Source organism: Dasypus novemcinctus, chromosome 19, assembly GCF_030445035.2.
Source record: "Dasypus novemcinctus isolate mDasNov1 chromosome 19, mDasNov1.1.hap2, whole genome shotgun sequence".
Taxonomy (NCBI): Eukaryota; Metazoa; Chordata; class Mammalia; order Cingulata; family Dasypodidae; genus Dasypus; species Dasypus novemcinctus.
In genome coordinates this window covers 45934169-46006257 of record NC_080691.1, presented here as the reverse complement: position 1 = coordinate 46006257, position 72089 = coordinate 45934169, and the positions used below count along the sequence as shown (strand labels likewise).

The following is a 72089-nucleotide window of genomic DNA, read 5'->3' as shown; positions in this document are numbered from 1 at the left end:
AATATGCCACCAATCCCAAAAATCTTCTTAGTTCTCTTTTTGTCCGGGGAAGAGGTAATTCAGTAATGGCCTGAATTTTTCTGGATTTATTTTCCTTCTTCCCTCACTAGTGAGATGACCCAGGTATTTGACTTCCTTTTCTACAAATTGTAGCTTACTTTTTTACATTCTTAGCCCTTGATCCCCCAGGAAATTCAATAAGCTCTTTGTAGTTGGACCACTATCTGCCTTTTTTCACCAGATAATAGCATATCACCTACATATTGTAAAAGGGAAATTTCAAGTGGGACTGCAAATTTCTCCCATACTTTTTCCAGTTCCTGCCCAAAGAGGCTGGGGGATTCTGTGAAGCCTTGGAGTAAAACTGTCTACCTATACTGCTGTTTTTTTTTCCTGTAGAGGGATCCTCCCACTCAAAGGCAAACAAGTCTCTACTCTCTGGGTCAAAGGGACAGGCCCAAAAGGCTTTTTTTTAAATTTATTTATTACACTAAACCATTTATGATGGCAGGGGATCTTACTAAGGAGAGTGTATGGATTTGGGACTACTGGGTGTTGAACCTGGATGATTTGATTTATGGCCCTTATATTCTGTACCAGCCTCTAACTACCATCTGATTTCTGAACAGGCAAGATAGGAGAATTGAAGGGAGACATGCAGGGCTCCAAGAGTCCATCCCAAAGGAGTCCTTGGATGATGGGTTGAAGTCCCTGCCTCCCCTTAAGGGGAATGGGATATTGTCTTTGACAAATAATTTCCCCTTCCTTTTTCAATTTGATTTTAATAGGGCATACCTGCAAACCCCTCTATTCCCTTCTCTTACCCACACTTCCTCTCTGATATCTTTTTCATCTTCTTCAGTGAGCATGGCTAAGATTGCTTCTATCTGCCCATCCCTTACTTCCAAATACAAACCCATGAATACTATTAAGTTTCTTCCCAACACGTTAGTCCTGGCTTCTGGGATGTACAACAAAGGGCTTACAATTCGATTGTCTGCCCAACAAATATTAGTGGGAGAAAGAATGGGGACCTCAAATTTTTCTCCTTTGACCACTGAGACTGTAAGAGAACTTCTAGAGAATTTTGTTCCTCTGAGGAGATGAGTCACAGAGGATCTGGCTGAGCCAGTGTCCACTAGAAATGTAATTTCTTCCTGATATGGGCCCACCCTTAGATTTACTAAAGGCTCCCAGTGGGCTTTGGAAGTAAGGAGCCTCAGATCCCCCTAATCCTCAAAATTCATGAGGGGAATTACCTGACTCTCTTTCTTTAAACTTGGGCATTCCCTTTTGAAATGACCAGGCCTCCCACAGTGATAGCACCCTGCAGAACCTGGCATTCTCCTTGTCCCCTTATCTAAATAAGCCCATTTTGCCTCTTTATCTTGCCTCTGCCCTTTCCCTCCCTGACTCCTCTCCAGTCTTTTCCTAACCATTTGATCAACTGTGCTAATCATAACCTTTGCTTTCTGTTTCTGCTTTTCCTCCTCTCTCCTTACAAACACTTTCTGGGACTCTCTCAATAAATCTTCCAATGGCTTATCCATCCATCCTTCTATTTTCTGAATCTTCTTCTGAATGTCAGGCCAAGACCCTTTCACATAGCTGACTTTTAACATTCCCTGAGCCACAGGATCATCAGGGTCCATCCCTGAATATTTCCTCACTTGGTCCCTCAATCATTGCAGGTAAGCAAAGGGAGTTTTATCCTTCTCCTGGGCTACTTCTGTTATAGAGCCAGCGATATTGACTAGACTCAGACTTTGAATAAAATTCCAATTGAGAGCTTTATTAGCCGCGTGGCGACTGTCTCACCCTACGCAGAGGGGAGAGCAGCCCCAAGTCTCAGGGAAGGGGTGGTTTTATAGCTTTAGGAAGGGGGGCGTTTACTAATAAGTGAGCAAGCAAGCAGGCACAGAAGTGGAACACTGCAGTTAGCTGAAGATAATGTATCTATGTTTTTTTCTTTTTGAAAGGCTTCCTCTTGTAAGCAGTCCCATATTATTTATTGGCACCCTCTTTACAGGCTGCCCTGTTATTTATTGGCACTCTCCTTACAGACCATCCTGTTATTTATTGGCACCCTCTTTACAGACTGGCCTAAGTTATTTATTAGCACTTTCTTTACAGACCATCTTAAGTCATTTATCTATTTGAAGGCATTTGCAATTCCCACCTCCCAGTGTAGTTCTATTCCTATTTTCCCAATGTGGCCTTACCCTTATACTTCAAAGGCCTTGTTCAAGTTTTGAGATTTGGGCACAGCCAATTTGATCCCCTGTATAATGAGGTCTCTAAGATCTTTCATTTGTGCTCTGTCCCCCAGGTCATTATTATCCCAATTAGGGTCTGTGTTTGGGAACTTCTGTTCTGCTGCCATTACCCCCTGTCCAGGTGGATGCTGCCTTTCCCACTCCTTCATAGCTGCTCTCTGCACCATTCCTCTTTCTCCTCCCATAAAGAGGATATTCAGTATGGACATAAGTTCAAGCCAGGTGTATAAACCAGGACTTAGGAATTGATCTACTTGTTCAGCCAGCCCCACTGGATCTTCCATTAGAGATTTCATCTCCTTTTTGAAGTTTCTTACTTTGGTACTTGTCAGTGGGTCATTTACATAGCCAATCTCCCCTGGCTCCATTGGTACTTCTCTCAGTGGATACAAAGGCTCAATGGAGTTTTGTTCTTTCACTCTCTTTTCCTCAGATGCTCTGGGGAATGGAAAATTTAGTATACCTTTCTTACACCGTTCCAATTCTTTCTTCAGCTGTTGGTGGGTTGTAATCGGTGGGGCTGTTGGTCCCGCTTGATTCTCTGGTTCTCCAGGGTTTACAATGGGTTCTATAAGTCTAATGGAAGGAAGGGGAACATAAGGAGGAGGGAGATTAGACAGGGGGTCCCAGGGTTTAGTTTCTACAGCTTTTGTTTCTGCAGCCTTAGCTTCTGCAAGCTTAGTCTTGGGGCCTGGATTTTCAGCTTTCATAGGATAGAAAGTGGCCCCCTTTCCCGTTAACCAGCACATGGCATAGTCAGACTCTTCTTTGGAGAAGGGTGTTTTTCCATTAACATACAGTACAAGGTCAGCACAAAGCCAATCCTCATCTGCTGTGTATTTTGGCCAGATACGTCAGGAAGTAAAATACTTTCCTTGGCCCAGATACAACAGCAGTATTTAATCATTTTCTGCTTGTCTTTTCCCTTGGTCCGATAACTACCGGTCCAATGCCTTAACATCCTCCCTAGTGGACTATCTGGAGAAATGTCTCTGGGGGATCCTACAGATACCCCCTTCCCCTTTTTCCCAGTTGACTGACTGCCTCTATTTCCCATTCTGAATCTTGTCTGGGTCTCTTTCTTTTGAATCTTTTGCTTTGTCCTTATCTGGCCCTTTCCCTAACAGGAGAAGGGAAATGCAAATTGGGACTCTGCACTCACTTCCCACTGTATGTCATGCATCTCATGCACACACAGTGAACCTCAGACTCATCAGAATTCCCAACCACCAAGGCAGTACTTAATAGTCTTTATTCTTACCTTGGTCCATGCATGAAGTAACCTGGTCAACAAGAGGCAGATTTTCCCTTCCCTTTTTCTCATCCACAATCAACAGATCTAAGTGTCTGTTCTTGGGCCTCCTGGCTGCCAGAGGAGAGGCCCCTGCCAGTGGAGTCCAAGACCACTTAAACAGCAGGGCGTGCCTCCCCATCATCCACCCCAGGGATCCGCTCTCTGAAGCCTCAGAATCCCAGGCAAGCCCCCAAAGCTGTTAGAAAGAAATCTTCTGGAAGAAAATAAGGCTCACCCAATTGTGGAGAAGAAAAGAATTTATTCTCAATCTTGCAAGAAGGGGAGCACAACCAGAAAACAAGGCTGGTGTCCCAAACAAAGAAAAATGACACAATTTATACCCCTAAGCCTAGCACGCAAGCCCTTCCTCCATGTTTCTCCATAGATTGGATACTTCAGAAGTTACAGCCTATCTGAGAAGATCTCACTTTCCCGTGCAAAAGTTTGTGATTAACTGCTTCCCCCATCACATTCCAACCATTTTAGCTTTTAGCTGCTTCCCTTTGTCAAATAAGGAATGGAATTTAGTGCTGAATTGGTATTGATTTAGCTCTTTCTTGGGCATCTTTTTATTGCCTATATGACTGGCTTAAGCGGGTTTCCTTTGCTGCTGTTTAACCTGGGAGTGGGAGACTGAGGCAGTGGGCTGTCAGGTTACATTAATCATTATTTTCTTCTTTTATGTGAAAACTAAACTAATCTTTGTTTCTTACAAGAGGAAAGGGATAAGCTGAGAACTGAACTGGGCACAAGGAAACCAGAAACTGATGGATTGGAAAAATTTGAGCTTCTAGAAGGTGAGTCCCTGGAGAATAGTGCTTGATATGAAGGTTTAACTAAACACTGAACCAGTCATGAGTGATTGGGACCGGGGGCTTAGATCCCATGGGACAGATGGATGGTACTGACTTGCTTGCATTTGTGGATATTCTGTTTTTTGGGATGGAAAATGTCCATTTTTTTGTGAGTTGTCCTAGAGAGTCCAATGAACTGCAGAGTAGGTGTTGCAACTCTGTTGAGATTCAGGGTTCAACTGTTATGTGAACAAAGATTTAAGTAACTGAGACATATATTAATAAAGTATAGTGTTTGTATTAGTCAGCCAAAAGGGCTGCTGATGCAAAGGACCAGAAATCTGCTGGCTTTTATATATGGTATTTATTTGGGGTAAAAGCTTACAGTCCCATTGCTGTGGAAAGTCCAAATCAAAGTACCATAAGAGGTACATTCTCACCAAAGTCTCACCAAAGTTGAAGTAAGATGGCAGAAAATCTCTGCCTGGTCTCTCAGGGCTTCCTATATCAGACTCTGGGATAAGGCTAAAGTCTTTTGGGGCCTTCTCATGCTGCTCAGCTGCTTTGTTCTTTCTGTTGCAAACTATCAGGCAAATAATTTATCTCTCCCTGGGGCCCCAGATTAGACAATGGCAGAACTCTTTGTCTTTCTGTGTCTCTTCTTGAGGGATGCTGATTTATATCAACCCACCAAAGTGATGGAGGTTCAATATGAGTCACATTCCACTGACATGTTGGGAATAAAAGCCCTAAATTCATTTTATCAAGTAAACTTAAAACCTTTGAATTTAATTCAATCAATGAGCATTACACTCAGAGGAATAAATTAGTTTACAAACATAATCCTTCTCTTTTTGTGATTCATAAATAATCTCAAAATGTCACAGTACTAATTCTAGGTTAAAATAAAAGGGGCAGAAGAGCCATGTATATGGAAAATATAAATGAGTCTAACTCTGTTACATTTTGGAGCAAATATGGCAAAATAATGCCCACTGGCAGGGTGCTGAATTCCTGAGATTGTCTACTATACCTACAGTGTCTTTATGTCTCTAGAGTCTCAGGAACCCCATTGTTTGAGGCACTGTTTGATGTCAGCAGTCAATGATTGCCTACTGAATCATGTGTAAATGTAACCTCTGGAATGACCTCCTGACTCACTTTGAAATCTTTTTCCAAAAAACTCATTTGTATTAAAAATTTCCCCTTTAGTCTAGGCTATTTCCAAATTTGTCACTGGTTTGCACTTGGTGATAATCCTTCAGTGCCTAGAAGGCTCATCACCAGGGGGTCATGTCCCTCATAGCGCTAGGGGGAGTTAGTGCATTTATATCTTGTTTGCCTTGTAAATAGGCAACATTTGAGTAATGAGGAGGCTTTCAGGTGGTAAGTCTTAGGCATTATAAAATACCAGGCTAAATTTCAATCTCACAAGAAAATGTTAACAAGTACAACTATCAATATCAATTGTCCAGTGTAATGGTCTGTCCTTCTTTGCAAGACATTGCCCATGTTCAAGGGGGAATCTTGTCACTCTATTAGAGAATGTAGCAGGACTTCTGAGATGGAAATGTACTATTATTTCAGTTATTGCATGGGTATCTACCCAAAGAGATAACGCCCCATGCCCACTTGAACACATTCATATACCATAGAGACATGCCCCAGGTGTACCCCTCCCCACACATCACTCCATCCCCAACAGCCTGCATCAGTGATCCTCCCCTGTCACAGAAGCAATGCTTCCTTGATCCAAAACCTTCCTAAAACAAAACCAAAAAAAGAAAAAGAAAATAATAAAATACAAAAATAAATAAAACAAAGAATTGTGTCTTTCATCACCTAAGATAAGTGCATCACTTATGCACAGTGACAATTTCTTCTCTTTTTTTTCCCCCAATGTCTTATCTTTTCCTCTTTATTTTCAAAGAAGCTTTAGGTTACCAAAAATTCACATAGAAAACAGGGAATTCCCCTACACCCAAGCCCCTCCCTCTCTACCACTGTCTCCTATTAATAAAACATCGCATGTGTATGGTTTATTTCTTACAATTGATATATGAACATTGAAGCACTCTTACTAACCATGGTCAATAGTTTACATTATGGTTTACATTTTGCACTGTATACTTTAAAAGGGTTTGACGAAATTTAAAATGGCTTTTATCAGTCATTGTAAGATCATGCAGAACAATTCCAATGCCCTAAAAATGTCCTCCCCTCCCCTCAGAACTTATGTTAACCTCTAAGTTTCAATTTTTTATAAAATTATTTTTTAATTTTTATGGAAGCTTTAGATTACGTAAATGTTACATAAAAAAATATAAGGTATTCCCATATTCCCCACTTCCACCCCCTGCCACACCTTCCCACATTAACATCCTACCTTAGTGTGATGCATTTGTTGTAATTGATGAACCCAAACTGAAGCACTGCTACTAAACATGGGCTGCAGTTTTCATTATAGTATACATTTTGTCCTGCATAATTTTGTAAGTTACGACAAAATATACATGGCCTTTATCCATCACTGAAGTGTCATACAAGACATATCACGTGTCCCAAAAATGCCTCCATATTACACCTATGTTTCCCTCAGAATTTCAGGTGACCACTGCCTTTACATCAATGATAAGAGTCCTTCCATTGCTAGAATATTAATAACTCTATAGTAGAATGATAATAAGACTACTTTAGTCCATTTTCATTCTCCAATCTTGAGAATTTTGGGATGGTGATGCCCACACTGTTTCTAATTGAGGGGTATATGAATGAGGTATCTTACTTGTAGTTGCAGACACTCTCTGTTCCTTTTGATGGACATTGTCCATCATTATCTCTTGTTAGCTCTCCTTGGTGAGTCCAATGAAGTGGAGATTAGGTTTTCCAATTCTGCTGAAATTCAGGGCTCAACTGGCACATGGACAGACCAAATATTTTCATATCTGGGACATATATTTATCAAGTATAGTGCTAATTATGGGTTCATATAAAAGGGGCAGAAGAGCCACAAGTAGAGAATTTATAAATGACTTTAATTCTGTTACACTGGGAAGTATAAATTCCAAAGTAAGGCCCCCTGTCAGAGGGCTGAATTCCTGAGCTGTCTGCCCTGCTTATAGTTTCTGGATATCTCTAGTGCCCTCAGGAGTCCCACTATTTGAGGCACTGTTTACTGAGGCAGTCAATGTGTTCTTGCTGAGACTTGTATAAGCATAACCTCTGGAATGACTTCCTGGCTCACTTTGAAATCTCCTACCCATAAAAACTCATTTGTATTCAAAATTTCCCCCTTTTGGTCTAGGATTTTTTCCAAATGTAGCATCAGTTGTCACTAGGTAATAAGCCCTCAGTGCCAGGGATGTTCAGGAGTCATGTCCCATGCCTGGGAGAATGTAGTGTGTTTATATGCTGAGTTTGCCTTAGAGTGAGGCCACATTTGAGCAACAAGGGGTTTTCAGGATGTATCACCTAGGCAGTATTTAATACTCTGGTCTGTATCAATTTCACAAGAAAAGGTCATAAGTATAATCATCTATGTCAAGGGCCTGTTATAATGGTCTATCTTCCTTCATTAGTCACTGCCCATGCACCTGGAGGGTTTTTGCTTTCTTATTAGACAATGTAGCAGGACTTTCCTGGATGGGAATTCAACAGTCTTTTGGTTATTTTGTGCATCTCCATCCATGGAGACAATCTCTAATGACCAATTGAACATATTCATATGTCTTAGAGGCATGCCCTGGTGAACAGCCTCCCATGTGTCTCCACATCACTGACATCCCACACCAGTGATCCTCTCCCACCACAGCTATGACCCTTCTGTGTTCCAAAACCTCTCCAAAATGAAGCCAACAAAATAATTGAATAAAAGTAATAAGAAAATGAAAAAAACTAAAAAGCCACCAATAAAATACAAAGCACTTTAAAACAATTTGAAATAATAAAATAAATAATTACACATTATGTCTTTCATCACTATAAGATCTGTTTTCTTATATGTACAGTGACATTTTCTTCCATATTCTCCCCCAGTGTCTTATTTTTTTTCATGTCATCATCAAAGGAACTTTAGTTTACAGAAAAAATCACATAAAAAATAAAGGTGATTTCCATATAGCCAATTGCGGTCACCCCTCTGGCTGAAGCATGGTTTGCTGGCCTGGCGGGGGAGCGGCCGCGGTAGGCCAAGCCGCTGCCCCCATAATAGGGTGGCTGGTCGAACTCACCGCCACCCCTGAAGGAAGCTCGGCATGGGCGCAGAGTGCCCTCGGGTCTCCCCTTCTCGGCAGCCATGCTTCCGCGGCCGCCCCTCCTCCCGGATGGCGCCACACAATGCCTTCTTTCTCCCTGCGCAGGCGCAGGGCGGAAAAAACCAGTCTGCCCTTTTCCCCTCCCCCGACAGCAGCAACAGCCAGGTGTAGGCGGAAAAATCCAGTCTGCCCTTTTCCCCTCCCCCGACAGCAGCAACAGCCAGGCGTGGGCGGAAAAATCCAGCCCGCCCTTTTCCCTTCCCCCGACAGCAACAACAGCCAGGCATGGGCGGGAAACTCAAGTCTGCCCTCCACCCCAGCAACAGCAGCCACCAATCCCTAAACCCTGCCCCTTCCCCCAGCAACAGCGACAGCCAATCCCTAACCACCACCCCTCCCCCGCCCAGTACCGCCCACTGACCTTTCGCCGGCAACCAATCAGAACAGGGCGTGGCTTCGACCAATCAGCCTTCCCCAGCCCCTATAAAACTGTTGCCTCTCCCTCAGTAAAGTGGACTTGCGTGTTTACCTTGTCTCCGCGGTAGTTCTTCTGCCTTGCGCCCTCCAGTCCTGAGAGCCCCCGACAAGGGCCTGGCCTCCCTTGTCCCCAGTTCGTCGCCTGCTTCTCCGGGCGACCCCTTCGTCGCCGGCTTCACCGGGCGACCCCGTCAGCCGAACCGCGCAACCCCTTGTGAGACCGATCCCTCGTCTGCTGCCGGACCGACCCCTCGTCCCAGGTGGGACCGACCCTTCGTCCCAAGTGGGACCGACCCCTCGTCCAGAGCTGGACCGACCCCTCGTCCGCAGCCAGACCCCACCTCTACCAACCGAGCAAGCCGCCGCAGCCAATGCCCTCCCCCTTTTCCTCTCTCCCTTATTTACATGCAGATGGTACATTTGTTACAAATGGTGTACAAATCTTGAAGCATTGCTATTAACCACAACTGATATTTTACATTATGATTTACATTTTGGATCATACACTTTTACAGTTTTTGACAAAATTTGAAGTGGCCTATATCCATTATTGAAAGGTCATGCTGAAAAACTCTAATGTCTTAAAATGCCCTACATTCAATTTAACAAAACCTTCCTTCCTCCTTCCCTCAGAACCAATGGTGATCACTAAGTTTCACTTTTTCAAGAATAAGATTCATAGCTATTTGCAATATTATTGAGTGCTTCTCATATTGGTCTATTTTCTTTCATTAGGCATTGGCATATGTTCTCAAGGGATTCTTGCCCCTCTAATTGAGAACATAGCATGACTCCCCAGGATGGGAGTTTAATATTTTCTTGTTTACTGTGTGAGTCTCCACCCACTGATATAGCACACTATGACACGATAAACACTTAGATATTCCATAGAAGCCTACCCCAGGTACAAGCTACCTGCATAAGCCCTAATACCTGCCACAGTAAACCAGTAACCCCCACCCCTGATACCCTGCACAAGTAGCCCTCCCCTGCCACATTTGCCTAAAGAACATTCCCACCATTGTAGTTTTAACCACAGACCTTCAAATCCCCAGAGTTTACCTTTTCCTTCCTTCAGCACTCACCCCAGTTCCATGGAAAGTCCAACCCAATCCTCCACCCTACCCCCTCACATTGTAGCACTGCTGAACCCAATCACATCACTGCACCACAATCACTCCCATCCACTGCCCAACCAACCCCTTCCACCTTTTCATAGATTTTGCCCATACTGAGCATCACCTCTCCACCCTCTTCTTCCTTTCTGTCTCCTAATAACCTCCATCCAGACTCTAGCTCTGTGAGTCTGCTCAATTTATTTAAGCCATATCAATGACTTCATGTAATATTTGTCCTTCAGTGACTTGCTTACTTCACTCAATGTCTCCAAATTCACCCATGTTGTCCTATGTGTTAATATTGCATTCGTTCTTACAACTGAGTAATATTCCATTGTATGTACATACCACAATTTACTTATCCATTCTTCAGCTGATGGACACTTGGGTTGTCTCCAACTTCCAACTGTTTTCCAACTTTTGCTGGATTATATGGCAATTCTATAGTTAGCTTCCTGAGGAACCAGTGAATTGTCCTCCACAATGACTGCAACATTCTCTGTTTCCACCAGGAGTGGACAACGGTTCCCTTTCCTCCTCATTCTCTCCAGGACTGTAGTTGTTTTTTAAAAGCCAGCAGTCTAATAGGTGTAAGAAGAGATCTCTTTTGATTTGCATTTCCCTAATAGCTAGTGATGGTGAACATGTTTTCACATGCTTCTTAGCCATTTGTATTTCTTCTATGAAGAAGTGTCTATTCATATCTCTTACCCATTTTTTCAACATACTCTGTGTCTTTTTAGTTTTGAGATATAGGATTTATTTACATATCTTGGATATTAGGTCCTTGTCAGATCCATTATGTACAGTTTTGATGAGACTTTGTACTTAACATTGTTCCTGAAACGACCTAAGGCATTTGGGATATTGTCAAGGAATGAATGTATTTGCATATGAAAAGAACATGTCTTTTAGGGGAACAGAGAGTGGACTGTAATGCTTTGAAGCTATATGTTCCTCAGAAAAGTATGTTCTTAAAGTTAATCCATTTTATGACTATGGAACCTTTGTAAGTAGGATCTTTGTTGAGTAGGATCTTCAGATCTGAGCCTGTTCATTCAGGGTGTGTCTTAATGCTGTTACTGGAGTCCATTATATGAGAATGAAATACAGAAAAAAAGAGAGAAAGTCATGGGAGCAAGAAGCTGAAAGCAATGAAACCCATAAGAGAAAGGAGAGACGAGCAGATACACCATTTGACAGAGGCATCCAGGATCACCAGCAACTGGTCTTTGGAAAGAAAGCATTGCCTGATGATGCCTTGACTTGCACACTTTTTGTAAACTGAAAATGGCAAGCTTTTAAATAAATAAATTCCCATTTTTAGAGATAACCCATTTCTGATGTACTGTTTTCAGCAGTCTAGCAAACTAAAATATTACCCTTTTTTAGAAAATTGTTTTAAAGGGAAAATTTGGATTGAATTCTGAAGAAAGAACACACTTTTAAAATCTAAGTTAGATGTAGGATGATATTTTGGATTAAAACAAAATTAACTGAACTAAATTGTTTCCATTTATGCTTGAGTCCTGGTTTGCTACATTTGGGAAAGTCATTTAAGCACTACAAGCCTAAGGTTCCGATTCTGTTAAATAGGAATAATATCTTACAGCTAAAAAAAATAAAGGACTTGCTCTATGAGGGAATGGGCAGATGGGGTGGGGTATGGCCTGGAGGAAACACAGGCTGCCATTAGATGCTCCTATCGGCATTTGCTGATACTTCTCAGGACGTATCCCAGAGGGCTCCAGGGGCTCAGGCCAGGCTTCAGGGACCCACACGTCTGTCCTAGAGGATGAAGATTTGAGTGGCTATTTGTCTTGACACCCCTGTGTCTGCTCAATGTCTGGGTGGGGACCTCAGCTTCCCACAGCATCTCTGACCTGGAAGTGAGCAGCAGGTAGGGTCTGGGTGTGGGGTGGGGCCAGGTGGAGGTGGAGGTGGAGAATACAGAGATTAGGAGGGCACAGAGCATCATGGGAAGCTCAAGCCAACACATGTAGGGGCTTGGGAGGAGAAGCCTGGGAGGAGAAGATGGAAAGTCAAGGGCCAGGGCAGGGCCGGGCTTCACCCATCATAGGCAGTCAAAGGACCTTTAGATGTGTTTTCTTTGCACCTGCAACCTGTCCCCAAATACCCTCAGAGGGTTCCCTCAGGCTTTTGTTTCTATCCAAGGGTTTAATATATTTACAGAGGACTGGATCAAATGACTAAGCACTCTCGTTCCTGCACAAGAATTTGTTTATATCTTTAACCCTCTACAAAGTTACTTAACTCTTTCCACTTTAACACTTTGAATCCTGCATTAAATATTTTATTGATTCTCAGAACTGAGAGCACCAGTGCCAATATGACCACACTGTTAGATCCAGAAAATACTTTCCAGAGGTACAGGATATAAACATATGCCTAATGTCAAGCTTTGCTTCAGGAAATTGCTGGACTCCAGTTTTCAGATAAAGCATTTGCTTATCTGAGAATTTCAAACCTGGAAAATCAGCTCACTTACCATTTTAAGGTTTACTTACAACACTTGTTTAAAACATTCCCCTCACCTGCAGGCCAATCATATTCTTTATTCCACAAATGGGAACCAATTCTACTTAGTTTCTGGGCCAGAAAACCTGCCTTAAATATTCAAGTACAGAAACAGAACCCCAAAAATTATGCAACCCTGCCCCCCCCTTCTGAAGACTCAAATGATCTGTCAGAGTAGGGTTCTCCTGAATCCTAGGATACAGTGTTGGCTGTTGAATGGTTTTTCTGATCGTGTCTTGAGAATCTCCATATTGATAAAGCAAAATGAATGGATCAGTTTATAATGGCACAAGCTGACACCTGACCATGGAAAAGAAGTTGATGCACCTCTTGGGGAAGTAAATGCAGAGGCACGACAAGAAGGTTCTATCCATATGAAGGTTCCATCCTACTAGGTGTGACCAGCACAGGGAGGAAGGGAGGGCCCCTGTGAGAAAGCCTGGGCAGGCATGTTCTTGTCCCACTTCCCCATCTGCCTGTGTCACTGTGACTCACTGCCAGTTGCTCCTACTGCCATGGTAGGTAACACAGTAATAGTCAGCCTGTCCTTGTCCTCAGTCTTCCTGATGGTCAGGGCAGCAGTGTTCCTTGAGTTTGAGCCTAAGAATCAGTCAGGGATCCCCAAGGGTTGTTTGTTATTTTCATACATGAGCAGCACAGGGGCCTGTCCTGACTTCTGCTGGAACCAGTAAGCATATTTACCTCCAAGGTTGTCCCCTGAGCAGGACATTCTGACTGTCTGTCTCAAGGCCACTGACAGAGAGGATGGCTGCATCAGCATGTAAGAGGCCACAGAGCCTGTAAGAAAGGGAGGAAAATATGGATGAGGCCAATGAACTCAGTGAAGCAGATGAAGTGCCTGGGTGAGCTCAGGGTTTGGGGCATTCTCAGATCAGGTCCCTGGGGGGCCAAGACTGTGGGTATGGATGGGGGCCACACCCGTGCAGAGGGTGAGGAGGGTGAGCAAGGGAGCCATCCAGGCCATGGTCCACACACCCCAAAACTCTGCATCTTGAGGTTCTGGCAGGGCAGGTCTCCCCCAGCCTCTATTATCCCCCAGGAAAAGGGCAGGCCCAGGGATGTAAATCAGACCAGCCCTCATGGGGCAGCCTGGGAAGGCAGCTGGGGTTATAGGGAAAAAAAAACAGTCCCCAGAGAACCAGAAAGGGACCTCCCCTTTGCACTGTCATCTCCACATTCCTCCCCCAGGCAAGGAACCCTGACACAACCTCACTGCCTATGAGGAGGTCCTTTGACCCATGAATGCCAACCCTCCCTCACCTTCATTCTGACCTTTGTTCCTTGCCTGCTCTGCCCATGATTAGTATCCTTTCTTACAACTGGAAGTGGTAGGAATTTGCAGCATAGTGCATTCCTACATCTTTTCAACACCTACACATGCTATGATTGAGGTTATAGGTGAAATTTTGCCTCCTCTCTCTGGATAGAGAAAGGGTTGAGAGTCAGCATGTGAGCAGGAGAGGAGCCCAGGACCCAATGGAGAAGCCTCCGGAGCTCTGCTTCCCAAGGGCCCCAGTTGGGACCAGATTCTGTCTCATTCCCTTCCCAGGTGGTGACTCACTGCTGCTGGGAGCTTGTTCTGTTGGAGTCTGTCCCTCAGGACATGATGGCTGCAGCCTGAGTGGGTGCCTGGGGGGGGGGGCGGGGAGGGGTCCCGACCTGCCAATCTTAGGACTCAGTCTTGACACCTGAGGACCCACACCTCAGCACACTTCTGCATGTAGTGGGCAGCCTCAGCGTCTCCTGGATGTTCCCATGTGCAGCACTGCTGACCCCTGCTGGTGGAGAAGAACCCAGATGAGGCTCCTTTCTTCCAGGTTGCCCCAAAGCACCTCTCACCTGAAGGCGCCTGTGCCTCAGTGCACAATAGAATTAAGGTGTGACCCTAAGTATCTACCCACCATGCAAAAAAAAAAAAAAAAAAAAAACAGGCAAATAAATACTAATAACATTTTATTTAATCCAATATATTAAAAATAGCATCTTTTCTTCATTTAAACAATATAAAATTTTTCACTTATTTATTTTTTTAATTTATTTCTCCCCCCACCCCCCCCCACCCCCGTTGCCTGTTCTCTGTGTCTATTTGCTGCATCTTCTTTCTCCGCTTCTGTTGTTGTCAGCGGCACAGGAATCTGTGTTTCTTTTTTTGTTGTGCCATCTTGTTGTGTCAGCTCTCCCTGTGTGCAGCACCATTCCTGGGCAGGCTGCACTTTCTTTCACGCTGGGCAGCTCTCCTTATGGGTCGCACTCCTGGCGCATGGGGCTCCCCTACACAGGGGACACCCCTGCATGGCAGGGAACTCCTTGAGTGCATCAGCACTGCACATGGGCCAGCTCCACACAGGTCAAGGAGGCCCGGGTTTTGAACCGTGGACCTCCCATGTGGTAGACGGATGCCCTAACCATTGGGCCAAGTCTACCTTCCAATATAAAATTATTAATAAGGTATTTTACAATCTTTTTTTCAAAATATGTCTGAAATCTGATGCGTATTGTATATTTGTAACATCTATTAATTTGGAAACAAAATTTTAATTGGCAATACTTGGACTTTATTAAGGTTTCATGAAATTTACAGCTGTTAGAATATATCTGCATTCTGCATTTACAAACGATATTTAACATTTTCTAAGAACTGAATAGAGTTCCAAAGTATCATTTCTTTAATGTTCAAACTCATGTTGACAAAACTGCACCCCTTTCTTTGAGGAATTGACTTGACACTGAAGCAGAAGTTTGCTTAGCAGTTTCAAAGTCATTATGCTTGCCCAAATTAATTAACTTCACTAACTCTAGCACCATCTAATTATTATGAACAGTCAACTCAAAAGTCACTGCAAAAGTTAAAATGCAACTCTCAATTAATCTACATCAACACATATTTTCCAGATTCTTTATTCAGTTTTTGATGCCAATTTTTAAAAAAGATTTATTTGTTTCTCTCCCCTCCCCCCCCAGTCCCAATTGTCTGTTCTCTGTGTCTATTTGCTGCGTATTTTTCTTTGTCTGCTTCTGTTGTTGTCAGTGGCACGGGAATTTGTGTTTCTTTTTGTTGCGTCATCTTGTGTCAGCTCTCCATGTGTGCAGCGCCATTCCTGGGCAGGCTGCACTTTCTTCCGCGCTGGGTGGCTCTCCTTATGGGGCACACTCCTTGCATGTGGGGCTCCCTTTCGTGAGAGACACCACTGTGTGGCACAGCACTCCTTGTGCGCATCAGCACTGTACATGGGCCAGCTCCATGCAGGTCAAGGAGGCCCAGGGTTTGAACCATGGACCTCCCATGTGGTAGATGGACGCCCTAACCACTGGGCCAAGTCCGCTTCCTTTGATGCCAATTTTTAAAAAATCCTGCCTGTTTTGCTCCAATCCTTGTATTTTTAAATGATATTCACTCATATGCAGTGTGGTATAGATGAGAAAATATTCAACATGATGTCATTGTTCTTTTATTTGATTATTGATTATGTGGCAAACATTCCTTGAGTTTAAAGAAAATCTTGGGTAGTAGTTCACAGTGCACTAAAGTTTACCAAAGCCTTTCACAACTGAACCAAGTATTAGGAAAGAGACGGAGATCCTTCCATTTGTTGTCTTCTATTTCTTTCAACAGTTCCGTGAATGTGTGGTGATTCCCAGCTCTTGCACAGATGTACTGATTGATTTTAACCAATGATCTAGATGCTTCTCATAGATTCTGCTGGAAAACATGCAGCACATCTATTTCAATGGTTTATAGAAAAGGAGGAATCAATAAGGAAAATATTCAGCCTTTTGTTTTAAAATTCAAATAAATACAGTTTTCTGTTCTATCATAGATGAAATATAGTCTATTTTGACATATACAAACTTTCATATACACCTTACATTCTGTTGAGGCAGATGTAAAAGTTTTTAAACATACCTGTGTACCAAATTCAGTGTTTTCAGGCTGCATTTCATTTTAGATTTGTGGTCCTTACAGACATAATAAAGTATTAATTGCATCATGTTTCTTAAATTGCACAAAGTAAAGCCAGAGAAGAGTTCTTGCAAATTTGGAATCTTGAGCAAATTGTTCTTTGATATTGTAACCAAGTCTTGTTTCTACTAGGTTTGATGGTATAATTAAAGAGATTTTATATTTCCTAAAATAGATTTAATGTTTCATCGCATAATTGTTTTAAAATACGCATAATTGAAAAATGATTTTTTTGTTCAAGAATACATGGAAGAGAGTTTTAAAAAATCATTTAAATTTCAGTTCTGATTTCAGTCAATTAATTTTATCAATTCTTTTTGGTCTGTTATGAGAAAACTGCTTACCTAATTCAGTATATATTTGATCATATGTTTCTCTTTGTGTCCACTTTGCAGGCTTCATTTGTATTATCCAATAAATAACTGAATGCATTTTCCATGTACTGTATGATTTCTGACCTAATTTTTTTAAAAATTTTGTTGCTTTTTATTGAACTACACTGAATACTAAACATCCACCTTCACAATAAACACAAGCAGTAATGGTAACTCACACTAAAACAAAACATATCTCTGACTGACATTATTTTTCTGTTTGGTACTGTTTTCAAGTTGTTTTTGTGTGTGTGTGTCTGTCAGAAAAACAGGATGCACCTACACAAAAGCTCAAAATATGCCTTTTTAGCAAAAATGTGGTGATTCACAAAAGATTATGAATATAGCATGTAACTAGCTAATACAAATCTAATAGGAAGGAACAGGGCTTCTCCTCCATGCAGGTGACAGTACCATGATCTATTGATAGATATAGGTAAGGACAGAGGGTGCCCCAGGGCTCCACCTGTGTCCCCAGTGATGAGACCATTGCCCAGGAAGGCTGTGGACATAGGATGCTCCCAGACAGCCAACAGGACTCCAAGGGTCTCAGGTTCATCTCCCCTACATCAGGTCTTATTTAGGGATAGGCCTCGCAGGGCAGTCCTGGCTGGTCCCATTCATACATATCAGCTTCATTTCTCCAGGAAGATTGTGGGCACAGGCCAATCTACAATCTGTAACCAAAGTGGAATGAAACCTGTCAGATCCATTGAGGGTTCAAATATTCCTAAACATGAACTGTTCATCACAAGAGGATGGCAGGGCCTAGGATGTCAAATTTACAGTAGTGAACCTAGGAAAGACCCACCATGGCTCCACTTTACAAATACATGACAAACACCCTTGTGTGAGCAAGGAGTCCTCAAGGGAACTGCCTCTAGGGAGCCTCACAGCCTCACCCCAAAGCGCAGGGAGAACTGAAAAGCTGCCATTTGCCTTCTGTCCTCCTCCAATGGAGATGGCCATTGAGCCTCAAACACATCCAAAGTCAAGAGAGTGATACCCGGGAAGTGGACTTGCCCCAATGGATAGGGCATCCGCCTACCACATGGGAGGTCCATGGTTCAAACCACAGGCCTCCTTGACCTGTGTGGAGTTGGCCTATGCACACTGCTGATGCACACAACAAGGAGTGCCCTGCCATGCAGGGGTGTCCCCTGCGTAGGGGAGTCCCACGAGCAAGGAGTGCGCCCCATAAGGAGAGCCACCCTGTGTAAAAAAAGTATAGCCTGCCCAGGAATGGTGCCACACATATGGAGAGCTAACACAACAAGAAGATGTAACAGAAAGAAACACAGATTCCCGGTGCCGCTGATAAGGATAGAAGCAGTCACAGAAGAAAACAAAGCAAATAGACACAGAGAGCAGACAACTGGGGGGGGGGGGGGGGGAGTGGGGAGAGAAAAATAAATAAATAAAAAATAAATTAAAAAATTTAAAAACTTAGTTAAAATTGTATCTAAAATATTAAAAAAAAAAAAAAAAGAGTGATACCCAAAGTCAGTGCCCCTGATGGATGGGAACAACCCGCCCTGGGGTATCTTGTGAAAAAGTAAAATCCATGGAACAGCACAACAGAAAGTGTTTTAATACTAAGATAATCCATGGAATATAGTTAGTAATCCAAGAAAGAAAATATGCTTTCATCTGTTGATGCAAATGTATAAAATCAAAGAAAGTTAATCATCCCGTGGTATATGAGAATCCCATATTTTAAGTATGATTGTTCTGCAAACTCTGAAGTTCTCTAATATAAAAAGAAAATTTGAAGCCTAGAAATAAAGGGGAAGAAAGTCTTTCGTGAACCTGGTTAAGCCTGTTGATACAAGAACACTGCAGGAACCACAGAATTCCCTGGGAGAGAAATAGAGCTAGGCCAAAAGCCAAATACATTCCTTTGACCTTGGGAGACCCAGGACAATCAGCTCTGTTCCTTTAGCTTTTCATTTGCAAAACTATATATAGAGATTTGTTTCATATCTATAATTAAAACAGACTGAAAAACTTATTCACAAATCACAACTCCACACTCTATTTAAATGGAAAGCACAAATGTATTGTCCTTTCCACTAAACATGCCTTCATTCCTAGGTATAAAAAGCAGCTAAAAGGAAAATATATTTGTAGAGGTATTTTTTTTTAACAAAATCAAAGGCAACACATCAAGAACAGCCTCAAAATCAAAACATAACCAAGGAAATAAGACTATTATGACATGTAAGAGTCATTTGAATAAGATCCTATTTTTTATATTAAGGTTTGATTATGCTATTACAGTAAATTTGACTCCTTTTTTTTGAGGCACAATGCAATGTGTATCAATGAAAGCATATGATATATGGTGTTTGCTTCAAAGTATGGTGTCAAAGGTAAGTTAATAATTTTTTCAATAATTTTGAGGGGGGGTGATAGAAAATTAGGGACTATTTTTCTTCTTCTATTTCTTTACTTTTTTGTCTACAGTTCTCCCTAATGAAAACTTACACCATGATAAAGAGTGGGATTATTCCAAGCAGCACCCAGGTTGGGTACATCTCCCCAGCAGGGCCACAGAGCTGCTGGTTTCCACATCCCACCTGGCCTCAGCTTCCCCATCCATAATAGGTCACACCGAGGGCAGGGCTTTCCATGACCCCTCACTTCCTTCCCTATCAGAGGTTGTGATTTGGGGCCAGATGGTTGGGATCAAGCAGCAAGGGGCCCCTTTCTCTCTGTCCTCTAGTGACTGTGTTCAATGGGCCTGCAGCCCCACTTCTGGGAGGCCATCCTGTTTGGGTAAACTGGCTTTCATGTCCCTGATAGGATGAGGTGACTCACAGGATCTATGAGGCACTGGGTTATGGGGACTGACAGATACAAGAGGGGCAGAGCAATAGCTCATCTCCATGAGTGACAGTCCCTGCCTTGAAAGACCCTGGCAGCTGAGTGTGTGATTATCAGGGTGCGAGCAACCACAGAGTCAGGGGGAGCAGGGGTCACAGCTGATGAACGGGGGAGGGGTGAGTTCCCACACCTGGTGGGCAAGAGGAGTCTAGGGAGCTGAGACAGGGGACCATGAACTTGACCACAGCCCAAGGGGCTACACTCACTCCAGCCTGATCACCTCTGCCCTGACCCTGAACCCAGGCCTGAACTAACCAGGAACAAACTTTGGATGCCATTACCTGGGAAGGTGGCTCTTTCTCACTTGCCATAAATAACCTTTGTCTCCCCTTGCTCTGTGTGACCCGCTCCAAAATCCACCAACACAGCTGTCTCCAAATCTATCCATAGCCTTAAATTTAGTACTGAAGATCTCAAGGACCATTGCCCCACAACTGGATAGACTTTACCTGATCTGACCCCTATGTCCATGTGAACCCAGGGCAACTACCCAGGAGACCTCAGCCTCCCAAATTAGTATCCATGGAATACCCATGCCTACCAAGGATATTGGACCTTCTAAGGTGCTAGGAAAAATCAACATGATTACAGGAAACTAGGTGACCAATATTATGCCATTTATCTAATACAGGACTTGTCAGGGACTTTACTCAACTAAGTAATATTATGAAGCAAAAGGCTATTGGACTTCACAAAGCTTTCCAGTCTCCTTGTTGCATGCACCACCACTGACAACCTCTGGGAAATGTTCTTTTGTCCCTTGCCTGGACCTTGGAGGTGACCCTGAATTTGTGCTTCGACTGTGGCCTCAGCTCCACTGGGCTCTTTACTCTCTTGGCCTGTCTCTAGCCCCCACTGGACACTGGGACTTCCTCATACCCCCACTCACTCTCCAGGGTGCCTCATCATCTCTATGGGTTCCTCTCCCTCAGGGCAGCCCCATGACATCCGGTCTTGCACGGATCATGGTTCCACCAGCACACAGAGCTCACCCATGTTCCTGGGTGTGGGGAAGGTGGGACACTGGGGAGACAGGATCCCTATTCCAGAATGCCCTTGACCCTTGCTGGTGACCCTCCCCCCAGGGACACAAGTATACACATAATGTGCATTAAACAGAGACATCAGACAGGATGATATATGGTGTGTCCTTTATTGAGAATAGGAATTGGGAAGAGGGAGGGACCTCATCCATGGGAGCTGATCCTGTGAGGGTACCTGAGGGACACAGCAGAGACGTGGCGCAGGGCCATCTGGGATGAGGGAAGACCCCTCCCCAGGGGCCTGCATTCCAGGCTCCCCAAGGGGCTGGGGTCTGAGGTCAGGGAGCTACGAACACTGTGCAGGAGTCATGCTCTTCTCCACAGGGCTCCTCTTGTGCAGGATGTGGAGGTTGTACTAATCCCTTCAACAGGGCAGGTGTCAGGGTCAGGGAAATGCGCACCACGTACTTGTTGTCAGTCTGTTTGGAGGACTTGGTGGTCTGGACACCCTCAGTGTAGTCATGACCATCTTTCTTTCACTTCATTACCACGCTGCCCAGGTAGAACTGAGTAATGAGACACACCAGCATGGCCTTGTTGGTCTTCAGCTCCTCAGGGAATGGTGGGAACACACTGACCTGGGGCGAGGCCTTGGGCTGACCTGCAGGGTGGGGGTGGGGCAGGAGGTGAGAGTCCCTGACCTCAGGCTGTAGGTGGGGATATCCCGGCTCCCACCCCGTGTCCATGTCCCAGGCAGGGTCCCCCCTGCTCCCAGGAGGTATCAAGGGGGCTGAGGGTCCTGATCTACACACTGGCCATCAGTTTTTCTTAGTGCCATCTAGCACTGGCTTCCCACCTGACCCACCCCCTAAACCACCTGCCCATGAGTGTTCATGGCCACCAATGGGGCTCTATTTGGAGGGTCAGTCTGTGCCCGAAAGGATGCTATAAGCCCTTTGAGTCCACTGTAGGGTCTATTGGGTAGATTCCTCGCCTGATCCATCTGGTCCAGCAGGCACCGGGGTCTTTGCTCTCAGGATTTGTGCTTTTCCTAAACCTGCCTCCCCTGAGTCTCCTATGCTGCAGAGTAGGTTTTGGCATTCTCCCTGGCTATTTTCCTGTCCTCTGGAGGTTTCTTGCTGGAGGACCTGCATTTCTCTATTGGGATTCTTGAGTCTGAGAATTGTCCCCTGCAGGGGCCCTGGAGAGCCCTCACCTCAACAACCTGTCCTTTTATGACCCTGACCTGGACCTTGGGGCTAGAGACTTTTCTCCCTCCTATCAGTTTTCCCTGAGTCCTGTGGAGCCTGCATGCTCATGTGTGGAGGCTCACAAGGGCCTGGAGCAGGGGGAGGGAGCCCTTCTCCCCAATGTTCCAAGGCCCTGGTCTTCTGTCCACCTCCTGGGACCCCTGTTCCTGAGCCTCTGACCATTTTTCCCCAACCTGGCCTGGAAACTTTTGTTTCTCTCCAAATCCTCATAGTGGCTCATCCTCCCAAAGGCCTCTTGTTCCCTCTTCTCCACTTGATGGGAGTCCCAAATGTCCCACAAAAAATGCTGTTCCAAAGGAGCCCAAATAGGGAAGGAGGGAAACAGAGAGGGTCTCAGGGACTGGGAAATCCTGGGGAGAATGAAGGACTAGAGCATTCTCTGGAGAAGGATTAGATGACTGAGAAGGGCTGGATGACAGAGAAGGACTGTCATCTCTTAAAGTTCTTGCCTGTGGGGTTATAACAGAAGGATGAAAATGAGCTGGAAGTATAGAGGGGAATGCAAGCAGAGGGGGGAGAGGCCAGGGCCTGTGGACACCTGCTTCTGGAAAACCCTGACTGCAGCCTGAGACCAAGTACAGAAAAGTAGGAAAAACAGCAGAAAATAGTACTAAAACATGGGGAAGTAGGATGGTGGGGATATGGAGAAGAGATTTACCTAGGATCCTCAGCTGAGCCCTTCTGCCAAACACAGCAAACTGTGACACAGGCTCGTACAAACCCCCTCCCAGCCATGCCCCTATGAACCCCCCTCCCTGGGCCCTCTATCTTCCCCCTACAGCTGGTGGAGGAAGTACTGGCCCCTGCCCAGGCAGAGTCTGCTCACAAGGGAGGAACCCATGCCTGTCCTGCTAACCCCAGGAGTGATGGGACAGGTGAACCCATGGGCACAGCAGAAGGATCCCTGGATAGTGGGGATCCCAAATGCAGTTGCTGATTAGACCTTATTTTCCCACTGACCTTCTTACAGGAATGCAAAAAAGTATTGGAAGGTGTTACGCACACAGAGGAGTGATGCTCCATGGAAGGACCAGGGCTTCTCTTTCATGCAGTGACAGAAACTTGATCTACTGATAGACATGGGGGAAGACAGAGGGTGCCCCAGGGTTCCACCAGTGTAATGGCCATTTGCCCTGGAAAGCTGTGGACATAGGATACTCCTCAGACACCCAATATGATTCATTGGTCTCAGATCCATCTCCCATATGATAAGTCTTATTTAGCGATGGGCCTGGCAGGGCAGGACTGGCTGGTCCCATTCACACATATCAGCTTCGTTAGTCCACAGAGATTGTGGGCACAGGTCCAGGTATAATCTCTAACCAAAGTAGAGTCAAACCCATCAGATCCATTGAGGGTTCATCATGTTCCTAAACATGAATTGTTCATCATAAGAGGATGGCAGGGACGTAGGATGTCAAATGTTAGAGTAGTGAACCAAGAAAGACTCAACATGGTTCCATTTTAGAAACACAATGCAAACACCCTTGGGCATACAAAGAGTCCTCAAGGGAACCACCTCGAGGGAGTCTCACAGCCTCACCCCAAAGCACAGGGAGAACTGAAATGCCACCATTTGCCTTCTGTCCTCCTCCATTGGAGATGGCCATTGAGTCTCAAATACATCCAATGTCAAGAAAGCAACACCTGATGTCAGTGCCCCTGATGGATGGGAGCAACCCATCCTGGAAGCATCTTGTCAAAAGGCCAAATCTGTAGAACAACACAACAGAAATTGTGAACACTAATCCATGGACTGTAGTTAGTAGTATAAGAAAGAAAATGTGCTTCCCTCTGTTGAAACAAATGTATATAACCAAACAAAGTGATTATGCATGGGGTGGTAATATAGGATTCCCACATTTTAAGTATGATAGTTCTGCAAATCCAAAATTTCTCTAAAAAAAAAAAAGTAAAATCATGTAGTCTGAAAATAAGGCAAAATAGTCTATCCTGAACTTGGTTAACATTCTTGGTATAAGACCTCTTTGCAAGAAGAACATAAGTTCCTAGCAGAGAAACAGAGCTGGTTGAAGCTAAGTGCATCTATCTGACATTGGGAGAGGCCCAGGACAAGATCTGTTCTTTCAGCCGCTCAGTTGCAAAAATAAAGCTAAGAGATTTCCTTGACCTGTATTTACTATAAAACAGACTGAAGAACATAATCACAATCACAATTTTAAACCCTATTTGAAAGGAAAGCACCAGTGAAGTACCCTTTTCACTAAAGTAAGCAATTGGTCCAATGTGAGTAAAAGGCACATGAAAGAAACTTTCATCGATAGAAGCATTCTTTTTTTTTTTTTTGATAGAAGCATTCTTGTAAAAATGCAACACATCAACAACAGCATAAATATCAAAACATGACACAGTAAATAAAATTATTTTGACAAATATTTCAGATTCATTTAAATGAGAACCTATTATTAATTTTAAGGTTTGATCATGATGCTGCAGTTAACTTTTTTGAGTCCTCATCTTTTTAAGACACACAATGGAATACGTGTTAAAGAAAGGATATGATGTCTGGAACTTGCTTCAATATATTGTGCAAAAGAGAAGTTAAGAGTTATGGATCAACAGAAACTGTCAATAAATTTGAGGGGCTGGAACATATTGGCTATTTTTCTTCTTCAGTTTCTTATATATGTGCCCATAGTTCTCCCTAATGAAAACTTAAAACATGACAAAGAGCCAGATTATTCCAAGCAGCACCCCTGCTGGGTGTATCTGGAACTACTGGTGACCAGCCCCCACCCAGCCTCAGCTTCCCCATCCATAACAGGTGGAACTGAGGGTGGGTGGATTCAAGGACCCCTTAGCTTCTTTCCCAATAAGAGGCTGTGATTTGGAGCCAGATGTCTAGAATCAAATATCAAGGGGCCTCTTTCACTCTGTCCCATTGTGACCCTGTGCTCATGGGCCTGCAGTCACATTTCTTAGAGACCATCCTCTTTGGGTTAAGTTGGCTATCTTGTATTTGATAGTAGAGGATTCTGTGAGGCCCTGGGTGATGAAGACTGACATACAACAGGGTGTGTGGTGCATCGCCAGGAGTGACAATCCCTGCCATGAGGAACCCTGGGAACTGACCAGTTGTGTAGTATTAGGGTGTAATTATAGGGTGGGAGTGCAGGGTCAGAGCGGATGAATGGGGGACAGGCAAGATCCATACCATTGGCTAAGAGAGTCTGGGGAGGTGAAACAGAGGACCCTGAACTTGTCCACAGCCCCACAGGCTACACTTATTCCAGCCTGACCACCTCTGACCTGACCCTGAACCCAGTCCTGAATTGACCTCTGATCTACCTTCCCAGGGACAAACTTAGCATGCCCATTATTACCTGGAAAGGTTCTCAGCAGTTTGATATTATTGTTGAATTCCAAAAAGAAACATTGGATTATATATGTAATCTGATCTGTACCTGGGCATGACTGAGTTGCCTAATGGGCTTTGAGTCCCTACCCCTTGGTGGGTGGGGACTCACAGATAAAAGGCATGGCAAAGAACAGAGTTGAGGGATTCTGATGTTGGAGTTTTGATGTTTAAGTTTGATGCTGAAGACTTAAGGTGGAGCCCTGGGAAGTAAGCATGCAGAAGAAAGAGAAGCCAGTCCCAGAAAGAAAGAAAACTTGAACCCAGAGAAAAACAAGTCCCAGGAATGTCGGAAGCCATAGGGAGCTGAGGTGGTACAAGAAATTGACTGCCTCTCTCCCACTCCAGAAGGTCCCAGTATTGGTTCCTGGTGCCACCTAAAGCAGACAGCAAGCACAAAAACAAGATGGTGGTGGGGAAGAAATAAATAAATCTTGCAAGAAGAATGTAGGAATCGAGGAAGGCAGAACCCTTGCAGACGCCAGCAGCCATCTTGCTCCAAATAGACTTTGGTGAGTGAAGTAACTTATGCTTTATGGCTTGGTTTCCGTAAGCTCCTAACTCAAAAAAACACCCTTTATAAAAACCAACCAATTTCTGGTATTTTGCATCAGCACCCCTTTGGCTGACTAATTTGGGTTACATTCCCACTTCCCACAATGTAACCTGTGTCTGCCCTCAGTTTGTGTGACCCTCTCAGAACTCCATCCATCAAGGTGTCCCCAACTCTATCCCTGAGTCTTACTTTATTTAAGACTACTGATACTCTTAAGTTCCATTGCCCCACACCAGGATTGCCAGGTTCCTGACATGTCCACTTGACCCCAAGGCAACTGTCCAGCAGCCTCAGGCTCTGCCACATGTTTTCTAAATAAGTGTCCATGGAACACCTGTGCCTCACAAGGATGTTGGGCTTGCTAAGGTGGTAGAATGGTGAACATGATTTGGGAACTCTGGGATACACAATATCAAGCCATTTATTTACTGCAGGACTTGCCAGTGTCTTTACTCAACTAAGGAACATTAGGAATGTTGGAGAAATCACATTGCATTTTCTCAGCCTTCCCAGGCTCCCTCCTGCCAGCACAACCACTGAGAACCCTTGGGAAATGCTCTTTTGTCTTTTGCCTGCAATCTGGCAATGACCCTTATTTTGTGCTTAGACTGTGGACTCAGCTCCACAGTGCTTTTACTCCCATGGCCCATCTCTAGGCCCCTGCTTGAACCAGCACCTCCTCATCACCCCATTCACTCTGTAAGGTTCTCTATCCTCTCTATAGGCACCTGTCCCTCAGGGCAGCCCCATGGGATCAGGTCCTGCATGGATCACCCATGTTCCCAGGGCATGGAAAGGCTGGATGGTCAGGGAGGCAGCATCAAGATACCAGAATGCCCTTGCCCCTTGATGGTGAACTGTCCATCAAAGATGTGAGTCTATGTACACTGAGCATTAGACAAAGCTGGATGATAAATAGTGAGTCCTTTATTGAGAAGTGGGTATGGGGGAATGTGGGACCTGGCCTGTGTGAGCCGATCTGTGGGGGGGGGGGGCGGGGGAGGGGACAGAGATATGTGTTAGGGAAGGAGTGCCTGGGATGAGGGAAGCCTCCCCCCCTCCCAGGGCTTGTGCTCCAGGCTCTCTCAGGGACTGGGGTCTGGGGTCAGGAAGCTAAGAACACTGTGCAGGGGCCATGTTCTTCTCCACGGTGCTCCCTTCATTTGTGACTTGGCATCTGTACTTAACTGTGTCCTTCCACTGGGCACGTGGCAGGGTCTGGTAGCTGCTGGCCACATACTTGTCGGTCTGTTTGGAGGGCTTGATGGTCTGGACGCCCTGGGTAATGTTGTTACCATCTTTCTTCCACTTCACATCATGCTACCTGGGTAGAAGGCACTCACAAGACATACCAGAGCAGCCTGTTGATCTTCAGCTCCTCAGGGAAAGGTGAGAATGCACTGACCTGGGGTGAGGCCTTGGGCTGACCTCAGGGTAGGGGTGAGGCAGGAGGTGAGAGTCCTGGTGGCCTTCCTGGGAGCCCCTGACCTCAAGCTATAGGTGGGGATATCTGGCCTCCTAGGTCCATCTGTAGATCCTCAGGCAGGGTCCCCTCTGCTCCCAGGATGCTTGGCAGGGGAAGCTGGGGTCCCCACCTCATCACCTTTCCTGTGACTCTCCTCGACCCTGGCCTCCCACCTGGATGTATCACACAGACCCACCTGTCCATGATTCATTACATCTCTTGGGGTTCTGTATGGAGGGTCCATCTGTCCCTAAGAAGATGGCTTGAGCTCCTTCAGTCTCCTGGGGGTTCTACTCTGGGACATTCCTAAACTGATATGTCTGCTCTGACAGGCCCAGGGTTCTTTGCCCTTAGGGTCTGTGCTTTTCCTAAACTGCCTCCCCTGAGGGTCTTTTCTTGGATGAGGCACTTTGCTCATCAGGTAGCTCTGCCTGCCTGTCCTGGGTCTCTCCTATGCTACAGTGAGTTTTGGTGTCCTTCCTGGCTGTCTGTTCTGTCCTCTGGAGGTTTTAGAAATGGATGACCTGCATTTCTCTCTATAGGGAATTGTTGGTCTGACAATTGTCTGCTGCAGGGACCCAGGAGGACCCTTTCCTCCAACAGTCTGCCCTTCCCTGACCCCACCTTGTCCCTGGGGCTATAGCCTTTTCTTCCTCCTGTCTGTTTTTCCTGAGTCCTGTTGAGGCTGCTGGCTCAGTATGTGGAGGCCCCTGATGGTCCAGCAGGGATCCCTTCCCCATATCCGTACATTCCCAGGCCCTGGTCCTCTGTCCACCTCCCAGGAGCCCTCCTCCTGAGCATCTGACTATTGCTTCCTCAGCCTGACCTGGAGCCTTTGTTTCTCTCCAAATTCTCCCAGTGGGTCTCCCTCTCAATGGCCACTTATTCCTTCTTGTCTATGCAATGGGAACCCCAAATGACTCACAGTAAATGCTGTTCCAAAGGAGCCCAAACAGGGAAGGAGTGAACAGAGAGGGTCTTAGGGACCTGGGGACCCCTGGACGTGATTAGCCTATTCTCTAGTGAAGGACTAGATGACAAAGAAGGACGGTCATCTCATATAGTCCATGCCTGGGTAGAGAGGAAGGGATGAGTTTGAGCTGTCAAATACACAGAAGGGTGTAAGCAGAGAGAGCAAGAGCCCAGGGCTCCAGGAAACCTGCTCCTGGGAAACTCTAATGGCAGTCTGAGACCAACACAGAAAAGGAGCAAACTCAGCAGAAAATTGGCCCCAAACCTGGGGGAAGGGGAAAAGAGACTTTCCTAGGGTGCCCTGTGTCAGCTCCCTCCCAGCCCACTATCTTCTCCCTGCAGTTGTTTTGAAGAAGTACTGGCCACTGCCCAGGCTGGGTCTGCTCAGGAGGGAGAGACCCATGCCTGCCCTGCTAACCCCGGGAGTGATGGGATAGGTGAGCTCATGGGCACAGCAGAAGGAACTCTGGATAGTGGGGATCCCAAAGGCAGTTGGTGATTAGATCTTGTTTTCCCCCATGACTCTTTCTTATAATGCAAACACGTTATTGGAAAGTGTTAACCAAAGAGAAGAGGGAAGTTCTATGGAAGGAACAGGGCTTCTTCTCCATGCAACCGAGAGCACCATGATCTATTGATAGATATAGGTAAGGAGAGAGGGTGCCCCAGGGTTCCACCTGTAGGCCAGTGTAGAGGCCATTTTTCTTGGAAGGCTGTGGACATAGGATGCTCCCAGACACCCAATGTGACTCCAGGGGTCTCAGGTTCATCTCTCCTATGACAGGTCTTATTAAGGGACAGGCCTGGCAGGGCAGGCCTAGCTGGTCCCATATACCAGTTTCATTCCTCCAGGGAGACTGGCCCAGGTATAATCTTGAAACAAAGTGCAGTCAAATCCATCAGATCTGTCAAAGCTCATTGTGGTACAAAACATGAATTGTGGCAGGGACCTAGAATGTCAAATTATAAAGTAGAGAACTTAGAAAATACCCAACATGCTCCATTTTACAAACACATGACAAACACCCTTGAGTGAGCAAAGAGCCCTGCAGGGAACCCACTCTTGGGAGCTTCACAGCCTCACCCCAAGAATAGGGAGAACTGAAATGTCACCCCTTTGCCTTCTGTCCTCCTCCAATGGAGACGGCCATTGAGCCACAAACATATCCAACATCAAGCGAGCGATACCCAGCATGGGTATCCATGATGGAAGGGGAAAACCCATTTTGGGGGCATCTTGCTAGAAAGTCAATCCAGAATCTCTTTGAACTTCTGGATCCCTGAATTGCTTGTGTGAGAAGAACAGAGAAACACTCTGTCAACCCCTTGGGAGAGGCCCCAGGGCACACTCTCAGCTCCTACAGCTATTTGGTTGCACAGAAGAGGTGAAGAGTTTTGGGAAATAACTATTGATGAAAACTTATTCACCAATCACAATTTGAAGCCTTATTTGGAAGGGAAAAGCCATAATTTATGCTTTTTACTAATATATGAAACCCACCTGTGGGTGCATAAAGAACAGTTGAAAAGACTTTTTCAATATGGAAGCATTCCATAAATAAAATGAAACAAAGCAAAACAACTAGCACAAAATACAACGCAGACAGATACATGGATACACATCTCAGTGAATGCACAGATAACATTCAAGGGACATGTGAATAAAAGCCTATATATGACCTTCAGGATTTATGAATAATTTGTGTTTAGGTTTGACCATGATATTTTAGTGATATTTTAGAGTCTTTATCTTTTGGATACACAGAGGAATATTTACAGACAACACAGATACTGTGAATTTGCTTCAAAAGACTGCATCAGAAAAGCTAATCAGTTGTGGGTAATGTAGCATCATTAGTCAATTGATTATTTAGGGGCTGAGTGATGGTACCTGGGGGTTATTTTTCTTCTTTCTGTTTCCTTATATCTGTGTTAACAGTTCTCCCAAATAAACTCTTAAAACATAATAGCTTGGGCTGCAGTGAGGAGGTGAGCATCTCTCCAGCAGAGCCACTGAGATGCTGGGTCTTTGATGGTACCCCCATACCCCCCCACCAGGTCTCAGCTTCCACATCCTTGATGAGTTCAGAAAGAGGGGGCACTGTGTGAACCCTAAGCTTCCTTCCAGCTCAGAGGCTATGATTTAGGTCCCTGGTAGCTGGGATCCAGCCCCAAGGGGCTGCTTTCTCTCTGTCCCCATGTGGCTCCTGTGCTCTGTGGGTTACTTCCCTGTAGGCCCACACAGCTGCTTTGGGGGTGGGGGTTGGGGAAGGCCACTGTCTTGTCCCTGATGGGCGTGGGGCTGAGACAGTGGGGTTGAGAACGCCTGGTGCACAGGAAATAAGACCGGTGGCCAGGGAGGTGGGGGGTGCTGTACCTCCAAGAGGGGAACAGTGACAGATGTCAGGGAACACTGAGCTGAAACTGTCTGTGACATTGGGATGCTAATTCCCATAGGGTGGATAAGCATGAGAGGGGAAGGAGGTGAGGCTGCATGCCTGGTGGGCAGGAGGGGCTCTGGGAGCTGAGTCCCTATAAGGTAGTGACCCTAGTTCAGAATTCAACTCTGACCCACCCTCTCTGAGTAATGTTTGGCCACCACTTATGTATCTGGACATGCCCATTCTCACATGCCCCAATGTAACCAGGGTCCACCTTTCCCACTGTACAAAATTTCCCAAGCTTATCCCTAAATCTCTCTCCAACTCTTATCTACAAACCTGAAATAGACAGCAAGAAACTTCATGAGTGAGATCTCAGCCCCATACCAGTGATAACTTTGAACCTGATCTGATCTATGCCCATCTGAACCTAAGCTGACTGCCCCTAGTGCCTCAGCCTCCCTGTGCCCCCAGACCTTTTCCAAACTATTGTCCTTGGAAACCCTCTATCTTGTGAGGTTGTAGGGCTTCCTGAGGTAGGGAAGAAAGCCAATATGATTTAGGGTTATAACAAACCAGTTGCTCTACTGCAGGACTTGTCAGTGCCTTTACTTAGCTAATGTGCATTGTGAACATTTGAGAAATCATTGTGTGTTGATTTTCCAAACTTGTCCAGCTTGCTGGTGCCAGCACAACCACTGACATCCCCTGGGAACTGTTCTCTTGTCCCTCGTGTCGAACCTGGAGGGTGAACCGTGTTTTGTGCTTAGACTGTGGCGTCAGTTACACTGGGATTTCTCCTCCCCTGGCCCATGTCTAGGCTCCCCCTGGACCCCAGCCTTCCTCATCCTCCCATTGTTTTTCATGGATCCCCATCTTCTCACTTGGCCCCTCTCCCACAATGTCAGGTCCTGCATGGGTCACAGTTCCACCAGCACAAAGAGTTCACCCTGGTTTTCAGGGCCTGGGAAGGGTGGGAGATTGGGGAGACAGGATCCTTACTCGAGAATGCCCTTGTCCCTTCCTGGTGACCCACCCCCCAGAGATGTGAGCAGATGAACAACTGGCATTAGGCAAAGTTGGATGATAAATGGTGAGTCCTTTACTGAGAAGTGGACGAGGGGTAGGGGGGTAGAGGGAGGGACTGGGACTGTGATATGTGATCCCAGAAGTGGGGCTGAGGGATACAGTGGAGAGGAGGGAATGGGGTGTCTGCAATGAGGAAAGACCCTTCCTCAGAGTTCTGTGCTCCAGGCTCCCCCAGGGGCTGGGGTCTGAGTTCAGGGAGCTAAGAACACTGCGCAGGGCTCACGCTCTTCTCCACGGTGCTCCCCTCGTGCGTGACCTGGCAGCTGTACTGATCTGCGTTCCTCCACTGGGCAGGCGTCAGGGTCAGGTAGCTGCTGGCCACGTACTTGTTGTCAGTCGGTTTGGAGGGCTTAGAGGTCTGGACACCCTGGGTGATGTTGCTACCATCCTTCTTCCACTTCACAGCCAGGCTGCTCGGGTAGAAGGCACTCATGAGACACACCAGTGTGGCCTTGTTGGTCTTCAGCTCCTCAGGGGACGGCGGGAACACACTGACCTGGGGCGAGGCCTTGGGCTGACCTGCAGGGCGGGGGCGGGGCGCGAGGTGAGAGTCCTGGTGGCCATCCTGGGAGCCCCTGATCTCAGGCTGTAGGTGGGGATATCTGGGCTCCCAGTCCCATGCCCAGGTCCTCAGGCAGGGTCTCCCCTGCTCCAGGATGCATCCAGGGGCCCAAGGGCCCTGATCCTGCACACCTGCCATCACCTTTCCTGCGACCCTCTGGACCCTGGCCTCCCACCACTTGGACTCATCCCCTTGACTCACCTGCCCATGATTCTTTGTGACATCTTTTGGGGGTCTATATGGAGGGTCAGTCTGTCGCCAAGAGGACATGTGAGCTCTTTGAGTCCCAGGGGAGGGGAATGTCCTCTGAGACATGCCTCAACTGATACATCTGCTCTGGCGGGCACTGGCTTCTTTGCCCTCAGGGTCTGTGCTTTTCCTAAACTGCCTCCCCTGAGGATCTCTTCTTGGATAAGGTGCTTTGCTCATCATCTGCCTGCCTGTCCTGGAGTCTGTCCTATTTTGCCAAGTTGGTTTTGGCTCCTTTCAGGACACTGTGCTGGGAAGGACTGGCTTCCTGTCACCTCTCCCAGTCTCACCCACTTGTCTCTCCATCTCCAGATGGACTCAGAGCCCCTCTCCACCCTCGATTGTCCCCCGATGAAGGGTCTACGGAAGTTGAACCCTCCTCTCCACTTTCCATGGCATCCCCTTGGGCTGCCCTCCCAAGTCCCCGGAGACCGGAGAAACTGAACCCCCCTTTCTGCCCTCTGTGGTCTCCGCTTGCACTGCTCCTGTGAATCTCTGGAGGCTGGAGTCACAGCTCCAGCCCTCATGCACCCCAGGCCTCCAGTGCAGCCTTTTCAGCCCTGAGCCCAAGCCCAGGGGACACAGGACTGTATCTAGTACAGCCCCTAGTTCCCCTCCTCAGAACCACCTCTGATCCCCCTCAACCATCGCTCTAGAAATGGGGAAGGAACACCGTTCCTGGGGTCAAACTCCCCAACCCCAGACTCTGGGGCTAGGCTGGTGGCATGCTGTCAACTCTGAAGGTGGCTGCCTGCCCTTGGGGTCTTTCCTGCTGGCTACCCCAAGACCAAGCTACCTCCCCTAGATGCCACAGAGAAAGGTAAAGGGGGTTGGTCCTAAGACTGGGGAGGATAGAAGGAGACAGAGAGAAAATAGACTTTCTGTAAACAGAGGAGGCGTGGGAGAGGTTGGGAAAGGGTTGTGAGGGCCACTTACCTAGGACGGTGAGCTGGGTCCCGCCACTGAAAACATACCACAGTGAGAGGTTCATACGAAAACCCACAGGGCCAGCACCTGATGCCTTCCCCTTGTGTGCCAGCCTGACTGGGAACCATCTGGGTGTGATGGGCACTGGGTTGTGTGGGTGGGACTGTGTCCTGGTTGCCAGGTGGGGTGGGTGGCTAGCATCTTAGAGGCTGGAGCATCCAGGGATAAACATGACCTTGGCTATGTCCATCCACCACCCAGGAACAGCTACTGAGCACCCATCCACGCGATGCCCTGTGTCTCTTCCTGAAACCTCGCAGGCCAATGACCTTCACACAGTCAAGGTCACTGCCCTCCTCAGGCCCCATGATACCTCACTTCACTGCAGAATGCAACACTGTGGTCTGGCTTCCCTTTCTCCCCATGCCATGCAGGGCTGCTGACCGCAGGCTGCCACACTGGGTCCTGTGCATCTATCCAAACCCTGCATCTGGCGACTGCACGGAGGATCTCAGATCCATACTTCCAGCCCTGACCTCTCTTCTCAGCTCTAAATTCTCATATGTTCTGCCCGCTGCTCATATCTCTAAATGAATGTCTTCCAGGCACCTCCAACTCAATAGACCCTGCACAAAATTCAGCCCATTTCCTGACAACCTTGCTCCCCTGTAGTGTCCTCATTTTAGCAGCCTTCTTTCCAAGCCATAGACCTGGAGCCACCCCAGGACCCTTCACCCTTATTGAATTGCTCTCTTTGTCCCGGACATTCTATCACAACATAAAAAATACCACTAAAAGAATTAGAAAAAGAACCACCTAAATCACATTCTAAGAGTTTGTAACTGCAAGAAGCCTCAGGCTTTGCAAAACCTGATTTAATCTCCCAAGATAGTTTATTTAAATTGGAAGATAACCCATCATACTGAGGCCAGCATCTTTCATCTGAGCAGCAGGATCACTTAGGCATGATCGTATTTATGATTTGTTAAGATTTTTTTTTTAATTAATATAATAGTCATATGAGTTCAGTACTTATTTCTGACTTAAAGAAAGCAAACACCCAGCATTTTAGTAAGTTAATAATTGAAGGAAACTTCCTCAATTGGACAAGAAACCTCCCAGAACTTACAGCAGCTTTCACAGTTAAAGGTAAAGCATTTAAAAACCAGAACCAAGTCAATGTTGCTCACTTTTATTAGTCAAAATATTCTGGAAATTCTAGCCAATGAAATGAAAGGAATTTTTAAAAGTTCTAAGTGTTAGAAAAACATAGAAAAAAAGTTCAGATGATGTGATAGTCTACTCATAAAACAGACACACACAACAAAAAAACCAAGAGAATCAGCAGGAGAACATTAAAACTAAAACAAGAGTTCAATACAGTGACTGGATACAAAAGCAATATAGAAAAATCAGTAGGTTTCCCTTCTACACCAGCAGTAACCATGTATGTATATGAAATTGAAGGAGAAACGTACAACTTCAATAAAAATTATGCTAAAAATCCTAGATATTAACATAAAATATCTAAGATTTGCATGAACAAAATCTAAAACAACTTGACATAATGCAGAAGTGAGTGAATGGAGATGCATTAAGTTCCTGGGTAGAAACGCTGAACATTGTAAAGATTGCTTTCAACGTTATCTACATATTCCTTGAAATTACAAGCACAACACCAAAATAATTATTTCTGAAAAGCAGTGAACTGATTCTAAAGTTTGGGAGTAAGAATTATGTTGGTGAAGTAACATAAATATTTTGAAAAATAATAATAATAATGGGTTCTTTCTCTATCAGAGTTTAAAACATACTATAAAGTTAAAGTAATTAAAACAATGTGGAACTCATATAGGCATAGACCAATAGATCAATAGAACCACAAAGAGTACAGAAACAGAAATGTGTATAAAATGTGTATAATTAATTTTGCATGTGCTTACAGTTGCATTGATATTCAACGAATGTCTGATGAGCAACTGCATTTGGAAAATAAGTTAGGTTTGTTCTTTCACAAAAATAAACTCCAGATGGATCAAAAAACACCAAAATGATACAATTACCAGAATAATATATAGAAAATAACTTCATAACATTGAAATGAAGGTGACTTTCTTAATCATAGCACAAATCACAGAAACCACACAGAGAAAGTTATTCCAATCTGACCCATACAAATTAAACACTCTGCTTTATAGTAGAAGACCTCATAAACAAAAGGCATAAAATGGTCATAGCGTGTATACTAGACAAAGGGTTAACATCCAAAAATATATAAAGAATTTCAATAACTATATAAAAGAATCCAAAAAACTGAACATAAGCAACTAAAGCAGATGAAATTATGACCAGTCAATTTATTAACTTGTGACTAGTTAATAAAACTATGTAAAGAAAATAAGTTTCAACAATGACCGAATAATGCACCATAAAACAACAAACATATCTCTTTTTTTGCCATCAGATGGGCAAAATAAAAGATCAGCAAGGTTGTACAGGAAAAGGCACTGTCATTCTTTGTGGTAAATTGGAACAGCCTGGTGGGGGTGTAACTAAGCTCTACCTATGAACATTTCAAAAGCATGTGCTATCTGACCCAACAAATCTACTTCTAGGGATCTAACCTATGGAGATAGGTAAGTGCACCTTACACATGCACACAAACAAGGATTTCCATTGCAAAATCACTTACAATCTTTTCTTTTTTTTGGAGGTACCAGAGATTGAACCCGGGACCTCACACAGGCGAAACAGGTGTTCAACGACGGAGCTATACCCACTCCCTGTAATCATTTTTAATGGAAGCCACATAAATGTCCAATAATTGAGGAGTGATTAAAGAAATTATGGTTCACTCAGACTTTGAACTCTTATAGAGCCATCATAAGCTCTTCTGATAGATCAATATGGGCTGACATATAAAATGTCTTGTTTAAAAATCTAGTTGCAGTGAACCATATATTTGAATGTAGTTAAGAGGAGGAAGTTTAGGTTGCATATAAGGTACTAGAATAAAACATTTTTTGAAAACCTAGTGGCAGGATGGCATATAAACTATGGTTCCATTTTGGGGGAAAACATCCCAACACCAGCAATACACGTGTGGGTATGTGTTTCAGGAGTATGCTGATTACCGAAAAGCCCAGAAGCTCTGTGCTTTGTCTGGGGTCACACAGCAAGGGGGAAGTGGGACCACAGGCTGCCCCACACACCCCTGTCCAAGCCTCTCCTACAGAGGGAGGTGCCTGCATCCTGGGTCTCCAAAGGTCAGTCTTCGAGGGTGGCCTGGGCTAAGAGTACCCTGGAGAACCCAGGGAAGACCCCTCCTCCTCCCCAGCCTGGTGCTTCAGGGAGCAGCCCCTGCTCTCCGAGGGTAAGGGGGCAGAGGCGGCCTGTGCGCTCAGAGAAGAGGAGGGGGAAGCGCGGAAACCCTGGCACCAGGTTCAGACGCAACATTTAAGGGACACCCAAAGCTCAATGATCAAGATACTGCGTATTTTGACAAAACATTAAAAAATAAAAATTCACGCACAAAATCCATGCCGATCCAACAAGCAGCATTTTCAATAAAGACCAGATCTGCCAAGACCCCTCCTCTGCTGGGGGAGCCTTCCTTTTCGTCCGTCTCCGGGTCCTTCCCGCTCTCGCCCTCAGTCACCCATTCGGGGTTTGGGTCGCAGGGACCCCGCAGGTCCCTCCCAGGACACACCCGGCCCTTACCTCTCCCACAGGCTCCGCAGGCTCCACACGCTGCACCAGCTGCTTCCTGCCGCGCCTCGGGGCCGGGGATGCTCGGGGTGCAGCCGCGGGGGCGGGAGGCTGTGGCGCCCACCACCAGGGCCAGCGGCAGTGGAGGCCAGCGCCACCTGCGGTCTGGCCCCGGCCCCCAGGGCCTCACGGTCCACGGTGCCGGTCCCGGGCCTCACCGGCCCGCGGGGTTAAGCGCGCCCCCCGCCGACCCGCGCCGTCTGTTTCCCAGATTTCGGCGGCTTCCCGCGTCCCTCTCGCCGGCGACTGCCGCCCCAGCGCTCCGTGGCCCGCGTGGCCCTGTACTCGCCAGGGCTGGCTTTGGTCCCTGCCCCAACGCCCGACGCCTCCAGGGTCCACGGCGTTACTCTGAAGGGGTCTCTCCCAGAGAGGCAGCTGCCAACCACCCCACCGCGGGCAGGAACCAGTGCTCACCGCCTTCCACTGCGCATGCGCGGCCCCGCCCCTGGGGCCCTGGGAGGGGACACACCTGTGCCTGCCCAGGCTCCCTGAGGGCGCTATCTCCGCGGGGTAGGAATGGGGGGTTTCCCCTCTGACCAGTCCCTGTGGCTGGGCCCCTCTCCGCTGCACTCGAGCCAGGCAGGGTCGGCACTTCCCCAGCGGGGTAGCCTGAATCTGGCTGTCTCCCTTCTGGTCCTCTGCAGGCTCAGATTTCAGCCAGGCAAGGGTCCTGCAGAGGAGTGCTTTCCTACCCCTCATCGAAGGAGGACCTGCCTGGGCCTCCGTTTCCTGATCCGTAAAATGGGGAGAGAGAGCCCCTCTGCGACAGCGAGGTGACAAGAATTATGGAGAGGATGTGTCTACTGAGCAGTGCATGCAGTGGATTTTTTAAAAAGTCTGGTTCCCTCTCTGCCCTTCTCTTATGTTGGCCTTTAGAAGACCTTTTGGGGTGAGCCAGGGACAGGGGTCCCTGTTTTACAGGTGAGAATACCCAGGCCCACCAGAGAGGAATGGTGGGCTCAAGGTTGCTGAGGGTAAGCTCAAATGTAGGAGTGAGTGAGTCCCCTTTTAGCTTCATGAGTTCATGTGCAAGATTTGTGCTTGGCTCTAGAGAATTCCACCCATGATTGATTTTTTTTTAAATTTTTTTATCCCCCGCCCCCCTCCTTGTTGTTTGCACTCGGTGTGTGCTGTGTCTTTAGGAGGCACTGGGAACTGAGCACAGGACCTCTGATGTGGGAGGGAGGCACCTAATTCCTTCAGCCACCTCTGTTCCCTGCTTTGTTATGGCTCTCATTATGTTTTTCTTCTTGTATCTCTTGTTGTGTCATCTTGTGTTACCCTGTTAGCTGACCTTGGTAAGTCCAAGGATACTGCAGAGACAGATGCTGGATATTATATATATACTGTCATAACCCACTGAATGGACTGGGGGAGAGTGTAAACTACAATGTAAACTATAATCCATGTGGTGCTACAGTGCTTCAAAATGTATTCACCAAATCCAATGAATGTGCCACAATGATGAAAGAGGTTGTTCGTGTGGGAGGAGTGGGGGTGTGGTGTGGGGTATATGGGAACCTCCCATACTTTTTAATGTAACAGTTTTTGTAATCTATGTATCTTTTTAAAAAAAGACAATAAAAAAAACACACACAAAAAACAAAATAAAAAAACACAATTATCCAGATAAACATTTTTCTCAACTGAGCCAACAGTTCTCACTGGGGCAAACTAGCTCACTTACCAGATTAAAGTTAATTTGTCAAGACTAACTTCCAGACCTTCACCTTTTGGTATCCTCCAATCCTAGGCCCTTAAGTCACAGCCCTTCTTCATACTTTGAGAGAAAGTAGGCTCCATCCATGCAAATAGGCTGTCCTCTGACCAATGTCTTGATTCCCACACTGCATGCTGGATTAGGCCATCATTTGTAAGATGACCAGGGAAATTGGGCAGGGGTGGTGAGGATTATGTGGGGACCCAGGTGATGCGGGCGTCTCAGATGAGTTCCCTACCTCCAAGACACTGGGAACTCAGCAATTGAGAAGACAAGGTCTGGCAATGCAGAGGGTTTACAGTCTTTTAGGGGACAGAGTGTGGTACACACATTGGGCTTGCAGACCTGTAAACCTGACCTTCTGACTTGACAGCATCTACTAGTCATTCAACAGTCAAACACTTGCTTCTAACATGTCCTGGGCAGTCAGGATTAACCATGTGGCCTACTGTTGGCCAATGGCATGTAAATGGGAGTTGTTGGAATAATTCACAGGGAATCTTTGGTGCTGTTTTGGAAAGAATCAGACTGGACTTGTGGATCGCCTATTTTCTTAAATCATGCTGTGATAACCGGAACTTCAGCAGCCATTCAGAGTCCTTAAATCAACAAGAATGAATGAGAAGGTAGCATTGTACATAAAGCATATATTTAAACAGACACAGGGTCCATTATGGGACTGGTACATTTCTACATTTCTGGCCTATAGATAGGGAAACACAGATTAGATAGATGAAGTTTACTTCATAAACTTTCTCACTCCCTTTCTGTCTCTCTCCTCTAAATAACTAACCAACCATCCAACCAGTGTCTTTCCAGAATGAAGTGGGATCTGTGACCTTCAAGCTGCAGCTTCAGAATTTGTCATAAAACAGCTGATGCCACTGCCCATTTCCTGCCAAATGCTGACTTCTGACTGTGAATTTTATGGCAAGACAGTCCTCTTTAGGCAGAAGTGACCATGGCAGATGCCAGAACAACCAGCAGGAAGGACTTTTCCCTGAGAAATAATGGAAAAGTGAGATACAAATTTCTGAATTTTCTGTTTAATACTACCTATATAATAAGTTAGTGAGACCATTATTTTAGAGGTATTTACCTTACAAACATTGCCCAAAAAATGATTGAATGCACAGATAATAGTCTTTCTTTAACTTAAAATTGTCCCTGAGATTTCTTAGAAACACAAACTAATTCAAATAAAATAAAAAATGGGAAGGGATCCAGGGTTCTATACAACATGGGTTAGTAGGACATGATCTAGCGGGGGCAGTGATGAGATGGAAATTTATAGCCCTAAACACCTTTGTTAAAAAAGAAGAAAGAGCTAAAATCAAATACCTAACTGAACCACTGGAGAAACCAGAAAAAATAACAGCAAAGTAACCCCACAGCAAATAGAAAGAAAGAAATAGTAAAGATTAGAGCAGAAATAAATGAAATTGAGAACAATAAAACAAGGAAAATAAACTAAACCAAAAGCTGCTTCTTTGAGACTAATGAAATTGACACACCCTAGCTAGACTAACAGAAAAGAAGGGAGAAGTCACAAATACTTAAAATCCTATTATGAGACTGATGTGCTGCCTGCTGTGCTAACAAGGCAATACAGAATGCTAAAATCTACTGAGTTTACATTTTGGATAGATCTTACTGTATGTGAATATATCTCAAGAAAACTGCATTAAGATAAAGAAATATGCAAGAAAAGTTAGATATAGGAGATATACAGGACAGTAGAAGCATAGGGAAGCATAATTAATTAATTAATTAAAGAGGTGCCAGGGTCAGGGATTGAACCAGGGACCTCATGTGTGAGAAGCCAAAGTTCAATCACAGAGCTACATCAGCTTCCCTGAGTTTGTTTTTTGTTTCTTTGTTTGTTTGTTTGTATTTTTGTTGTGTTTTTAGGAGGTACCAAGGATTGACCCTGGGATTTCACACGTGGCAATCAGGAAATCAATCACTTGAGCTACACCCACTCCCTGTTTATTATCATTTATTATTACTGTTATTGAAATATTGAAAATGCTCTAACAATGACTGAAGTGATGAATGCACAATCTTGTGATTAAACTAAATACCATTGTACAATTTGGATGAATTGTACACTTTATTAATATGTATCAATAAAATTAGCTGTTTAACAATATCAGAAACAAAAGGGGGGGAAGTTATGACTGACAGAAATAAATGGACTAAAAAAGATCATAGGAGGTTATTATGAGAAAATGTACACCAACAAAGTAGACAATGTAGGTGAAATGGACAAATTTCTAGAAATACACAAACAACCTACATTGACCCTATAAAAAGTAAAAGAACTTAACAAACCAATCACATTTAAAGAGATTGGACCAGTCAACATAAATCTCTGAACACCCATGCTTGGTGGTAGTAATCTGATATCATCTCATAATCTGTAACAAATATTCCACCACAGAGTGGTATGTTGGTGAAGGAGTGCTGTATGGGAATTCTACATGTGTGCATGATTGTTTTGTAAGTTCACAACTTCTGTAATAAAAATATAATTAAAAAATCTCCCAGCAAAGAAATATCGAGACCAGATGGCTTCACAGTTGAATTCTACTAAGTATTTCAAAAAGAATTAACACCAATCCTGTTTAAACTCTTCCAAAAAATTTAAGATAAGGGAAAATTACATTTATGAAGCCAACATCACCCTAATACCAAAGCCAGATAAAGATACTATAAAAAAGAACATACAGACCAATCTCTCTAATGAATATAGCTGCAAAAATTCTCAACAAAATACTTGCAAATTGAATCCAACAGCAACTCAAAATAACTATACACCATGGCCAAATGGTATTTATTCTTGATATGCAAAGTTGGTTCAACATAAGAAAGTCAATTAAGATAATATATCACATAAATGAATTGAATGAAAAAAAACAACCCACAAGATATCTTGATCTATGCAGAAAATGTATTTGACAAAATCCAGCATCCTTTCTTGTTAAAAACACTTTGAAAGATAGTCATAGAAGGAAAATTTTATTATTATGTAAGGGGCATACATGTAAAATCACAGCCAACATTGTACCCAATGAGGAAAGTTTAAAAACTTTCCCTCTAAGATCAGGAACAAGATAATAATGCCCATTGTCACCACTGGTATTCAATAGTATGTTAGTATTTCTAGGCAGAACAATTAGCTAGTATAATAATAATAGTAATAAAAGGCATCACAATAGGAAAAAAGGAAGTAAAACTCTCACTCTTTGTGGATGACATGATCCTATATTTAGAAAATTGTGAAATGTCTATGACAAAACTACTTGAGCTAATAAAAAAGTGCGAAGTGGCAGGATAAAAGAGCAACATGCAAAAATCAGGAATGTTTATGTACACTAGTATTAAACAATCTGAGGAGGAATTCAGGGAAAATATTCCATTTACAATGGCAACAAAAAGACTCAAACACCTAGGAATAAATTTAAGCAAAGAAGTACAGAACCTGTATTCAGGAAATTTTTAAAAATTGCTAAAAGAAATCACAGAAGACTTAAACAAATGGAAAGATATTCCATGTTCATGGATTGGAAGACTAAGTGTCATGAAGATATCAATTCTACCCAAAATGATTTATATATTCAATGCAATACCAATAAAAATTCCAACAGCCTACTTTACATAAATAGAAAAAGAAATCCCCAAATTTATTTGGAAGGGAAAGTGCACCTGAATTGTAGAAATCAAGAGGTTCAATAATTGTGTATGGAAGGTCAGGACTCAGTAATAATTTTGGGAAGGAAAAACAGAATTTATTTATGACTGGCTGGGCTCAGGAGTTTCTCTGTCCAAAATCTGAGCCCCACGTAAGATTTTTGGGTTCTTTTTTTACAGAGGAAGAGCCAAATGGTTCTCTGTTTGAGTTCTCGATAAGCTTGAGTTAATACTTATTTCCCACATTCCAGGTGAATTAACATGTTTAGGTTGCATCCTCCCTGAATATTCGAAGTCAATAGAGCTTATATTGTTAATTGCCTTCCCAGGACTGGAGTGGTTGGCATGGTTATGAAAGGTGAAGCTGCAGCCTTTCACTGTCTGACACACACAGGCCAAGTTATTTACAAAGAGTCACACAGCCCCCATTCATAGCTAATATCATTTCCCCCCTTTATGCCAGTTTAACCTGTTAAGCTTTGGCATAATTATTGTTGTAGTTATGAGGTGGGTGGCTGTTTGTTGTTTTGACTGATTACCCCCATTTATCAATTTCCCAGTGAGGGCTTAACGACAAAGCCCCTGAGCAACATCTGGGGTTTTTCCTGTTTCCCGAAGTCTTCATTCTGGACAGCAGAATCCTGAGGATTACCACGCCCCACCCCGCCCCCCTCCCGCCCACATCCATCCTGGGGGTTACTGGTGCTTACAAGGATTTCTTGTCGGACTTCAGGTCCATTTATTAATTTTAATTTTTTTAAAGAGCTTACACCTTTAATCTTAAAGAGGTGCTGAAGGGAGATGATTCTTTTTCTGTAGCTTCTTCCTGCTGGCCATGGGGCTTTAGTCCCTACCTGACAAGGTGTAAAAACTTTGTTATTTTATTTTGACTGGAGGAAGATGGATCTGACATATTGTATGAAGCTGGATGAAGTTTTCACCTGGCTAATAAGATGCTCATTCTGGAACAAATTTAATTAGAATTTTGGATACATGTTTTTTAAGAGGACACTGGATTACAGAGGTAGAAAAGATGGCACCCTTTATTTTTTAAAGTTGGTGGGAAACAGTATATATATGTGTGTGTGTGTGTGTGTGTATTTTTAAGTTATTTTATGTTCTTAGTTAACCCCCAGAGAGAAATTGTAATAGATAATGGTATTAGGTACTTAGCTTGGTTCTGAAGTTGCATTCCAGGCTGTTCAATGATTGGCACTCATGTGTTTCATCAGGTGCTTCTGGTGAACTGGCACTTTCTTATGCAGCTGGTTTCATCCAGGATTAGTGCTCCAAGTTGGATTTTTTTCTTTCTTTTTTTTTTTTTTTACCTTTTAGCTGTGGGAGTGATCAGAACTACAGAGTAAAGTTTTTTACATTTTGGCTTTAATTGAATAATTCCTGGTAATTTTGGCTGTTCAATAGGTGACCCACTGTTACTAAGCAAGCCTCGTTTTGTTTAACAGTATAATAGGGTGGCTGGGTTAAGAGTTTGACATACCCTTATTTGTACTTTGGGGATTTTTAGTAATTGAGCCTGTTATCTATTTACTGGTTACCTGTAAGCCACTGGTGGCCCCTGACCTTAAGCACATTCTTCCCCTGGTATGTGGTGAAGACTGTGAGAGGTTCCCATTAGGTCAGTTTGGTGGCTTTAATATCAAAAGGGCTGTTGGCCCCACTGTTTTCAGGCAAGATGGCTATATTTCTATCTTATAGATATGTTTACTAACTATTCAGAAAATGAAGTTTACCAGGATATTTAATATGTTCAATGTAATTCTGTACATGATTTAGAATAGAAAAGATAACACTATAATTATCAGGCATATAAGAACAGGATAAAGGTACAGCACTTAATATTAATCACTGTATTACTTAATGCATAAGGGTTTTTAGCTTCAATTAATAGTTTTAAGTTTCAGGTTTGCAATACTTTGTTATCTCTCCATGGGAGCAGACCGTAATGTCAATTGTGTTTAAGTTCTACTTATAGTATTCTGGTATTTATTGCTCCACTTTGTGTGTTCTTCACAGAAGCTGCACTACCATTGACCCTAGAGAGAAAATAGGGAGTAGATTTTACCCACCTGATATATAGCGCTCTCTGGACTATGAAACAGTGTCAGTCTGAAGATGATATTTATTGTACATTTGGCTGTACTTAGTCACTGCTGGCTGCTGTAGGAGCTTGAAACTCCAAAGTAGTTTCCATCCACTTCAGGAGCATGACCAGAGAAGTAGTAGATACTTTTATTGTTTTAAAAGTTAGTGACCAAAGTAGCCAATAACTTATATGGAAAGGCAACCTGCAAGGTATTCAAGACCTGTTTAATGCAAAAGAGAGTTTGACAATGCTGATGTTCATTTCTTGATTTCTGTTTACTCTTTTAAACATTTTCAGTGAATGTGTTACATATTAAATGAACTTAACTTTTTAGTACTTTGCTTTTTATTTTTACACTTTTATCATGAAGATGTTACTTAGCAAGTATTTTACTTTAGCAGTAGAGGTAAGATTATTTTTCATTGTTAAATGAAAGCAGAATATTCCAAATGGAATCAAGGTAACTTTTATTATTACTACTTGAATATGTACATTGAGGTGACTTTCAGATAGGTATGAAGTTCTTCTTGCTATTAATATTGATCCAGGATTCTAGTTAATAATGGCTCTTTAGAACTAGAGCCTTTTAAATGCTTCAGTTTGGAAGATGCTTTTATAAACTCTTTACAATTGACTACAATTACAGACTGGCAAATTTATCTTAGATTACAATTAGTAACCAATGGAATTTACTTAATGCATTTAATTTTTTTTAATTTTATTTAATGATTTTTTAAAAAAACACTACATTCAAAAAATATGAGGCCCCCATTCACGCCCACTGCCCTCACCCCACCACTCCCCCCACAGTAGAACTCTCCCCCATCATCATGGCACATCCACTGCATCTGGTGAGTACATATCTGGGCATCGCCACACCCCATGGCCTGTGGTCCACACCATAGCCCACACTCTCCCACGTTCCATCCAGTGGGCCATGGGAGGACATACAATGTCCGGGAATTGTCCCTGCAGCACCACCCAGGACAACTTCAAGTCCCGAAAATGCCTCCACATCTCATCTCTTCCTCCCATTCCCCGCACCCTGCAGCTACCATGGCCACTTATCCACATCAATGCCACATTTTCTTGATTATTAACCACAATAGTGCATGAATAGAATATCATTAAGTCCACTCTAATCTTTACTGTATTCCTCCTTCTTGTGGACCTTGGCTTGGTTGTGTCCATTCCACATCTATGTCAAGAGGGGGCTTAGATTCCACCTGGATACTGGGTACAATCCTCCTGTTTTCAGTTGTAGGCACTCTAGGCTCCATGGTGTGGTGGTTGACATTCTTCAACTCCATGTTAGCTGAATGGGGTTTGTCCAATAAATCAGAGTGTAGGAGCTGAAGTCTGTTGAGGCTCAGGGCCTAGCTATCATATTGTCAGTCCAGAGATTCAAATCCCCTAGATATATCTTAAACCAGTACCAACTACAATTCCAGTAAAGTAGCATGAAAGGCTTGTGAAAAGAGATCACATCAGAGTTCAGCTCCATCATGCAGAAACACCAGCTCCAAAGAAGGGCCAACTGACATGGCAGTGAACTTCATCTGCCATGACCATAGAACCTGTGGGTCTCTTTACCCCTCAGAAGAACCAATACCTGGGGTTGTATCTACTTTATCTGTCTCTGAGACTCTGCTCAGGTATGCATAAGGGCAATCCTTCTGACAACCTCCAGACTCTTTTTTAGAGACTCATAGCCATATGAACTCATTTGTCCTTTTCATTTGCCCCTTACTTTAGGTCCTGTTATTATATATATATATTATATTATATATTATATATATATAAACTCCTGTTATTATATGTAGACAGGGATAGTCTGGTCCACGTTGAATCTTTAATTCAAGGTCATTTTCGAGTAATGTCATCAGCTGGTACTTGGCAGTGATCCCTCGGCACCAGGGAGGTTCATCCCTGGGTGTCATGTCCCACGCTGGGGGGAAGGCATTGCATTTACATGCTGAGTTTGGCTTCGAGACAGGCCACATTTGAGTAACACGGAGGCTGTCAGGAGGGAACTCTTAGGCACAGTGCTGCTCTAGGCCTTGTTCTTATTTCAGGTGTATAGGCTCACAAGCATAGTCATTAGTATCAGGGGCTCACTGTTGGACCCTCATTTCTTCCTAGTCCTTGCCGTTGCACCCAGGGGACTGCCACTGCTCCTCTAGGGACCACGACAGAGCCCCCCCTGGCCAGGAACCCAGTACCCCCCCAGCTGTTGTTTTTAATTGTTTCCACTATGAGTATATCCAAACATTTCCATGCACCCTGGACACATGCCCTGTATAACTCCCTGTCAACCATATATCCCCTGTCAATAACATCCCATACCAGTCTTCCTCCACTGCCATTGTTGAACCACCCTGTGATCCAAAACTTCCTGAAAAGTGAAGCCCAATATAATGCCAGGTTCCCTTAATAGTAAAATGGAATATAGTGATGAGTTTAAAGGTTAGATATAGAATACATAATGATTTGGAAAAATTCTACATCCTATCTTTTTCTTTTCTTTTTTCCTAATTATTGAGCTTCTCTTCACAAGAGCCATAGATCACAATAATTCATATATAAAATATACAGTACTCCCACATATCCAACATAAAACCTTTTCCCTTCCACAGTGATAATCTTTTAACTTATTCATATCATATTTACTGAAACTGATGTACAGATATTGAGACACTAGCTTTCAAACAAGGTAACATTTGTGTTTACATTGTGGTTTATACTTTAGGCTATACAGTTTTCTAAATTTTTAGTTATCCTATATTTTACATTATGGTTTACCTTATTAGTCTGTCGTCCCCTATATGTTTTTGGTGTAATATTACATGTTTTATATCCATCCTTGTGTACTCTTGTGAAACACTTCTATTGCCCTCACAGTTACGTTGGTTCCATCTATTCAATATCTATTTCCCCCTCCCCTTGGGGCCCACAGTGACAGTCAATCTTCATTTCTTGAGGAGCCATGTTCAGAGATACTTGCAACAGTATTGAGGGCTTGACTTGCTCAACTACCCTAATGCCCTGGGAGCCACCATTTCTCTTGAGAGATAGAGTTCCCTCTATTTGATGGCATTAGTCCTCCCCAGGATGTGGGTATACCTTCACTCTCATTATATGGATCTCTACCCAATGATATAACCTACTCTGGAAAAATGAGCATTCAGATATTCCCTAGGAGTCTGTCCTGAATCAGATTATCCCCTTTAAGTATCTTAAACAGGTAACTTCCCTAAATATATTTTGAAAAGATTTTCTCAGCATTATACTCTCAACCAATACTTGACAATCTCCTATGTTCGTATGTTGCCCCACCCTCCCCCCAATTTCTTGGGCAATATTACCCATCTGCCCATCTCTAGCCCCCCTCAAGCCCGCAAAGCCCCACCTAAAGGTAACCCTATGCCCCCATTTTATCCCTTCCTTGTACACATAGATTTCACCCATGTAGATGTCAGCTTACATCCTTCCTCTACCCCCTGATTTCCTATAAGCCTATCTTCCAGTCTCTAGCTCTCTGAGGCAGCTTGCTTATTCATATCATTGAGGTCATGTAGTATTTGGCCTTCAATGCCTGGGTTGCTTCACTCAACATAAGGTTCTCAAGATTCATCCATGTTATCACGTGTGTTTGTAGTGTATTTGTTCTTAAAGCCAAGTAGTACTCCATTGTATGTATATACCACATTTTATTGATCCACTCATCTGTTGATGGGCATTTGGGTTGACTACAACTTTTGGCGAAAGTGAACAATGCTGCTATGAACATTGGTGTGCATATATCGGTTTGTGTCCTTGTTTTCAGTTCTGCTGCGTATATACCCAGCAGTGCAATTGCTGAATCATATGGCAAATCTATGGTTAGTTTTTTGAGAAACCGCCAAACTGTCCTCCAGAATGGTTGGATCCTTCTGCATTCCCACCAGCAGTGGATGAGTGTTCCCATTTCTTAACAATCTTTCCAGCATTTGTACTCTTCTGTTTTTTTTTTTCATAGCTGCCAATCTTATGGGAGTAAGATGGTATCTCATTGTAGTTTTGATTTGCATTTCCCTGATAGCTAAAGATTTGAAGCATTTTTTCATGTGCTTTTTAGACATTTGTATTTCTTCTTTGGAGAATTGTCTGTTTAAATCTTTTTCCCATTTTTTAAATGGGTTGTTTATCTTTTTATTTTCAAGATATAGGAGTTCTTTATATATGCAAGTTATAAGTCTCTTATCGGATATATGGTTGCCAAATATTTTCTCCCATTGTGTAGGCTCCCTTTTTACTTTCTTGACAAACTCCTTTGAGGTGCAGAAGGCTTTAATTTTGAGGAAGTCCCATTTATCTATTTGTCCTTTTGCTGCTCATGCTTTTGGTGTGATGTTCATGAAGCCATTTCCTACTACAAGGTCTTATAGATGTTTCCCTACACTGCTTTCCAAGGTCTTTATAGTCTTGGCTCTTATATTTAGGTCTTTGATCCATCTTGAGTTGATCTTTGTATAAGGTGTGAGATGGTAATCCTCTTTCATTCTTCTACATATGGCTATCCAGTTCTCCAGGCACCATTTGTTGAATAGGCCATTCTCTCCCAATTGAGAGGGTTTGGTGGCTTTATTGAATATTATATGGCTATATAAATGAGGTTCTATATCAGAACTTTCAATTCGATTCCCTTGGTCTGTGTGTCTCTCCTTATGCCAATACCATGCTGTTTTCACTACTGTAGCTTTGTAGTATGTTTTGAAACTTCAAAACATACTACAATTTTGTTTTTCTTTTTCAATATGTCTTTGGCTATTTGGGGCCTCTTTCCTTTCCAAATAAATTTCATAGTTAGTTTTTCTAGTTCCTTAAAGAAGGCTGTGTTGATTTTTATTGGGATTGCATTGAATGCGTAGACCAGTTTTGGTAGAATAGATATCTTAATAATATTTAGTCTTCCTATCCAGGAACAGGGAATATTCTTCCATTTATTTCGGTCTTCTTTGATTTCCTTGAACAGTCTTGTATAGTTCTCGGTGTATAAGTTTTTTACATCTTTAATTAAATTTATTCCTAAGTATTTGATTTTTTAATTTACTATTGTGAACTATTATTTCTTGGTTTCCTCCTGGTCTTGCTCATTAATGGTGTACAGAAATGCTATTGATTTTTGTGCATTGATCTTATAACCTGAGACTTTACTCAACTCATTTATGAGTTCTAGGAGCTTTGTTGTAGACCTCTCAGGGTTTTCTATGTATAGGATCATGTCATCTGCAAATAATGAAATTTTGACTTCTTCCTTTCCAATTTGAATGCCTTTTATATCTGGTTCTTGCTTCAGTGCTCAAGCAAGTACTTCTAAGACAATGTTAAATAGAAGGGGAGAGAGTGGGCATCCTTGTCTTGTTCCTGATTTTAGAGGGAAGGATTTTAGGATTTCTCATTGTAAACAATGTTGGCTGTGGGTTTTTCATATATACTCTTTATCATGTTCAAAAAATTTCCTTGTATTCTGATCTTTTGGAGTTTTTTTTAATCAAGAAAGGGTGCTTTTTCTGCATCTATAGATATAATCATGTGATTTTTTTCCTTCTATCTGTTTATATTGTATATTACATTGAGAACTGAATTCCTGGGAACAAATAAATCTAAAAACACAAAAAACAAAAATTGATAGTTTGGAAAATTCTGAGCTTCTGGAAAGCTAGTTCCCAGAGAATAGTGCTCCATGTAAGGGTTTAACTGAACATGGAAAGAGTCAGCCATTTCAGTGCAAGTCGGGATTAGAAATGCAGTTATCCAGAAAGGATTTGTGAAAAGTACTACTTACTGTCTAGTAGTTTGGACCATTGTATAATACATACTAAATTGACTAGTTTTTTGTGAGATCTGTATGAATGGAACCACTGCCAGTCTGGACCAAAAAGTGACATTGAAAAAAAATGACTTCAAAGACAGAACCATGGAAGTTGAGGATTGAACTGAAAACATCTTTGGCCAAGAGATCGGACCCACCCATGTATGTGGAAATGGTGAGTATGCCCCATGAGCTTGGAGAGGGTGAGCCTTCTGCCCTATTTTTACCACCCAAGGTTTCTCAAATGCCTGAAGAATTGCAGAGAGTTTGAGTGCAACCCAATGCTTGATGAGGGTAGAGCTGAGAGCCTGGCCATCACCTCAATGCTTGGAGATGTTGGTGCCTTCACCCTAGTGTTTGGGGAGAGCATGGCCCTTGCACAAGCCCTTGGAAATGGGGCTGCTGCTCCATCCAATCCAGAGGACAAACCATCGTTCCATAGATGACTCTCAATCTTTAAAATCTAATGGTGTATGCCCTGCAGGGTTTTGGAATTGTTTGGAACCCCTGACCACTGTTTTCCTTCAGATTTCTCCTATGGCAATGGGAGTTTTTATCCTATGACCATCCCTCCATGGTATATTGAAAGCAGATTACCTGTGCTTTAAATCTCAGAGCTGGATAGCTCAAAACCTTCCTCTTCCCCATAATTTCCTGTAAGCCTATCTTCCAGTCTCTAGCTTTCTAAGACAACTTGATTTACTGAATTCATATCAGAGAGGTCATGTAGTATTTGTCCTGCAATACTATAGAATTATTGTGACTCTAGCAATGGAAGAAATTATATCATTGATGTGGAGACAATGGCCACAAGAGTTGCTGAAGGCAGGGAGAGGGAAAAAGAGGTGTGATATTGGGGCATTTTCGGGACTTGGAGTTGTCCTGAGTGATATTGCTGGGACAGATGCAGGACATTATATATCCTTCCATAACCCACTGAATGGGCTGGGAGAGAGTGTAAACTACAACACAAACTATAATCCATGTGGTATAGCAGTAAATGCAATGAATGTACCACAATAATGAAAGAAGTTGTCCATGTTGGAGGAGGGGGGCCTTGGGGAGAGGGGTATATGGGAAACTTTTATATTTTTAATGTAATATTTGTGTGATTTATGTATCATTTAATAAAAAGATAAAAAACATATGCAGGGAACTCCCATATACTCCACACCCTGTCCTCCCTAACTTCTTCCAATTAACAGCATCTTTCATTAATGCTTTATATTTGTTACAGTTGATGTACTCATAGTGACGCATTGCTAACCATGGTCTATAATTTACATTATAGTTTAAACTTTGTAATGTAAGAAAGAAATCTTTTTTTTAATTTAAATTATTTATTTATTTTTAAAAATTACATTAAAAAAATATGAGGTCCCATTCAACCCCACCGCCCCCACCCCCCACTCCCCCCACAGCAACACTCTCTCCCCTCATCGTGACACATCCATTGTATCTGGTAAGTACATCTCTGAGTATCACTGCACCCCTAGTCAATGGTCCACATCATAGCCCACACTCTCCCACGTTCCATCCGGTGGGCCCTGGGGGGCTCTACAATGTCCCGTAATTGTCCGTGAAGCACCACCCAGGACATCTTCTCGTCCCGAAAACGCCTCCACATCTCATCTCTTCCTCCCATTCCCCAAACCCAGCAGCCACCATGGCTACCCTTCCACACCCATTCCACATTTTCTCTGTGGACATCGGATTGGTTGTGTCCATTGCACATCTATGTCAAGTGGGGGCTTAGATTCCATATGGATACTGGATGCACTCCTCCTGCTTTCAGTTGTAGACACTCTAGGCTCCATGGTGTGGTGGTTGACCTTCTTCAACTCGATGTTAGCTGAGTGGGGTAAGTCCAATAAATCAAAGTGTAGGAGCTGAAGTCTGTTGAGGCTCTGGGCCTGGATGTCATATTATCAGTCCAGAGATTCAAATCCCCTAAATATATCTAAAACCCCAGCACCAACTACAATTCCATTAAAGTAGCATGCGAGTCTTGTGAAAAGAGATCCCCTCTGAGTCCAATTCCATCATGCAGAAACACCAGCTCCAGAGAAGGGCCATCTGCCATGGCAGTGAACCCCATCTGCCATGATCATAGAACCCGTGGGTCTCTTTATTCCTCAAAAGAACCAATACCTGGGATTGTATCTACTTTATCTGTCTCTCAGACTCTACTCATTTGTGCATAAGGGCATTCCTTCTGACAGCCTCCAGACTCTTTTTTAGAGACTCATAGCCTTATATTCTCATTTCTCCTTTCCATTTCCCCCTTACATTAGGTCAAACAGCATTTTGAAGTCATGTTATTATATGTAGACAGGGATATTCTGCTGATCCGTGTTGAACCTTTAATTCAAGGTCCTTTTCTAGTTGCATCTTCAGCTGATATGTGGTAGTGATCCCTTGGTGCCAGGGAGGCTCATCCCTGGGTGTCATGTCCCACACTGGGGGGACTGCACTGCATTTACGTGCTGAGTTTGACTGTGAAAGTGGCCACATTTGAGTAACATGAAGGCTGTCAGGAGGAAACTCCCAGGCACAGTGCTACTCTAGGCCTTATTTTTATTGGAGGTGTATAGGCTCAAAAGCATAGCCATAAGTATCAGGAGCCCACTGTTGGGCCCTCCTTCCTTCCTGGTTCTTGCCATTGCACCTGGGGAACTGCCGCTGCTCCCCCAGGGTCCACAACAGTGACCCCTCAGCCAGGGGCCCAGTAACCCCCCCCAGCTATTGTTTTTAATTGTTTCCACTATGAGTATATCTAGACATTACTATATACCCTGGGCATATGCCCTGTATAACTCCCTGTCAACCATATATATCCTGTCAATAACATCCTATATCAGTATTCCTCCGCTGCCATTGTTGAACCACTCTGTGATCCAAAACTTCCTGTAAAGTCAATCCCAGCATAATGTCAGCTTCAGAAGAGTCTTAGATCACCGAAATTCATATATACAATATAGAGTATTTCCCCAGATTCACCATAAAACCTTTTCCCTTCCACAGCGATAATCTCTTAACTTGTTCATATCATATTTCCTGAAACTGATGTACAGATTCCGAGACAATAGCTTTCAAACAAGGTGACATCTGTGCTTAATATGTGGTCCATACTTTAGGTTGTACAGTTTTCTAAATTTTTTAGTTATCCTATGTTTTGCCTTATGGATTACATTATTAGTCTATCATCTCCTATATGTTTTTGGAGTAATATTACATGTTTTATATTCATCTTCGTGTATTCTCACAAAACTCCTCTCTTGCCCCCATATTTACCTTGTTTCCATCCATTCCACATCCATTTTCCCCTCCCTTTGGGGCCCACAACGCCAGCCAATCTCCCTTTCCCGAGAAGCCATGTCCAGAGATACTTGCAGCAGTATTCAAGGCCTGACTTTCTCAACTGCCCTAATGCCCTGGGAGCCATCCTTTCTCACTAGAGATACAGTTCTCTCTATTTGATGGCATTAGTCCTCCCCAGGATGTGGGTCCACCCCAACTCTCACTTCTTGGGTCTCTTCCCAATGGTACAACCCACCTTGGCAAAATGAGCCTTCAGCTATTCTCCCAGAGTCCGTGCCACAACAGCCCATACCCCCTGAGCATCCTAAACAGGTAACCCTCCTACTTATATTTTGATACGATTTTCTCAGCATTTTGTTCTCAATTAACACCTGACACTCTCCCATGTTCGTGTGTTGCCCCTCCCTCCCCCCAATTTTTGGACAATATTACCCCTCTGCCCATCCCCAGCCCCCCTCAAACCCACAAAGCCCCACCCGAAGGTAACCCCTTGCCCCCATTTTGTCCCTTCTTTGTGCTCATACTTACCACCAGCTCATTACAGATTCCACCCCTCCAGACGTTAACTCACATCCTTCCTCCACCCCCCGATTTCCTGTAAGCCTCTTTTCCGGTGTCTAGCTCTCTGAGGCAGTTTGCTTATTTCATATCATTGAGGTCATGTAGTATTTGTCCTTCAATGCCTGGGTTGCTTCACTCAACATAAGATTCTCAAGGTTCATCCATGTTATCACGTGTGATTGTAGTGTATTTGTTCTGACAGCCGAGTAGCATTCCATCGTGTGTATATACCACATTTTATTGATCCACTCGTCTGTTGATGGACATTTGGATTGATTCCAACTTTTGGCGATAGTAAACAATGCTGCTATGAACATTGGTATACATATATCTGTTTGTGTCCTTCTTTTCAGTTCTGATGGGTATATACCCAGCAGTGGTATTGCTGGGTCATATGGCAAATCTATGGTTAGTTTTTTGAGAAACCTCCAAACTGTCCTCCAGAATGGTTGGATCCTTCTGCATTCCCACCAGCAGTGGGTGAGTGTTCCCCTTTCTTCACATCCTCTCCAGCATTTGTATTCTTCTGTATGTTTCATAGCTGCCAATCTTATGGGAGTGAGATGGTATCTCATTGTAGTTTTGATTTGCATTTCCCTGATAGCTAGAGATTTGGAGCATTTTTTTCATGTGCTTTTTAGCCATTTGTATTTCTTCTTTGGAGAATTGTCTGTTTAAATCTTTTTCCCATTTTTTAAATGGGTTGTTTATCTTTTTGTTTTCAAGATTTATGAGTTCTTTATATATGCAAGTTATAAGCCTCTTATCAGATATATGGTTGCCAAATATTTTCTCCCATTGTAGTGTCCCATTTATCTATTTGTCCTTTTGCTGCTCGTGCTTTTGGTGTGATGTTCATGAAGCCATTTCCTACTACAAGGTCTTGTAGATGTTTCCCTACACTGCTTTCTAAGGTCTTTATGGTCTTGGCTCTTATATTTAGGTCTTTGATACATCATGAGTTGATCTTTGTATAAGGTGTGAGATGGTAATCCTCTTTCATTCTTCTACATATGACTATCCAGTTCTCCAGGCACCATTTGTTGAATAGGCCATTCTCTCCCAGTTGAGAGGGTTTGGTGGCTTTATCGAATATTATATGGCTATATACATGAGGTTCTGTATCAGAGCTTTCAATTCAATTCCATTGGTCTGTGTGTCTCTCCTTATGCCAATACCATGCTGTTTTCCCTACTGTAGCTTTGTAGTATGTTTTGAAGTCAGGAAGTGTGATTCCTCCTATTTCGTTTTTCTTTTTCAACATGTCTTTGGCTATTCAGGGCCTCTTCCCTTTCCAAATAAATTTCATAGTTAGTTTTTCTAGTTCCTTAAAGAAGGCTGTGTTGATTTTTATTGGGATTGCATTGAATGTGTATATCAGTTTTGGTAGGATAGACATCTTAATAATATTCAGTCTTCCTATCCATGAACAAGGAATATTCTTCCACTTATTTAGGTCTTCTTTGATTTCCTTGAACAGTCTTGTATAGTTCTCGGTGTATAGGTTTTTTACCTCTTTAGCTAAATTTATTTCTAGGTATGTGATTTTTTTATTTACTATTGTGAATGGTATTTGTTTCTTGATTTCCTCCTGATCTTGCTCATTATTGGTGTACAGAAATGCTACTGATTTTTGCGCATTGATCTTATAACCTGCGACTTTGCTGAACTCATTTATGAGTTCTAGAAGCTTTGTTGTAGATCTCTCAGGGTTTTCTATGTATAGGATCATGTCATCTGCAAATAATGAAATTTTGACTTCTTCCCTTCCAATTTGAATGCCTTTTATATCTGGTTCTTGCCTCAGTGCTCGTGCAAGTACTTCCAAGACAATGTTGAATAGGAGCGGAGACAATGGGCATCCTTGTTTTGTTCCTGAGTTTAGAGGAAAGGATTTCAGGATTTCACCATTGTAAACAATGTTGGCTGTAGGTTTTTCATATATACTCTTTATCATGTTCAAATAGTTTCCTTGTATTCCGATCTTTTGGAGTGTTTTTATCAAGAAGGGGTGCTGTATTTTGTCAAATGCCTTTTCTGCATCTATAGATATAATCATGTGATTTTTTTCCTTCAATGTGTTTATATAGTGTACCACATTAATTGATTTTCTTATGTTGAACCATCCTTGCATACCTGGAATAAATCCTACTTGGTCATGGTGTATAATTCATTTAATGTGTTGTTGAATATGATTAGCAAGTATTTTGTTAAGTATTTTTGCGTCTAGATTCATTAGAGAAATTGGTCTGTAATTTTCCTTTCTTGTGGTGTCTTTGTTTGGCTTTGGTACTAGGATAATGTTGGCATCATAGAAGGAGTTCAGCAATGTTCCTTCTGTTTCGATTTTTTGGAATAGTTTCAACAGGATTGTTGTTAGTTCTTTCTGGAATGTTTTGTAGAATTCACCTGTGAAGCGGTCTGGCCCTGGGCTCTTCTTAGTTGGGAGATTTTTAATGACTGATTCTATCTCTTTGTTTATGATTGGTTTGTTAAGATCCTCAATTTCTTCTTTCATCAGTATGGGCTGTTTATGTGTTTCTAGGAATTTGTCCATTTCCTCTAAATTGTCATTTTTGTTGGAATATAGTTTTTCAAAGTATCCTCTTATGATAGCCTTTATTTCTGTGGGATCAGTGGTGATATCACCTTTCTCATTTCTTATTTTGTGTATTTGCATCTTTTCTCTTTTTTTCTTTGTTAGTCTCACTAAAGGTTTGTCAATTTTGTTGATATTCTCAAAAAACCAGCTCTTGTTCTTGTTTATTTTTTCAAGTGCTTTCTTATTTTCTATTTCATTTAGTTCTGCTCTTATTTTGTTATTTCCTTCTTTCTTCTTCCTGTTGGGTTACTTTGTTGTTGTTTTTCTAATTCCATCAAAAGTGCAGTTAGTTCTTCAATTTTTGCTCTTTCTTCTTTTTTGATATGTGAATTTATGGCTATAAATTTCCCTCTCAGTACTGCTTTTGCTGCATCCCATAAATTTTGGTATGTTGTGTTATCATTATCATTTGATTCAAGGTAGTCATTGATTTTTTTTTGAGATTTCCTCTTTGACCCGCTGTTTTTCTAAGAGTGTGCTGTTTAATTTCCAAATTGTGGTGTGAAGTCTGGGCCTCCGAGAAATCTTTTTTTGAAAGAAAATAAGGCTCACCCAATTGTGGAGAAGAAAAGAATTTATTCTCAATCTTGCATAAAGGAGTGCACAACCAGAAAATGTGGCTGGTGCTCTGAACAAAGAAAACGGACACAATTTACACCCCTAAGCCTAGCATGCAAGCCCTTCCTCTGTTTTTTTCATAGGTTGGATACTTTAGAAGTTACAACCTATCTGAGAAGATCTAACTTGCCCACGCAAAAGTTTGTGATTAACCACTTCTCCCATCACATTCCAACCATTTTAGCTTTTTTACCTGCTCACCTTTGCCAAATAAGGAATGGAATTTAGTGCTGAATTTGTATTGGCTTAGCTCTTTCTTAGGCATCTTTTTTCACTGCCTATAGAACTGGCTTAAGCTGGTTTTCTTTGTTTCTGCTTAACCAGAAACGTGGGAGACAAAGGCAGTAGGTTGCCAGGGTACATTAATTAATATTTTAATCCTTTATGTGAAAACTAAACTAATCTTCATTTCTTACAGTACTGCACAATTTTATAGGTTTTGACAAAATGTATAATGGCCTATATCCATCATCACAATATCATGCAGGTCAATTCCAATGTCCCCAAAATGCCTCATGTTACATTAATTCTTCCCTGTCCCTCCCCTCAGAATCTCTGGTTGCCACTGCCTTTATGTCAATGATAAAAATCTTACAATGCTATAATAATAATGCCTACTTAATCCATAGTTGCATTTCCCCTTTATGTTTGTTCATTCCTCAATATTGAGGATTTTTACATGATGATGCTCACTATGTTTCTGATTTAGAGAGTTCTTAGATCCCATTAAGCAGATAGATGGAACTGTCTTACTTGCAGTTCTGGATTTTCTGTTTTTTGGGGGGATGGGTGGTATCCATCATCATCCTTTTGTAACTTGTTCTGGGTGAGTCCAATAAACTGGACAGTAGTTGTTGCAACTCTGCTGAGACTCACAGTTCAACTAGCATGTGAACAGACCAAAGATTAAAGTCTCCATGACATATATTTAACAAGTATGGTGCTTGTCTGAATCTTCCAAAGGAGTACTGATGCAAAGTACCAGAAATCTGTTGGCTTTTTAAAAAAGTATTTATTTGGGGTAAAAATTTACAGTTTCAAGGCCATGGAAAGTCCAACATAAGGTACAATAGAAAGTACTTTCTCAGCATAGTCAGCTATCATATGTTAAGGCAAGATGGGGGGCCATCTCTGCCTGGTCTCTCAGGACTTCCTAGCTCAGCCTCTGTCATAGGGCTCATTTTTTTTCTGGTCTTCTCAGCTCCTCAGCTGCTCTGTTCTCTTCTGCTGCAAACTATCAGGTGAATGGCTCATTTCTACCCTGGGCCCCAGGATCAAAAATGAGGAAGGTCTCTCTCTTCCTGTATGTCTTCTTGAAAAAGTGTCCATTTATATCAGCCCACCAAAGGGTTCAGAACTCAATATAAATCACACCTTGCTGACATGGTCAAAGAAAAAGTTCTAAATTGATTTTATCAATAAACTTAAAACCTTTGAATTTAATACAATCAATGATTATCACACCTAGAAGAATAGATTAGTTTATAAACATAAGCCTTTCTCTTTGTGGAATCATAAATAATCTCAAATTGTCACTAATTATAGTTACAAACAAAAGGGGCATAAGAGCCATGTGTAGGGAAATTATAAATGAGCCTAACTCTGTAACATTGGGGAACATATATCCAAAATAAGGTCCACTGACAAGGTGCCAAATTCCTGAGATTGTCTGCCCTGACTATACTGCTTATATGTCTCCAAAGCCTCAGGGGTTTCATTGTTTGATGTGGCAATCAAGAGTTCCTGCTGAGGCATACATACTTGTAACCTTTGGAATGAACTCCTGACTCATTTTGAAATCTCTTTTCCATAAAAACTCTTTTGTATTTAAAATTTCCCCCTTTTGCTCTAGGTCTTTTTCCAAGTGTATCACTATGTAGCACTTGGTAAAATTCCTTGTTGCCTGAGAGGCTCATCCCCAGGATTCATGTCCCAAACTGGGGGTGGGGGCTAGGTAGTGTGTTTATATGCTATTTGGCTTGAAGAGAGACCACATTTGAGCAACAAGGAGGCTTTCAGGAGGTAACTCTTAGGCACTATATAATACAAGGGTAAGTTTCAATTTCACAAGTAAAGGTTAACAATTACAACTATCAATATCAAGGGTCTGGTGTAGTGGTCTGTCCTCCTATGCAAGGCCTGTCCATGTTCTCAGGGGATTATTGATGCTCTATTTAAGAATGTAGCATGAATTCCCAGGATGGGAATTCAATATTCTTTAGGCTATTGTGCAAGGTCTTATTTCTATAATTACAAAGCTTTTATTTTTCCTAAATTATGCTTAAAATTTTAGTTGCATAATTGTCTTAAATTTGCCTAATTGCAACAATGATTTTTAGCATGTGCAAAAATTCAAGTCATCTTATGACTGGTCAAATTTATAAGAGTTAATTATCCAAAAAAATCATTATATTTTTGTTGTTGAAAACAAAATTCTGTTTCAGTTGTTTAATTTTATGATTTTTTTTTTGTCTGTTAAGGGGAGACTTCTTAGTAAATTCATTATGAATTTGATAATTTGTCTTTTTTTATGTCTACTTTGTTGGTTTTACTACTTTAAAGAATAACTAAATGCATTTGTCATGTATTCAAGATATGTAATATAATTTTTTCCAAATTTTTTTCCTAACTCTTCTACTCACAGTAGTAGTTTTCTTTCTGTAACAGTAATTAGCTTGATTTTTAATTAAAAATACTCAATATTTTTTAAAAATTAGAAATTAATTATATAACAAAAATTGTATTAAGAATTTCAATTAAAGTCTGTGGACTTGGCCCAGTGGTTAGGGTGTCCGTCTAACACATGGGAGGTCCAGGGTTCAAACCCTGGGCCTCCTTGACCCATGTGGAGCTGGCCCATGTGCAGTGCTGATGCGCACAAGGAATGCTGTGCCACGCAGGGGTGTCCCCCACATGGGGGAGCCCCACACGCAAGGGGTGTGCCCCATAAGGAGAGCTGCCCAGAGCGAAAATAATTGCAGCCTGCCCAGGAATGGTGCCACACACATGGGGAGCTGACACACAAGATGATGCAACAGGGGGAAATGCAGATTCCCATGCAGCTGACAACAACAGAAGCAGACAAAGAAGACACAGTGAATGGACACAGAGAACAGTCAACCGCCAGGGGGTGGGGATGGGGGGGAATAAATAAATAAATAAATCTTTAAAAAAATAATTTCAATTAAATAGCTAATTACAATTTCTATAGTTATCACAGTTAATTGTGCTGCCTGCATAAAATAATCAAATACATAATCTTATTAAAATCTGAGGTGAGAAAAATATTTCAAAGTGATTTACTCCTTTGATGCTGTGTGGATCAGTAGAATGAGTATGTGAAATCCTAGAAATGCTGCACACAACAAACACACATCCTAAAACACAACAGTCTCTCATGTGATATAAATGTTGAATGAATCATAGTTCTATCAAAATGATAAAAAACATTTTGTAGGATCATATTTTAAACTGCTTCATTTATACAATTCATCCAAATAAAATACAATTTAAGTTAAATATACAATTAAAAAATGAGTTCCTCCCCTGCCATAGTTGAAACCCACTGTGGTCCAAAACTTGTTCAAAAATGAAGCCTAATATGTGACCAAATTCAAATAGTAGGAAAATGAAATAGTAATGATAGTTTAAAAATTAGAAATAGAATACATACTAATTTAGAAATACTAAAACAAAGTAAAAAATAAATTGGGGTATTAAAAAATGAAAAATATCATAAAACATTGTTTTTGATGTTTTGCCTTTCGTCACTGTAATAGGTGTTGCCCTGTATGTACAGCAGCAAGGCAGTGGTGTGGGGTGTTATTGATAGGGGACACATGGTTGAGAGGGAGTTCTCCAGGGCATGTATATAGTGTATATAAAAATGTTCGGATATTCATTGGGCATTTTCATAGTAGTTAGAGTTACAAACAACAACTGAGGGAGTGCTGAGTTCCTAGCCAAGGGAGACCTGTCACATTCCTCAGTGGAATAACAACAGTCCCCCAAGTGCAAGGGCAAAGACCAGTGAAGAAGGATGGTCCAATGATGACTATGCTTATGAACCTGTGTGCCTGAAATATGAACTAGGCCTAGAGTCACAGGGTGCCTAAAAGTTACATCCTGAGAGCCTCCATGTTGCTGAAATGTGGCCATTCTCTAAGCCAAACTCAACATGTAAATGCATTACCTTCCCTCCCCCCAGCATGGGACATGACTCCTGGGGATGAGCCTCCCTGGTGACAAGGGATTACTACCAATGGTGATGCCACTAGAAAAAGACCTTGAATAAAAGGGGGAAATGGTAAAGACAAAGGAGTTTGCATGATTAAGAGCCTTCGAAATGAATCCAGAGGTCATCAGAGGGGTTGTGCTTATGTATGCCTCAGCAGGATCCCAGAGACAGCCAAAGTAGATATGACCCTAGGTACTGGTGCTCCTGATGGCTACAGAGACACACAGATTCTATCGTCATGGCAGATGGCTCTGGAGTTCAGTGCCTTGTCAGTGGTCCCACTTTGGAGTTTGTGTTCCTGAGTGTGACAGAGTTGGACTCAGATATGACCTTTCTACACATGCCTCTTCTGTCACTTTTACTGAACCTGTGGTTGGTGCTGGGTCTGGTGTATACTCAGGAGACTTGAATATTGGGATTGGCCATGTGCTAGCTGGGTCCTGAGCCTTAGCAGAGTTGCAACTCCTACTCTCTAGTTTGTTGGACTTACCCAGGTCAGCTAATAGGGAGGTGAAGATGGTCAACCATCACACCTGGGAACTGAGAGTGCCTACAACTGCAAGCAGGAGAAGTACATCCATCAGCCATATGGGATAAGCCCCCTCTTGATTTAGAGGTGGAGTGGACATCACCATCCCAGCGTCCACAGGATGGAGGAATAAAATAAGGATTAGAGTGTACTTACTGGTATTCTACTATAGAACTATTGTGACTCTAGCAATGGAAGAAATTGTATCACTGATGTGGAGCCACTGGCCACAGTACTTGCTGAGGGCAGGGAGAAAGAAGAAGAGATATGATGTGGGGGCATTTTTGGGAATTGGTGTTGTCCTAAATGATATTGCAGGGACAGATGCTGGACATTATACATCCTGCCATAACCCACTGAATGAACTGGAGGAGAGTGTAAATTACAATGTAACCTATAATCCATGTGGTGCAGCAGTGCTCCAAATGTATTCACCAAATGCAATGAATGTGCCACAATGATGAATGAGGTTGATGTGGGAGGAGTGGGGTAGAGTGGAGTGTGGGATAGATGGGAACCTCTTATATTTTTTAATGTAACATTTTGTGTGATCTATGTATCTTTAAAAAAAGACAATAAAAATTAAATAAAACCTAAAAAAATGAGCTATTTGTTTGTAATAGCCACATTTCCAATACTTCCTAGGAATAAGTGTCTATGGGCTGCCATAATGGAGAGCCCAGGTTTAGACCTCAGGCAGAGCAGCCCTCAATCTCTCTCAGTCTGTGATTTAACCAGTACTGAGAGACCAGCCAGTACTGATGGGCCAAGCAACCCTGAGGGGCTGCTGCTGTCCTCCCAGGTGACAAGCCCAAGGCTCAAACTGCTGTCTGCTGGTTCCAGCACACACTGGGTCTTCTGTGCTTACTCTGGCAGTTCAGAGTGGCCATCTGTTCCAGGGATATAAGAAAAGAGGGCAGCTCTGTCACCTCAATGAATATCATGGCAGAGCCTTCAAAGGAGGGGATGGTGGTCTGAGGTGAGGGCCTCACTCCCAGGGATTCCACCCTGAGACAGGGTCTCTGGGGGCTGAACCTGTGCTCAGGACCTGGGTGGTAGCACCTATGACCAAATGTGATTTGGAGGGTGGAATTGGAACCATGTCCATTTCATAGCTCACACTCACAGTGGCTGAACTGCTAGTTCACTTAGGCCTGAGGCACCTGCTACACTTTTCCCTAGAATCACCTTCAGGATGGATCTAATTCTTTGAAACTTTAATTGCCTCAAGCAGCTCCCTTGCCAGGCTCTGTTTTCACTCTGTGAAAATAAAGGGATGGTCGAGCTGGGATGTGTGGGGTGGATGTGCTCCCTGGAGTCCAGGGAAGACCTCATCTTGCTGGGTGGCAGAATGGAGCCCTTGGTTTGTTGGTGACACATCTGGGGAAAGCTGCCTGAAGCAGACTCTGCAATGGAGATTTGCACGTGGAAGGATGTTGGGGACAATCTCCATTGAGAGTGTAAGGGAAATAAGACAGTGCAGAAGTAGAAGGAAACTACAGTGTGAAAGGAATTGAGGGACCTGACTTTCCCAGGAACTCTGAGCTGGGAGACTTTCAAGCTATACCCAACTGAGGCAGTGCCTTGGGAGCTTGGCCTCTGCCATCACTAGACCCCATCATTAGACCCCATCACTAGACCACATCAACCTCTTAATGGTGGCATAAACTTATAGGGTTCAGTTTCCTGCAGAAGATGGCAATCCTTGTGAGACATGAGTGCATGCTGCAAGGGGCTCCATGGGCTGCAGTGGGTGTGTCAGCCCTGAAGAGGGACCATCATGGACACCAGTGACCATGACACTGGATTGTTGTCAGAATCCCAGGCCACCCTTAAGTGTGGGGAATCAGGGTCTAACCTGCACCTGGACAGCTCTAAATGCTAAACTAGTTGGTTGAAGAGGTGGCCTAGTCACGACCTACAGAAACCAAGAGATCATGATGATGCAGGATGTCATTCCCCAATGCACAGCCAAGAACAGAACACATCAAAGCTACATGGTCCTGCTGAGCTGGCCTCAAGTGCTGTGAAGAAAGGGCAGCCTGAGGGTCTCAGACCTATGCAGACCAGGCCAGTCCTGCCCACTGTGTGTCCTCAGTCCCCCTGGGGCTTGGAGGGAGAGTGGGGCCCAGACAGGGGAGCAGAGTTTCTGTCTCACTTCCAAATGCCTGTGTCACGGTGAGCTTCCTGACTGCTGGAAAACCCCACTTGACAGTCATAGGCAGCCTTGTCCTCAGCCTGGGCCTTGTTGATGGTCAGGGTGGCCGTGTCCTGTGATTTGGAGCAGAGAAGTGGTCAGGGATCCCTGAGACCCATTTGCTGTCACTAGATGAGCAGCGCTGGGGCCCAGCCTCGCTTCTGCTGGTACCAGTGCATGTCGTTGGCCTCCAGGCCATCTCTCACACAGGTGAGTCTGGTAGTCTCTCCCAGAGCCATGGACACAAAGGGTGACTGTGTGGGCTCAGAAGAGACCATGGACCCTACAAGGACAGAAGATAAGAGGTGAGCTTGAGGTTGAGGGACTCACTCATGGGGTGCCCACCTCTGTCTCTGGCCAGGGCTTAGCACAGTGTTTAGGGAGGCCCAGGAAGTCCCCTGTGGGGGCTGAGCCTGTGAACAGGGCCTGGGGGCAGCATCTGTGCAGAGGATGAGGAGGGTGAGCAGGTGGGGGCTGTAGGCCATGGAGGAGACTTTCCAGAGCTCTACTCCTGACATCCCAGCTAGGCAGGCTCCCCCAGCCCCTGTTATCCCCCCAGGAAAGAGCCTCCTCGTATGTAAAACAGACCAGCCCTCATTGGCCCACCTGGGAAGGCAGTTTGAGTTCAGAGAAGTGAGGATTCCCAGGAGAGAGGTGGTGGGAGCTGCCTCCCTAAGTCCAGCTCCCACTGTCTCCTCCCTGTCACCACCTCAGACTCTGCTTCAAAGTCCTGTCTCTGCTTTGACCTGTGATGGTTTACCTCCCTCCCCCAGCCTTCCTTCTGTGCTTTGGTCCTTCCCTGATCTCACCATGGTTAACTCAAAACCATGTTCCTTAAACTGTCTTCTTGTTCTTTCTTGAGGAGGTAGATATTTTCTGCAGAGTGCATTTCCTAGATTGTCATCATCATTTCAGCACCTACAAATGCTGTGAATGAGGTTACTGGTGCATTTTGGCTTCCTTTCTCAGAATAGAGAAATTGTTCAGATTCTGCTGTTGAGTAGGAGAAGAGCCCAGGACCTGGAGGAGTTACCTCTAGAGTTCTGCTTCACGAGGCCCCATTGCTGGGACTAGATTCTGTAACATTCCCTGCCCAGGTGGTCACTAACTGCTGCTGCTGGGAGATTGTTCTGTCAGAGCCTATCCCTAAAGACATGATGGCTATAGGCTAAGGGGGTAGCTGGTGGGTTCCGACCAGCCAGTCTGAAAACTCAGTCTTGACATCTGGGCACCCCCGACCTCAGTTCTCCTTTGCAAGTAGGTTTACTTGGGCAGCCTCAATTTCTTCTGGACGCTCTCCTTGTGGCATTGCTGCCCCCTGTTGGTGGAGTAGAACCCAGACCGGGCTTCCTGCCTGGTTGTCCAAAGCACCTCTCAACTGAGCGGGTCTGCAGCCCCATGTCCAATGGCAGTAGGTTGTGAGCCCTATCTTAACTTGAAGTAACTCCTCATTGCTTGAAAAATAAAAAGAAAAGAGGTGAGTTAATTTTAATACTATATTTTATTTAATCCAATATAACACTGTATCAATGTAAAATTTTTTTTGAGATAGTTTACATTCTATTTTTTTCCCATTAAGACTTTGAAGTCAGATGTGAAATTACCTGTCAGTTAAGACACAGCATTTTAATCAGTAGTACTTGATCTCCATTAATGTTTCATTAAATTTACAGTTGTTTACAAAGTAGATTTGCATATCTATGTTGTATAAGCACATTTAAAATTTTTCAAGTAACTGAATAGAGTTCCCAATTCTCATTTCCTTTAATATTTAAATCCTCATTGACAAAGCCTGGTTCACTTTCCTAAGGGAATTGATTTGATTTTGATTCAGAAACCTCAGTAGTTTCAAAACTATTATGTCTGCATATATTAAATAAATTCTCACTAATTCCTTCTCATTTCATTATTATGAACACTCAACCAAAAAAAATTTTTGCTGAATTAAAATGCATCTCTTAATTTATCCTCATGTACAAATATTCTACAAATTTTCTTTTGGTTTTTGCAGAAAATTAAAAAGAGAGATTGAGGTGAAGAATTTTCTTGTCTGCTTTTTGTTTACTATTATTATTATTAATAATGAATATGGTCTAATAATGATTGAAGTGATGAATGCACAGCTATGTGATTATACTGAAAACCAGTGATTGTACACTTTGGATGAATTGTATGCTTTATTAATATGTATCAAGATCATTGATTTGCTCAAGAAAATCCTAGCAACTTGGTTCCAATGCCTGGGTTTTTAAATATTGTTTATTCAAATCCAGTGTTGTATTGGTGATAAAATTTTCATCGTGATGTCATTTTTTTCTAATTGACTATTTTTATTGATCTATTCAAAGACATTGGTTTTGTTGATTCCCCTGTCAGTTTCCTATTCTCTCTTTCATTTATCTCTTCTCTCACCTTTAGTAATATTTCTTCTCCTATCTTTGGGTTTGATTGCTCTTCTTTTCCAGATCCTCAAGGTGAGCTCTTAGGTTATTAAAAGTTCTTTCTCTGTATCTGTCACATAGTAGTATGAATGTATACTTTTCCCTCTGAGAAATGCCTCGGATGCATCCCATCCACTTAATTTTCTCTTTGCATTTAATTTTCATATTTCTCTGTATTTCATAATTTCTCTTTTGATTTTTTGACCCATTACTCTTTAAGAACGTGTTGCTTCTTTCCACATTCTTGTGAAATTGGTGGTTTTCCTCTGTTATTAATTCTAGCTTACTTCTATTGTGTTTTGAGAAAATATTTTACATTTAAATTCCATCTTAAGAATGTCATGTTTCTGAACTTCTCTTTCTGCCAGGAGATAACTTCCATGCCTGTCAGTCAGTGATCAGGACTGTCATCAACCACTGTCTTCCCCTCAGTGCAATTCAGGAGAAGAGCTATGAAGGAGCCTCTCATTGCATGTCCACATCTTAATTAAACTTGAACAACCCCATGGTCCTGCTGTGCTGAATGAATGGTCCTAAGGTGTGCACTGACCACAGTCCCACCCTGCAATCACTGAGTCTTGTGAAGTTTGCACACAGCCTTTCCTTGGGGACCTCTTGGCAATGTTTTGCAGCAGACAAAGCTTCCAAAGACTCTTGGTTGGAAAATGCTGGCAGGAGAGGAACACCATGAAATGTGATGGTGGGATTTTTGAGTCCTGACTGGTAACACAATTACACAGCTGTGGTAGAAATTCCTGTGCAGTTCAGGAAACATGACAATGAAATGGGAGAGGGTCATTGATCATTTTATCCTCTTTGAGAATGATGTTGCACTTAGTAGAACACTGTGTGATTATATATCTATAGAAAGAGAGAGAGAAAGAGGAAGAGAGAGAATTCACTGTGGCCCAGTGTGAGCAGGGGGAGGTGCCCTGCAGAAAATGAGTGGAGGGTTTGGAGGAAAATAACAGGCAGGCTGTTCTGATCTGGGGCTGGGTGGGCCTGTCTCCAGCACTGACCTTAGAGCTCCTATTAGGACAAGAGGAGAAAAGAGGTGATGGGCAGAGGGAGGGCTGGAGAGCTCTGTCAGGGCCCTTTGGGGAGGTTCTTAGGTGTCACAGGGGCCTATGGAAGAGTTGGGATTCAGAGCCAGATCAGGGAGGACACGACATGACTCCAAAGTTGGGAATTTGGGGAGGCAGGGATATGTGGTCAGGAGTGGTAAAGGACATAGATCATGTGACCTGGGCAGCTGCTTAGCAGGGATTACCAGGAGACCCCTCCAGGCTAGTGACAGGGTCACACAGGGGGAATCAGTCCAGTTCCCTGGCTCCTCTGTATTGTTACTGGCAGCTGAGGACACTGAGCAGTGGGGTGTCAAGCCCCATGGATGCTGCCACCAAATGGCCTGTGAGCCCCTGAATCCCATATGAACCTCAAGTCCTGGTCCCTATCTGGGGTCTCCCAAGGGTGACCCAGAATTGTTTTCCAAACACTTAGACCTGCTGAACTGGAAGGAAAAGAGTGGGTGGGGGAGCACTTGGCAGCCTGGGCTCATTTGTCTACAGTCCTCCTGGGGCTGGAGGAGAGGGAGACACTGACAGGGGAACAGGTTTTTGTCTCACTTCCCCGTCTGCCTGAGTCACTGTGAGCATCATTATTGCTATCCCATACTTGACAGTAATAGTCAGCCTCATCCATGGCCTGGGTCCCACTAATGGTCAGGGTGGCCGTGTTCCCTGAGTTGGTGCCAGAGAATCGGTCAGGGATCCCCGAGGGTCGTTCACTATCACTATAGATGACTAGTGCAGGGGCCTGCCCTGCCTTCTGCTGATACCAATGAACAACTTCATTTCCAATGTTGTCTCCCCCACAGTTGATCTTGGCTGTCTGTCCCAGGGCCACGGACACCGACTGTGGCTGGGTGAGCACGTAGGAGGCCACAGAGCCTGCAGGAGAGAAATGAGATTTGGGCGTGAGACACAGGAATCCCCAGCCTGCCTCCCTTGACTGAGTTCCAAGGATCCCGTGGTCCCGCAGGCCACCCCTCTCCATCCAGCCTTCCCCAGAACCCCATATTCTTGGCTACAAAGAACAGCCACCTAACCCCAGACCCTGCTGAGCTCAGAGGCAGGGCCAGGCTTGGCCAGAGGCCTGGGGGGTAAGCAATGGGTGTGACCCGGGTGGCAGCACCTGTACAGTGAACCAGGAGGGTGAGGAGGAGAGGGATCCAGGCCATGGTGGATGCTCCTAGAGGCCCTGAAGTAGGGCTGGAGTTCCCCAGGACCCTCTTATCCCCTGGCTGAAGAGAGCTTTCTTTATGCAAAGCAGCCTCAACCCAAAGGTTGCTGCTGAGGTAGTTTTTGTGGCTCCCAGAGGAAGGCTTATCCTCCAGGGACAGAGGGAGGGGAGGTACAGACCCTACACATCCACCCTCAGCCCAGGGGAATCTCTTTCCCTTCCTGGTACCTTGAGTCTGGGGTTTGTCTGCACCTTCATTCTTTGTCTTGGGTCCTTCCTGGGCTGGCCTGGCCATGGCTGAGCTCAGGGGGCATCTCGTTGTGTCTTCTAAGTACCCAAATTCCCTGCCCATAGTGTACGCTGGGCTTGTCCTGGAGATGGCCAGACAGTCACAGAGTGATGCTGAGTGGTCCTGGGGCCCCAGACCCTTGCTCTGTCCCATCAGTTTAATTTCTGTCCAAGGGCAAAAGTTCATTGTTGTTAACTGATTTTTGGCTGAGCCAGATGCAGTGTCTAGATTGAGTTCCTCTTTTGGAGTCTTTACATATGAATCAAATTAAAAACACTTCTTGTCAAATGCACTTGAAGCTTTCAAGTATGTTTAGGGCTTAATGTTTCTGCCATTGGCTGTGAGCTCCTGGGTAGGTCATGGGGTCTTTGCCTCAGTATCCCTCCATTGGGTTAGGGCCAGGTACAGGTCAGAAGCTTGTCTGCTCTATAAGAAATATTTGCTCAGGGAGAGCAGGGAGGCAGGATGAGAGCTATGGGAGCACCATGACTACAATTCATTGCAATTAATTTGCTTTCACTCATGCATAAAATGTATTAAATTAAAAAAACCTCACAGACATTTAATGTTACAAGTGGGTTAGAGCAATTCTAGAGTGCCAGGTTATAACTAGAAGTTAAATTTGACACCTGGTTCCTGGGGTGACAGAGAAAACCAGGTCCTGTGCTCTGTGGTGGGTGCTTTCAGGGCAAGAGAGAAGCACGGCTGGGATGGGGTTACAGGGGAATTGAGCTACTGGACAAGTAGCCAGAGAAACAGCATCTCTGGAGCCAGAGTGGAGACCCACAGAGCAGAAGAAATTTAACATTAGTGTTACAAACTATACTGCAATGATAGCAGAATTCCTCTTAATTTGGATCTCAGGGCCATGTCACTAAATATACCTGCCATTAGAATTGTCCTGTTGCCCAAAGTCCAGCCAATCTCCACGTGGCTTTGCCAGGTGACTCTCTGCTGCCCCCTGGTGGCCATGCTGCATTGCCTGCTGCAGTCACAGGGGCATCTTTTTCCAGGTGGAGATTCTGACAAGTCCTCCCATGCCTTTGACCTGTGTGAGTCTTCACTCTCTCGGCCTTCATTCTGGACTCTGTCCCTTCTATGCTTTCTCTGTTGTCAAATCAAAAGAGGTTTTCCCTCCCTCTGGGGCAGACAGGTAGTGGAATGCAGAAGGATCATGGAGTGACAAGGGTGCAGCTGGAGTTCAGATTTATCCGTGAACTCCTTTGATGGGCGCATTTCCAACATTCAGTCCCCTGGGTGCTGTGAACGCTGTTCTCACCTTTCACCCTCCTGCTCCACAATTGCACTGGGTAGTGATGATGACCTGGGGCCTCCAGTTTCCAATGCAGTGTTATAAATATTGGTCCCCTCACCATAATGCAGGGAAATCTTGAAGAACTTTTCCAGGCTCAGAGCTCCCCTGGGGTGAGCTAAGTTCTTTCTGGAGGCTTTGTCAATGCAAAGTCACCCTCTGGTTGGTCCTGTGTTCTTTCCCTTTCACATGTATTGGTCCAGGGTGCAGTCCCTCTTATTTTCATAAATTGAATCTGAGTCAGATTTATGTCTGGGGGAAGTCAGTCGGCAACTGTTGAATCCAGCATGGCCCACATGGTATATCATAAAGTTGGGACAGTATTATGAATTTATACTGAAGATGCAGGAAAATGGTGGGCAGAGCCCAGTGCATGCTGGCACAAGTTAGAAGGTGACAATTCAAACTGTCACCTGTGAGGAACTGGGATCATGGGCCCAGAAATTCACTGAGACTGTGAAATGGGAGGATCAGGAGAAACCATGGAGGAACTATGGAGAAACCATAGTAATTGTCAGCACAAGGGAACAGGATGGCTGTTACTGAAGGGACCTGATCATTTCTAGGAAGACAATGAAGGTTCCATGGGAATTGTTTATCTATTAAACAGTAAGAGTGGGAGCCAGAGGAGAACCCAGGAAGAACAAAAAGGTGTAAAAAGAAACAAATCTGCTATAATTGAAGAAGAAACAGATGAGGACCAATTTGAATCCTTAATATGACAATGGTGGAGATACAGGTACATTTGACTCTCAATGAAGGCAAGCCTGATTTTCCAT

General features: G+C 43.6%; 1 protein-coding gene and 1 long non-coding RNA gene across 2 annotated transcripts; both read right to left on the bottom strand.

Moving 5' to 3' along the window:
• Nucleotides 1-13245: 13245 nt before the first annotated feature.
• Nucleotides 13246-13765, bottom strand: LOC139436983 (uncharacterized). The gene is made up of 3 exons (XR_011646532.1): nucleotides 13747-13765; nucleotides 13453-13548; nucleotides 13246-13350 (listed from the first exon to the last, which is right to left on the bottom strand). It is a non-coding gene; the product is annotated as an uncharacterized lncRNA (long non-coding RNA).
• Nucleotides 13766-32262: 18497 nt separating this feature from the next.
• On the bottom strand, nucleotides 32263-69770 carry LOC101422127 (immunoglobulin lambda-1 light chain-like). Its single transcript, XM_023589390.2, has 5 exons — nucleotides 69662-69770; nucleotides 69115-69417; nucleotides 54760-54772; nucleotides 33833-33858; nucleotides 32263-32604 (listed from the first exon to the last, which is right to left on the bottom strand). The coding sequence occupies exons 1-5, from the start codon at nucleotides 69705-69707 to the stop codon at nucleotides 32285-32287; spliced, it is 708 nt and encodes a 235-aa protein (XP_023445158.1). The 5' UTR covers nucleotides 69708-69770; the 3' UTR covers nucleotides 32263-32284.
• Between the last annotated feature and the right edge of the window lie 2319 nt (nucleotides 69771-72089).

Bases quoted from the DNA above. Each gene is read 5' to 3' on its own strand.
- LOC101422127 (XM_023589390.2), bottom strand. From the start codon at position 69,707: ATGGCCTGGATCCCTCTCCTCCTCACCCTCCTGGTTCACTGTACAG. The intron at 69,418-69,661 runs GTGCTGCCACCC...TCTCTCCTGCAG, and splicing joins CCTCCTGGTTCACTGTACAG to GCTCTGTGGCCTCCTACGTG. The intron at 32,605-33,832 runs GTAAGTGGCCCT...CCCGCCCTGCAG, and splicing joins GACCCAGCTCACCGTCCTAG to GTCAGCCCAAGGCCTCGCCC.